The 70,145-nt window shown below is 47.9% G+C and overlaps 3 protein-coding genes across 3 annotated transcripts; all 3 read left to right on the forward strand.

Moving 5' to 3' along the window:
• Nucleotides 1–484: 484 nt before the first annotated feature.
• LOC132586317 (ADP-ribosylation factor 6-like) lies at nucleotides 485–1,272 on the forward strand. Its single transcript, XM_060258342.1, has one exon. The coding sequence runs from the start codon at nucleotides 521–523 to the stop codon at nucleotides 1,046–1,048; it is 528 nt and encodes a 175-aa protein (XP_060114325.1). The 5' UTR covers nucleotides 485–520; the 3' UTR covers nucleotides 1,049–1,272.
• Nucleotides 1,273–20,778: 19,506 nt separating this feature from the next.
• On the forward strand, nucleotides 20,779–37,658 carry HNRNPL (heterogeneous nuclear ribonucleoprotein L). Its single transcript, XM_060257538.1, is given in 14 exon segments — nucleotides 20,779–20,895; nucleotides 20,897–21,022; nucleotides 25,613–25,731; nucleotides 25,814–26,051; nucleotides 26,442–26,527; nucleotides 27,265–27,361; nucleotides 28,532–28,604; nucleotides 32,138–32,209; nucleotides 32,294–32,574; nucleotides 33,875–33,996; nucleotides 34,093–34,294; nucleotides 35,015–35,072; nucleotides 36,537–36,632; nucleotides 37,331–37,658. Coding segments are annotated over 14 exon segments (1,731 nt in total). The 5' UTR covers nucleotides 20,779–20,793; the 3' UTR covers nucleotides 37,390–37,658.
• A 7,469-nt stretch (nucleotides 37,659–45,127) lies between these two features.
• Nucleotides 45,128–58,984, forward strand: ECH1 (enoyl-CoA hydratase 1). The gene is made up of 9 exons (XM_060257520.1): nucleotides 45,128–45,339; nucleotides 48,244–48,332; nucleotides 49,438–49,562; nucleotides 49,665–49,713; nucleotides 51,623–51,687; nucleotides 51,995–52,065; nucleotides 52,742–52,813; nucleotides 56,374–56,524; nucleotides 58,460–58,984. The coding sequence occupies exons 1-9, from the start codon at nucleotides 45,131–45,133 to the stop codon at nucleotides 58,562–58,564; spliced, it is 936 nt and encodes a 311-aa protein (XP_060113503.1). The 5' UTR covers nucleotides 45,128–45,130; the 3' UTR covers nucleotides 58,565–58,984.
• The last annotated feature ends 11,161 nt before the right edge of the window (nucleotides 58,985–70,145 follow it).

Consider the following 70,145-nt stretch of genomic DNA (forward strand, 5'->3'; position numbering starts at 1 on the left):
CTGGCCTGATCCTACATGGCTTCTCTTCTGTTCTTATGTGACACAGAGTGTTGGACTGGATGAGCCATTGGCTTGATCCAACATGGCTTCTCTTTTGTTCTTATGTGACACAGAGTGTTGGACTGGATGGGCCACTGGCCTGATCCAACGGCTTCTCTTATGTTCTTATGTGACACAGAGTGTTGGACTGGATGGGCCATTGGCCTGATCCAACATGGCTCCTCTTACATTCTAAAGGAGGAAGAGGCTGCAGCCTTTGTTACAGTCACTCCCATAGAGAGGTTGCTAAAATGCCCATTCTGTGGTGACCAGTGGGAATATATTTTTTAAATCGCACCATTTTAAAAATATATTACCACTTCCTTAAGCTGACCAAAGCGCACTTGGACCCCATGGTAGACAGCAAAAGGGTATTGAGTGAGGAGAGGGAACCAAATAGATTGTAATGTCTCTTTTCTTGCTTCCGCTCCTTCCTCCAAAAAAATCAGCTTTGTATGGACTGTGGAGCTCGCCTGCAGCCATGGGGAAGATGCTGTCCAAGATCTTCGGCAATAAAGAGATGAGGATCCTCATGCTGGGCCTGGATGCGGCTGGCAAGACGACCATCCTCTACAAACTCAAGCTGGGCCAGCCAGTGACCACTATCCCCACAGTGGGCTTCAACGTGGAGACGGTGACCTACAAGAACGTCAAGTTCAACGTCTGGGACGTAGGGGGCCAGGACAAGATCCGGCCCCTCTGGAGACACTACTATACCGGCACCCAAGGGTTGATCTTCGTGGTGGACTGTGCGGACCGTGACCGGATCGACGAGGGCCGGCAGGAGCTCCACCGCATCATCAATGACCGGGAAATGCGGGACGCCATCATCCTCGTCTTTGCCAACAAGCAAGACCTCCCCGACGCCATGAAGCCCCATGAGATCCAAGAGAAACTGGGCCTCACTCGCATTAGGGACAGGAATTGGTATGTCCAGCCGTCGTGTGCTACGTCGGGAGAAGGACTCTACGAAGGCTTAATGTGGCTTACGTCCAACTACAAATCCTAATTCTAGGGCTGTATTACATACAATGTGCGCGCACACAGCATCTCTTTAACCAATGAATCCTAGAACGTATACATATATATATATATATATATATTCTCTTCTGTCTCTTCCCTCACCCACCCACCCCGGTCTCCCAAGCATTTTTGGGGACAGCAGGTTTTGCAGTCTAATAGGGTGCATTGAAATTAATTTTGATTAGTTGCTTCTGCAGAAGTTGGACTAGTACCGGCAAAAGAGCCGTCTGGGAGAAGTTTTTGCTCCAAGCTGCCTACCATCAGGAGCTTTTGTGTTTCCCACGGATGGGGGAAAGGGGGGGGGTTGGTCCCCACCCTGTACCAGGAAGCTGCTTATGAAGCCAGCTCAGCTTCCCTCTAACCCCTGCTGCCCCTGTGGTGACCCACTAGTGGTCTTTGCCCAAAAGATGAGCTCAGTTGTAGAACAGGGATCCCCCAACATGGTGCCGGTGAGCGCCCTGATGCTGGCACCTACCCAGGCGCCTGTCAGATGTTTTTAGAAAGTGGGTGGAGCTTTTGCCCTGTTAGACTTCTGATTGGCCATTGGAGATTGGATGGGCTGTGCAGATTTTTTTTTTTAAATGTTGCTTTGGCATCAACTGCCACCCCAGATCAAGGCTCTTCACTGTGTGACCAAAGGTAAGCTGCAGCAGCCATGTTGAGGTTGCGCCCACCTTTCTGGGGCATCTTCCAAAGGTGCCGGCAGGCTCAAAAAGGTTGGGGACCCCTGTTTCAGAGAAAGCTAAGGGGACCCCTAAGCTATTTGGTTTGACTCCTTTGCAAAAACAGGACTTTTTTTTTTTTAGCAGGAATGCAGTTCCAGCTGGCTCGGCATGGGGTGTGTGACCTAATATGCAAATAAGCTCCTGCTGGGCTTTTTCTACAGAAAAGCTGTGCGGAACAATGGTGAAGTCAGGGGGTGTGGCCTAATAGGCAAATGAGTTCCTGCTGGGCTTTTTCTGCAAATAAAGCCCTATGCAAAGCATGTTTTTAAAAAGGGGTTGGAGAGAACTGTTGGGACCATGTAAGGCTGAGGATTATTCTCCATACTGGAGTCCATCCTTAGATGTGGGTTCTGTTTGCTGGATGCTTTGGGGGGACATTCCACTAGCAAAATAGATTTGCAGGATCCGATCCACTTTAGTTTCCGGAGGCCTGCCAGATACTATTCCCCACCCTTTTTGCTTGCTGTCTGGTTGGGAAGGAGAGGGAGATGGGTAAGTTTGGAAAGGGATGTCTGCTGGCTGGAATGCTTTGCTTGCGTAGGCTACATCCCAGAAACGCTTTTTGCTGGAACCACCTTCATTTATTTTTTTATTTTTTTTGCTATAGCAATCTCCTCTTCTTTTTTGACCTGTTCAACCTGCCAAAGTTGCCTGCTTGCGGTGGGCAGAGTCGTGCACGCCCGACTGAACCAGTTCACCCAGTATGAAATGGGTGGGATCGACAAAAGCCATTAATCAGAGCTGTGCTCTCTACACCCTTCCCAAATTCTTCCTGAGCTCCTCCCTCTTGGAGAGGACAGGTTCCTGTCTTGAAAAGGAGGGCAGACAGGAGTCCCCTGAAGAGGAACAGCTGAGCCCCAGTTCCCCCCTTCATCGATTCCTTCCCCCCGCCTGGTTTTTGAAGCGGTTTTCTTAGTTCTGTGTTCTTTTGCCTATTTCTTGCGTCTTCCAAGCAGGACTGAATCAACGTGGGTCTGTTCTGATTCCTTTCCTTTGTAACAACTTTTCCTCCTTGGCACAAAAAATCCTCTCCCCCTTACCTTTTGGGATCACATCAAGATGCACACATATTGCCATGCCACCTAGGCCAGGGAAAGGACTATTAGCCAGTATTCTGTCCCTCTTTTGTGCCATCCTGTCTCTTGAGTTCCAGTTACGTGGCTGCTAGCCAATCCCCATCCCTGGGAAATGTACCTTCCTGGTTTGTGTTGAAGGAGAAACACGCTCTGCAGGTTCTCTGTTCCAAGTGGTGGGCGTGGAACATATATTTTAAATCTTTTTAGTTACGTTGCTCCTATTTAATCCATAGAGGAGTATGTGTCTGCTTGGCACGAATGGAATCTTGGTCACAGATTTTTCAGACACGCAGTAGGATGGAAGGGGGGATTACCTGGCCAGGGTTTTTCCTTTTGCCTCTTTGCTAAATGCTTGTTTCTGTCCCCTGCCCCAACTACTTTGAAAAATGGTCTAGAGCAGGGGTGGCCAAACTTGCTTAACGTAAGAGCCACGCAGGATAAATGTCAGATGTTTGGGAGTCGCAAGGAAGGAAGGCAAATAAGGTGGGGGGAGGGAGAGGTGGAAAGAAAGCAACTTTAACTTTAAATGCATTCTCCAAGCTGCCAGCTGGCTTGGCTTGGAGAAGTGATTCAAAGGAACAAATGCCTTCTCCAAGGTGGATGGTGGGGGCTTAAAGAGCCACATGTGGCTTCCGAGCTGCAGTTTGGCCACCCCTGGTCTAGAGAGATGCAGTGACGCATTTCGGGCAACATTTTCCTATCATCCTGTGATATGCCAGTAGAGACGAATACTCCCTCTACCTCCAGTTGCCGGCTTTCAAATTGAGCTGATTGTATTTGGGCTCTTCTGCATGGAGTGGTCTGCTCAGGGATTTGTGGTTTTCCTCTTTTTCTCTTCCCATCAACCCCCAAAAGCTGTAACTTTGTGGACTTCCCACTTCCTTTATAACGGAAGTCTGGCTGAGCGAAATTTGCGTTCTCTTCATATCCCTGTTGTCTTTTGCCAATAAGGACTTGTACATATCAGAGTATGTCAGAATATGGCAGGTTCTGGGGACCAGTGTTCCTTCTAAGCTGAGTTAGTGTGAGCCAGCTCAGTTTTTTAGCCTCTGGCTCTTAGCTCAGGAAAAATGGCCCCAGAGCAAATTAATTCCTACAGTAGCTCGCAGCTTTAATGCCAGCAACTCACAAAGTAGAATTTTTGCTCATGACTCCACAGCTTAGAGGGAACATTGCTTGGGACTGGGGAGGGAATCTTCCCATGACACCCCAATGAAAACAGCCATTGCTTGAGCAAGCATGTGAAACGCTTTTTTCTCTTATTTCCTTGGTTGGTCACTCTAGCTTATCAAGATGTGAAGACGGCCGATCTCTCAGGCACGCCCTCATCTGATTTTTTTTAAATTGTGGGTCTTTTGGAAATCCCCAAAGAGAATTTGGGTGGGTGGGTGTGTTCTGAAGCACTGCAGGCAGAGATAGAGGGGGGGGAATCTGAAAATAATAGTGACTTGTGTCAGTTCCTGCCCCCTTACCTGCTTCTCAGACTGACAGTTGTGGGGGGGACACTCTGAACTTGAGATCCTTGCAATAGGGCAAAATTCTTCCCCCTCGCCCATTTGCTGGGCATCATCTTGCCCGGATCCTTTTGCACTTGTGTGTTGATTTGAGTAAAAACTTCCAGGCCATCTTCCCTTTGCCGCAGGAGAGAAATAGCCTTGTGCCAGTCTTTGAGGGTGAGGTTGTCCTCGAGCGGGAAGATGGGGAGGGAACACCCTCCCCCCCCCTCCCCGGCCACCACTAAGAGGCTTAACAAGACTTGTGGTGTGCTTCCCTCTGACTGCGTTGGCCCCACTGCCTGGGCGTGCGCACCTCTTGAGAAAGCCTGACTCATAATTCCCACAAGGCTCACTCCCCCCCCCCCCCACACCCTTGGCGGGAGGGGGAAAGTGACTCTGCTTGGCTTGAGAAAGGCTGAAGGCACATTTTCAGCAACCTCCTCTCCCTTGCAGCTTGGATCAGGGCTTGCCTCCCTTCCCACGGCCAAGATTGCAGTCACCCTTGGGAGAGCCCCTTCCCCCGAAATCTTCAGTACTTAAGTTTGCCTTTGCAGCTTTGGTTCTGCTGCACCATCCCCTTCTGCTGCTTAAAAAAATGGAGTGTGGGTGGCGCTTTGGCCTCAGTCCCTCCTCTATAAAATGGGACCAACTCTCTTACCTTTGCTGAGTGCGATCGTGGAAGCCTTCCTCCTTTGCCCCTTCCCTCCCTGCACGAGCTGCAATTTAACTGTATTTAGAAAAGTGTGAGAGACGGGAAATGTATGTCTTAAAAAGGGGAGGGGGCAGGGAGAGTTTGTAGCATTCCCTTTTCTGTTCTCTCACTTCCTGCCAGACGCCTTTCATGCCATGCTTGCTTGCAGATCTGCTTTGCGCTTTGGGAATCTGGCGATCGTGTTAAATCGGAGGGAATCGAAGTCAGGTGGCAGCCGTCTGCTTCGGCATTCGAGATAATCCCATTGACGGTGCACAAAATGCGGGGGACGCACATATGCACCGCCAGCATCCTGTTTGGGAGGGGGGAGGGATCGCTCTCCTACGCTCGTATGCCAGGGCTCTGCTTCTGCTGATTTTTTTCCCCCATGGCTCAGCTGATCTATTGCAGAAGCGTTGCTTTGGTTTAGATTCTCGCCTCCCACATCTGGGGCTGCTTATCTGGTGTTTTAAATTGGTGAAAGAGGGTATTGTGTGTGCTCCCCCACCCAAGGTTCTGTGCGCATGACACAAAAGACAGAAAACTGGCTTGTATCTGGATGGCTTTTAGAATCTACGGGGAGGGGGGGGGGGCGGTGTGCTTTCAGAATAGTTCTTCCCAGGAAATTCAGGGCTGTAGTAGCTGCTTGTCCAGGAAAAACAGGGTGGCTGTTTTGGGTGAGCCACGCATCAGTCTGTAGGTGAAGGTCTTGCTTGTTTGCTCAAACTTGTGTATTTCAGTTGCCCTGACCAGGAAATGTGTGCAAAGGTTATAATGTATGAAGGCACTTAAATTACTCCCGCCCCACCCCTCCACCAGCATGCATATTGGTGGTCACTGCCAATTTTCACATTTGCTCCCAAATCCACAAATGAGTGTGAAAGGGTGTGTGCTTTTTTTTTTTTGTTCGGGGGTGGTGGGGGTGGTGAAAAATAGCTGGCCTTCTTTTTGTGCCTTCGATAATGGCTCTCAGTTACTTAAGGGGAAAACAAGGTACTTTTTTGTAAGCAAAAGCTGCAGCTGTGGAACTGGAATACACTGGGTTGTGTTTATTATTTTTTTTCAATAAAATTGAAGTTTCTTTTTCTCTCCCCTGAATGGAAAAATGGAGGAGGGGGGGTTGTATCAGATGCTGATCTGCATATGCAAATGTACTGTACATTTTAACGCTGGAATTTCTTTAAAATCCTTTCTGTTGGGGGGGTGGAGTGGGAATTAAACCATTTGTGGTTATGGGTGCCTGAGGTATGGGTGGGGGAACCCTCCCAAATCTCTACAAACAAGGGCTCACTTCATCAAACTTTTTTTTTTTAAAGAAGAAAAAAATAATAAAATAAATGATTTTTTTTCCCTTCTAGTCCTCATGAAAATGAAAAGCGGTGTTTGGTTTGTTCTTAATGTTCACGTTTTCCCTGAATATGTGCACCAGCTTTGCAAATTCAGCCCCCACCACCCAGGTTACTAACTCACCTCTGCCAGTCATTTGTGGTCTGAATGTAAAGAACTGCCAAATAGCGTAACTTCCTTTCTGTCCATTCAGCTTGAAGGCAGCTGCCACTCTTCTTAGGTGACCAGGTAGGTTGCTGCCATCTGGGCTGGGCTGGGTTATTGGATTTATATCCCGCCCTTCACTCCGAAGAGTCTCAGAGTGGCTCACAATCTCCTTTACCTTCCTCCCCCACAACAGACACCCTGTGAGGTGGGTGGGGCTGGAGAGGGCTCTCACAGCAGCTGCCCTTTCAAGGACAACCTCTGCCAGAGCTATGGCTGACCCAAGGCCATTCCAGCAGGTGCAAGTGGAGGAGTGGGGAATCAAACCCGGTTCTCCCAGATAAGAGTCTGCACAGTTAACCACTACACCAAACTGGCTTAACCACTACACCAAACTGGGTTGACAGTGATCTAAAACCTTATTGAATGTGAGGATGACCTGTGGCGCAGAGTGTTAAAGCTGCAGTACTGCAGTCCTAAGCTCTGCTCACGACCTGAGTTCAATCCCCAGCGGAAGCTGGGTTTTCAGGTAGCCAGCTTGAGGTTGAGTCAGTCTTCCATCCTTCCAAGGTGGCTAAAATGAGTACCCAACTTGCTGGGGGGAAAGTGTAGATGACTGGGGAAGGCAAGGGCAAACCACCCCGTAAAAAATCTGCCGTGAAAACGTGAAAGCAACGTCACCCCAGAGTAGGAAATGGCTGGTGCTTGCACAGGGGACCTTTCCTTTTCCCCCAAGACTTTGCTTTCTTCCTAGAATTCCTGCTTGCTTCCTTCTTTGGACACTTGGCATGATTGCATTCTTGAAGTCTTCGAAGGGCTGTCGCTTAGAGGAGGGCTGGGAGTCGTTCCTTTTGGCTACAGAGGAGACGACTCACAAGAATGGGTGTAAATCACAGATGGAAAGGCACCATATGGATAGTAGGAACTGTGGTTCTGTTTGAATTCTACCTAACGGATGCCGTGCCATAGAAATGATTTGCTAAAAGCATTTCTGCTTGTTGGTGCCTTTGCCTGGAGAAGCTGCCGCTGTTGTCTCCAGCCTGGGCAAAGAGAAACAGCATGTCAGTGGTCCTAGAAACCCCACAGGAGCTGGTAGCTCTAACCCCCTCCTCCTGACACACATAACAGTTCACCTCCCGATGGCGAACAGGAAATGCTTCATGTGCAACAAACTCCCCGGCTGCCCTGAGTAGCTGTTCCGTCTGGCTCTGCTTCCACCTCGAGCATGCTGCAGGCCCCAGAATTTACCTCCCTACCGCATATCTAGATTGTGTTCCTTCTTCACTTTTTTCTCTGTTTCCTCTTATTTTTTACCAAGGTGGTCCATCTTTGACAGCTAGAAACCGTCTGCTTTAAAAACAGATGCTTCTCATCAAGTTGAATTCTGTTCTTTCTTAGTATCAGTTTCTGAGCTTCAATAATTGACTTTGGACCTGACCCTGGATCGCCCAGACAAGCCCAATCTAAGCAGGATTGACTCTGGCAAGCCCTTAGATGGGAAACCTCCGCAGCAGGCGGGGGCAGGCTTTATTCAGCCCCCTCTCTGAATATCCTCCAGACCCCCAGTAGGGGTCAGTCACCAGAGGTTGCCATGCCTTCCAGGTGCACACGTGCCCGTGCACACACAAAATTCAAAATAATAATGATGTGACTGTGGAATCCCTCCCCCCTCGCCAAGATCCTGGTTTCCTTAAATTCAGATGCAGTTTCCTCTTCTGTCAAACTCTGAACCAAGCTCACTGGCCATGGTGGGTGTTCCTTTTAGTAGTGATTTAATTTCCTTGGGCTGCAGCTGGTTCTGTTCTTGTCCCTTTTTTGGTTCCTCTGTGAGATGCAGCTGTGACGCAGGAGGGGCCAGCGAGTTTCGCCTCTGGTTGCCGACTGGCAGGAACCTGCATCTTTTGAGAGTAATTCTCTCTCTCTCTCTCTGCCAGCACAATTCCCTCCCACACAAAAGAGCCAGTTTGGTGTAGTGGTTGAGTGTGTGGGCTCTTATCTGGAAGAACTGGGTTTGATTCCCCACTCCACTTGCACCTGCTAGCATGGCCTTGGGTTAGCCATTAGCTTTGACAGAGGTTGTCCTTGAAAGGGCAGCTGCTGTGAGAGCCCGCTCAGCCCCACCCACCTCACAGAGTGTCTCTTGTGGGGGGAGAAGATATAGGAGATTGTAAGCCTCTCTGATTCAGAGAGAAGGGTGGGGTATAAATCTGCAATTCTTTTTAAAAAGAAATCTGATGCCCAGATCTTGGGGCGTGTGAGACTTCATCATGAGAAATTTTTTTGAATTATCATGATGTCTTGTCACATTGTGGGGAAAGACAAGCCACTGTTTTTCCGGGACGGGGGACTTGCTGTCACCACCTTGGGTAAAATCTACCCCACCCTCCATGGATAGCCCAGGGTCACCTCCTGAGTGGCATGCCGGGGGGCAAACAGATGAGTAAGGACTCGTGTAGACTTTTTCAAGTTAAAAAACTTTATGAGGCACAAACTCCGGGTACTACAAAAGGACAGGATCTAGGTGTGTTAAAAAAGAGACCTGCTAACTAAAGTATCTGAAGAAGTAAAAGCTCATGCCCTGCCACAAATTTGGTTAGCCTTAGTGGTTCTCCTGGATTCTTGCTCTTTTCTAAAAGTCCTTACAATCTGTGTCACATCTGATCTGTGATAGCTGCAGGACGCCCCGCCGCCGTCCCTGGTGCATCTGCAATTCTCCTTGGCTCTATTCTCCTCTCACCCTTCAGCACAGTCAGACTCAAACGCACTCAGTGGGCGCAAGAGGAGCTCCCAAGAGTTTTTAAACCAAGGGACACCTCCCCTTTTGTGACCCTACCCCATGTGCACTGCACACAATTCACTTATCACCACTATACTGAATCTCAAGTGGCTTTCACTTTGGTTTAAACAAACAAAAGTGCTAAAATGCCCTAATGATGCTTTAAGCACAGTTGGAGAACACTTAGAAAACCATAGAATTCAAGGATATAAATAGAAGGGTAACGTATTTTTTTAAAAAACAAGAAAGGCCTAAGTAGCAGCTTATAGCTATAAAAATATTTCTGAAAGCAAAAATCCCATATGTTCTTAAATCCATTTTTATCTCACCCTCCAACAGCCCAAGGAGGTTGGCAACTGTAGTGATTGGTAACCATAGATGATGAAGATACTGGATTTATACCCCACCCTTCACTCTGAATCTCAGAGTGACTTACAATCTCCTTTACCTTCCTCTCCCACAACAGGCACCCTGTAGGGTAGGTGGGGCTGAGAGAGCTCTCACAGAAGCTGCCCTTTCAAAGACAACTCTGCGAGCTATGGCTGACCCAAGGCCATTCCAGCAACAGAAAGGAGTGGGGAATCAAACCCGGTTCTCCCAGATAAGAGTCCATGCACTTAACCACTACATCAAAATGACTGTGGTTGTGCCAAAGTCCCCATGTTCAGTTCCCAGCAGTGTTTCCAGCTAAAAGGGGCCAGGTAGCAGATGATGTGAAAGACCCGCACTCAAGATAGCTTACTAATTGGAAAGAGAAAAATAGGAATTTACTTGGTGGGAAAGCAGATGGTTTCTGGTGTCTCCCCAGTTATTCGTGGTTTTTCTATACGTTATAAAAGTGGTCATTTGCATTGGCATCAAATTAGACTTTCACACATAACAATGAACTTGTGGAACTGCCTGCCACTGGAGGTTAACGGTGGCTAAATGGTTTCCAAAGGGCATGGTTAGTTGCAAAGCAGAAATGAGCAGACATCATCGCAGGGATGCAAAAAAGGTGTTTTCTTCCTTTTGTTGCTGCGTCAGACAATGTGTGGCGAAAACCAGCTTGCCTCCTGGAACACTTAATACGAGGTGGAAGGGTTTTAATTTTATCCCTTTTCTGTTAGCAGCTATTAATTGTGAAACTGAAAGGAAACCTTTGTGCCTAAATTCTGAAACGCTGGGTGTGAAACAGAGGGTGAGGGGTGTTGCCATGTTATCCTGCTCCTTGGAAACATTTGGTTGACTGCTGTTGGAGATGGGATGCTCTGCTCTGCTTAGAATCAGAAAGGAAGATCCATCCAGATCTGTTTACATGTGCGCTTCATCCAGCACTTCTCTGGGAAAGTAAGTACGCTGGGCTATATGAATGTGCCTTTTAGCTCAACTGAGCTTTTTAAAAATATAGCTAATTCCTAAAGACTGTATGGGAGAAATCTAGGACAATGGATTGAGTATCAGACCAAATCTTCTTTGAGGAACTGCATCCAAAAACAGGTTTCTAAATGAGAAAAGTTTGCTTTTCAATTTGCTTGCTCTCACAAATCAATTTTAAGTTGTAAAGCGACGAGAGCATGGGGGTGGGGGGGGAGGTGTGCCCACACCAATATGCATCTGTGCATGATTTGGGGGATTGCCAGCAACCACACCTAGCACCAAGGTGTGCCTGGACAGGGTTGCGCAATGTGGCTGGGGATTTGTGGCCATCGGTGCCAGGCTGCACCTAGTTTTGAACAAAGCCTCTTTAACCGGAGCGGTGACACCCTTTTGCTACAGGCTTGGAGCAGGTGAAGCTGTAGGATCAGGCGGTTCTCAGGAGGGAATGGTCTTACAGGGCTTTTTTTGTAGCAGGAACTCCTTTGCATATTAGGCCACACACCCCTGATGGAGCCAATCTTAGTACTGGGCCTACTGTAAGCGCCAGGAGGATTGGCTATATCAGGGGTGTGTGGCCTAATATGCAAAGGAGTTCCTGCTACAAAAAAAAAAGCCTTCACAGGTAAGGGGAAATCTTGACAGCTTTGGACAGCTGAAGAGGCTGAAATATAGCAGGCCAAGTCTTCATTTTGACCGCATTTGTTATGTTTCTATTAGTGCTGACTTTCATATGGCAGTCTTGCCAGGAAAAACGCTAGCAAGCCCTGGGTGTGATGTTCCCCTTCTGTAGCCCCTTTTTTGCTTGCCTATTAAGAGTGTGGTTTGCTTGAATTTTCCTTCCATTCCTCTCATGGAGCTGGAGGTCAGTGATAGAGCATCTGCTGAGCCCGCAAAAGGTCCCAGGTTCAATCCCCAACATCTCTAGTTGGGGTAGTAGGTGATGTGAAAAGATATTACAGTATTGGGGAAAGTGCGGAAAAGGACAACTAGAATTAAGGGGATGGAACACTTCCAGATGCAGTTTGGTGTAGTGGTTAAGTGTGTGGACTCTTATCTGGGAGAACCGGGTTTGATTCCCCACTCCTCCACTTGCACCTGCTGGAATGGCTTTGAGTCAGTCAGAGCTCTCGCAGAGGTTGTCCTTGAAAGGGCAGCTGCTGTGAGAGCCCTCTCAGCCCCTCCCACCTCACAGGGTGTCTATTGTGGGGGGGAGAAGGTATAGGAGATTGTAAACCTCTCTGAGTTCAGAGAAGGACAGGGTATAAATCTGCAGTCTTCTCTGTGAAAAAAGGGTAAAAGAGGTTAGGGCTCATTAACTTGGAGAAACGAAGATTGGGGGTGATGTGACAGAGGTTTATAAAATTATGCATGGGATAGAGGTCTAGAAAGAAGTGTTTTTCTCCTGTTCTCACAACAGCAGAACTCAATGAAATTAACATAGGAAAATGAGGGGCTTAGTGGCAGAGCATCTTCTTTGCATGCAGAAGGTTCCGGGTTCAGTCCCTGGCATCTCCTGTTGAAATGGATCAGGTTAAAGCCCTTCCACATTGCATGTTAAGCGTCTCTGCTGCTGCTTCTAGGAGGCCCATCTGTGCAAGCTGGTCTTCGCCACCACATCCTCTGTTTGACGCAGCAACAAAAGGAAGAAAACACCTTGCATCCCCAACTTCCTCTAAGGAGGACGGTGCTTCCTCTTGAATGCATTTTCCCCTCCATTGTGGAAGTGAAACTAAACCTTTGCCTTGCCCTGTACTTAAGTGCCTTGCAGCATTCCTTAAAGTGGTCTGCAATGATGTTTGCTGGATTCTGCTTTCCAACTAACCGTGTCTTTCTGGCACCTGTGCTTCTTCCAAGGAAGGGTCTTCAGAGGCAAGCCCTAATAGGATACTTTTTTAATCTAGGGGAAACCATGACAGTCTCTCAGCAGATCCCCTTTGGCTCTTTCAGAAAGTAAAATTGTTGTAGCCTGTCTTGGGGTCTCCAACACAGTGCCCATGGGAGCCACGGCACCAGCCAACACCTTTCCTGGTGCCCACCAAGGGCTTTTAGAGAGTGGGTCAACCTGAGTTCGATCCCGGCGGAAGCTGGGTTTAGGTAGCCGGCTCCGGTTGACTCAGCCTTCCATCCTTCCAAGGTCAGTAAAATTAGCAGTGTTAAAGCTGCAGTACTGCAGTCCTAAGCTCTGCTCACGACCTGAGTTCGATCCCCGGTGGAAGCTGGGTTTTCAGGAAGCTGAGATTGACTCAGCCTTCCATCCTTCTGAAGTCGGTAAAATGAGTACCCAGCTTACTGGGGGGAAAGCGTAGATGACTGGGGAAGGCAATGGCAAGCCACCCCGTAAAAATTCTGCCGTGAAAACGTTGTGAAAGCAACGTCACCCCAGAGTCGGAAATGACTGGTGCTTGCACAGAAGACTACCTTTATCTTTTAGGGATTTTGCCTAGCAAAGCTTCTGATTGGCCACTGAGAGAGATTCGATTGGCTTTGTAGATTTTTAAAAAAATGTTGCTTTAGCAGCAGCTTCCCACCCTATAGCACAAGGATCTTCACTGTGTGAATGAAGGTAAGCTGTGGCAGACATTTTGTGGCTGCACACAACGCATTGTGTCAGAATTCCAGTGGTGCCCACAATCTCAAAAAGGGTCGGGAGCCCCTGCGCTGGTTGTTTGAAGGTGTCATATAGTACTGAATCTGGGGGGTGGCATTTTAGAAGGGGAAGACACCTTCTAGTCCTCAGGATACAGGCAACAAACATGCTGAGTACTGTGTTCATTCCTCTGAAAGAGACAAGTTCTGTGTCTGTCTTTCCCAAAAGTTAGATTCAGGTTGGCTGTCAGTGCCAAATTAAACCCTGTGCGGGCCCCTAGGCAGTCAAAATCTTGGGGAACCCCCCAAAAATTATCTCAGAGTTGGAGCGCCTGTCCCACGGCCTGCGGTCCCCGCTGCAGCCTGCAGGCACCTTCTCAAAAGTCCCTTTAACAATGCTGTGGGGGAGAAGTAGAGAGAGACAAACTTGGAGACGATGCCAGCAGCCACACCGGGCAAGTTGGGCAGATAACGGCTCAGTTGCTGGCTGTGCGTGCAGGCTGGGAGGGCTGCAAGCAGGGGGGGATTGGGGGGGGAGCCGGCCCAGGACCCCTAGCGGCATGGGGGCCCATAGGTCAGTGCCTACTTTGCCTAATTGTTAATCCAGCCCTGTTGGCCATGTTGGTCTGAAGCAACAGAACAAACTTTGAGCCCAGTGGCACCTTTAAGACCGACAGAGCACATGCACAGAAAACCTTATACCCAGAATAAAACTTTGTCGGTCTTAAAGGTGCCACTGGACTCAAACTTTGTTCTTTTCCCAAAAATGTGTTTTCAAACTTCGAGAATGCCTGGCAGTGGAGCATCTCTCCCCCCCCCCCCCCCCGCCCCACCTCCAGCTCCCTCCCCCAGGCTGCCTTTTGTCTTGCACGAATTCCTCATCTGTGGGGGAGGCTTCTTGGAAGTCCAGCTGGTGCCTCTTGCCAGCAGCCGCTCAAGGTCTGAGAGGGGCCTGAATCGTGCCCGTGGGAGAACTGGGTGAAACTAAACAAGCAGCTGGTCTGAAGTCTCCTCCATTTGCTGCCTCCCCTTGCTGGTGAATGGTGAAGGCGAGGCGGCTTTTGGAGATGGATCGGACCCAAACGTTAAGTGCTGTGGGGGGCGGGGGGGGGGATGAAGTTGGTAGACACCAAGCATCTGACCCATGGTGAACTCTGGAGGGGCTGATTTTCCCTTTTTCAGGAGCTGGTCTTGTTTGTTGCCTTGAAGGGCCCTGGTTCATATGTCACTTGATGCCGGTGAAAGCGTTTATCTCTCAATCTCCCATCAGCCCCCTCATTTTCAGTCTTTAGGAAGCAACTGATTATGATTTTATTTTACAATATTAGTAACATAAAAAGGTAAACGTAGTCCCCTGTGCAAGCACCGAGTCATTACTGACCCATGGGGTGAAGTCACATCAGGATGTTTTCTTGGCAGACTTTTTACGGGGTGGTTTGCCATTGCCTTCCCCAGTCATCTACACTTTCCGGCCCCAGCAAGCTGGGGACTCATTTTACCGACCTCAGAAGGATGGAAAGCTGAGTCAACTTTGAGCTGGCTACCTGAACGCAGCTTCCGCTGGGATTGAACTCAGGTTGTGAGCGGAGCTTGGACAGCAGAATTGTAGCTTACCACTCTGCGCTACGGGATTCCTTTTAATTAATAAAATACATAAAACCAAAAATTTTAAATTACCATTGAAAAATGCTTTAATCGTTCAATAATGTATGAATGGATGTATTAATTTAAAATACACAAAACCAAAATTTAAAACCGCAGTTCAGGACTGCTTTAATCATTTGATTAAAGGAGTCCTAAATTGTAATTTTGAATGCGGCCCTGTGGCGCAGAGTGGTAAAGCAGTAATACTGCAGTACTATGGTCTGAACTCTCTGCTCACGACCTGAGTTTGATTCCAGCGGAAGCTGGATTCAAGTAGCTGGCCCAAGGTTACTCAGCCTTCCATCCTTCCGACGTCGGTAAAATGAGTCCCCAGCTTGCTGGGGGGAAAGTGTAAAAGACTGGGGAAGGCAATGGCAAACCACCCCGTAAAAAGTCTGCGTAAAACGTTGTGAAAGCAACGTCACTCCAGAGTCAGAAACGACTGGTCCTTGCACAGGGGACCTTTCCTTTCCAAATTGTGATTTTAAATTTTGGTTTTATGTCTTTATTTTATTAATCTGCCTGTGCTCCATAAGAAAGGCAGTTAATAAATATTTTAAACTAATTAGTGTGCTAGAATAGCCTTATGACCACAAGTGGCCATTGAAATCTCGCCTTTTTAGATAGCTTTGACCAAGTGACAGTTCTCTAAGCCTCGGGTGCACCTTCCCTTCAAATATTTTGCCTTTGCAGGGCTGTTGTAACGGTGACAGAGGAAATCAGATATGATGTGACATTGAGTACTCGAAATGCACCATATCTGTCGTGTCGTTGGTGTTCCTGGCTCCAAACCTGCCAGGAACAAGCAGGTCAAGGTAAAATTGACCGAACCTCTGCTTTGACCTCAGGGACTTTGAGGCATGCAGCCCTGTGATGTTTCGGAACAGGCTTGTCTGGGGAAACCCATGCAACCAGGTGAGCATGTGCGAACTCTGTTGAGGTCAGATGCCTGGAACAAGCAACCTGGCAGGTTAAGCACAGTTAATGTTCTACTGGCCATCAAAGCATGAGCTGTGGCCCTTTCCCAGCTAATGTTTGAACTTTTTTGGGGAGGGGAGAGGAATGTGCCAGGAATTTGTCCATCTTGCAAGCAGGGTATTTGGCAGAAGGCAGCATGGTTGCTCTCTCCTTTCTTAAGAAGTCTGTGGCCCTTGACCTAGCAAAACCTCCACCTTGTGGTGGCATAGAGATTTTTGCCAACGGCTGCCAACTTGCAAGGGTTGACATGGAAACAACTATGCCCCTACGTACTTTTTCTCATTTGCAAGCTCTCCCACAGCTAAAACAAGCGGCTTCTTCATGTTAGCTAACTGGACCTGTGCACCAAATTCATTTTGCAGCATGTGGGATTTGATCCTTAACACTGTAGCTGTGCCAGTTTGGTGTAGTGGTGAAGTGCGCAGACTCTTATCTGGGAGAACAGGGTTTGATTCCCCACTCCTCCGTTTACACCTGCTGGAATGGCCTTGGGTTAGCCATAGCTCTGGCAGAGGTTGTCCTTGAAAGGGCAGCTGCTGTGAGAGTCCTCTCAGCCCCACCCACCTCACAGGGTGTCTGTCTGTTGTGGGGGGAGAAGATATAGGAGATTGTAAACCACTGAGTCTCTGATACAGAGAGAAGGGTGGGGAATAAATCTGCAATTCTTTTTCTTCACAGGTGTCCAAGTAGCCACAGGGCTGGGACTGATATGAGTCACCCCTTGGAGACCAGGCAAGGAAGATTTATAAAAGCTGGGGGGGAGGGTCGGGTGTTGTTCAACTTTCAGGCTATAATTAGAGACATTTGGGAGGGGGGCAGTTTTGGGGATGGCAAATGGGAAGCGAGTGTCTAAATTATCCATGGAAAATGCTGAATGAAGCTTTCGTTTCCAACTCCCCCCCCCCAAAAAAACCCTTTGAACAAACAGCTCTTCTTCCCCCACCCCGATCAGTTACAGCAAGCCTTAGCGTTCCAAGACAGTAACTGAGAAAAGCAATTGCAAAGACTAAACTGGCTATTTCCAAACTCCCTCCCCAGATCCCATGACACAAGTAACTACAGATTCACCCAACAGTGGTAGGGAATGGCATCCTCAATGGAAATTTGTCCTCCCCCCTTGCAGAAAGCCAGACACTTGAGTGAAGAGCCGCATTTTGCAGCTTGCTCCCTCTCTCACCACAACGCCAGAGAGAGATCTCTCGCCTGGCCACAGCTGTGGAAAGAGCGTCCTGAAGGCAGGATACAGAGACAGCTGTTGGGGCCGCAGCTGTTGCTGAAGCTGCTTTCTCCTCTTCCTTTGAGATCGATCTTCCATTGAATGCAGTTTTCACAATCTGGTGCCTTTGAAAACAGGGGTTTTTGGACAGGCACGGGGTGGTCCCAGCACCCCTTTCTGGAGCATCGCTCTGGCCCTCCCTGCTCCCTCCCTAGGGGGCCTGGCATGGGTACATGGGGTGACACCCCACCCAGCTGAATATCCATATGGATGGCACCAGGACTGGTTCAGGAAGTGAGAATTTGGAAGTGGGCATTCACTTTCTCTTTAGCAACTCCTGCAAGCTGCAGAAATTGAGGATGGCCAGGCAGCCAACTGGGATCTTCCGCAGAACATACAGAGTCACTTTTTGTGACAAGCTGAACCATCTTGCTCTGTAGCGTCTGCTCTATCAGTGAAAGGTCTGTCTCCACACCAGCTGCTTTAACTGGATGGCCCTGGAAATGTGACAGCTAGTGCAGTGTAGTGGGCTCAAAAAAGTTACTTTGGCAGCAGCTACCATCACAGCACAATCATCACTGTGTAAGCTGCAGCAGCCATTTTGTAGCTGGCTCCGCCTCCCATGGCAGCCATTTTGTGGTCACAACTACCATCCAGTGTCAAAATTCCAAAGGTGCCTATAGGCTCAAAATGGTTTGGGACTACTGACCTTGATGCTTGGAGACCCACTTTCAAATCCTCATTGACCTGGTGCTAACCCCGCCTTCTTAGCCTAGCCCTAATAGTGTTGTGGAGAGGATAAAATGAGGGAGCTGTGTGTCCATCACCCTGAGCTTTTTTGAGAGATGCCTTAGAAAGATAGGACTGGATTGGAAGACTTTATTTTTAGAAAGTTGGTGCTTGACCATTATTTTCCCCAAAGTGGAATTTAAGAAGCTCCCTTATCCAAAATCTAATTCAGTATTGTCTCTTTGCGAGTTGCCTCTCCAGGGACTTAAGAAAAGGGAAATCTTTCCAAACAAGCTGCTGTCTGAGATCCTTTTACTGTAGAAAAAGTAACACTGTGAACAGATGCTGTACCACCAAGCCATGGATACTTCTTCTAGTCCTGTGTATACTTACCTGGGGCATGATGATACTTACTTCTGAATAAACATGCCCAGGGGTCCTTTTTTTGTAGAAAAATAGGTGGTGGGGTTCATTAGCATAACTCATTAGCATATGCTGCCCCCCCCCCACCAGCCAAAAGCAATCCCCTGCAAGAAAGGAGAGCCCTGGGAGAGTGAGGCCTGTTTGGGCTGGCTAGAAATCCAGCCTGCCCAAGCAGGCCTCACTCACCTGGGGCTCTCCTTGGCTGCCCCTCCCTCACAGTCAAAAGGCCAGCAAGCCACTCACCACCCAAAATCACATAAGTGAAGAAAGGGTAGTGTGGGTTTCTCCAGAGGTTAATGAGGGGTGCTAGGGGCGTGGCAAAGCTCCAGGTGGCTGGCTGGCTACCTGCTCTCCTAATCCAGAGATTGTTATGCAGCTGCGCCTACTATTCAATGGACAAGGTAGGTGGGGAGGAGGAGGGGGAACCCTCAGAAAGGTTCAGGAGCTTTGCTCCTGTGATCTTCTGCTGAATTCAGGGCCTGAAGGTGTCTAATATCAGGGCTATAAGCATCTCAGCAGAGAGCCAGGCCCTTGGTTTCCCATCCCATTATGGAATTAATAACGCTAGCTAACCTTACAGGGATTCTGCATTCCATTAGAAAGGTTTGGATGGGCAATCTGCCTGCCTTCCCTCCACCCACAGCATAGCCAGATCTACTCAGTCTTGGAAGGATTTGGCTCTGCATACAATGCAACAGCCCACCGTGGCTCCTTCTGGAGAATCAGAAGATGGAAGCATTGGAGAAAGAGCTGCCTGAATCCCAGTCTCTTACATTGCTGATCCCTTCCTCCTGAGAAAGCCTTGGAAAACAGAACTGAACTGCCCTAGAATAGAGATGGGAGGGGTAAGGCCTGAAATAGTCACTGAATGACAGGCCATGCTGCCTGGCTTTTTGCTGAGCAATCCCTTGGACTGCATGGTAAACTGCTGAGCAATCTCAGCTGTCCTGGCCCCAAAAGAGTTGGGAACTGCAGTGAGCAGCAGGCCTGCTCAGCACTACCCCAGCTGATGATGAAAAATGGGACAATGCTTGCATTACAAAATATCCTGCAAAGGGAAGGTAGAATGGGGAACAAGCAGGCCTTGGATTCAGCAGCTCACAGGAACGTAGTTCCTGAACCTTTCCACCACCTCCTTCTCACCTTGCCCATTGAATAGTAGATGCGGCTGCATAACAATCCCTGGATGAGCTCCACCACGTATTTTTCTACAGAATGACCCCTGGGAACAAGGGCAGGTCTAATGTGAATTTCCAGTTTCAAACTCTTCCCATCTCCAAGGTCGTGGAAGTGGGCTATTTGAGTGCTGCTGCGGCTAGACCATTAAACATTGCTGGGTTTTTTTCTCCTTCTGCCTGTATCTGTGGAAGCTCATGGGAACATAACAGTTTCAGAGAGGCTTGTCCTTCCCTGCTCCCCACATTTAATTGATGCAACGTTTAGTTATGCCTCAATTCTGTTTCCCTAAGGGCTTAAAGCCCCTTGGGTCTTCCCTCATAATACCTGGGCTACTGCAGTTTTTCAGCTATCTTTTCTTTTCTAAACTTTGCTTTATTGTATGGAAGCCTATTAGCATTCTTAACTGAATTCCCATGATCCTTTGCAAATTATGCTTTGGTCCACATAAGCCTATTGGCGCTTTTGGTCCAAAGTACAGGGCTCTTCCCATGATCCTTTGCAATGTGCGCTTCAGTTCATGGAAGTCATTTGGGATTCTTTGACCAAAATCCAGTCCTGCTCCCATGATCCTCCATTTTAACCGCCCTCCCTACAAGCCCATTTCTCCCGTCAAGTCAAGGGAGACTCCCATGATCCTTTGCCCTTTCATAGCCGAGGGCGGTGTCTTGTGAGCGGACCGTTGAAAAATCCCGCCTTCCATTGCTTCTTCTCCTAGTTATGCGATTCTATTGGCTGAATGTAAGAAGAAGAAAAGGGAGAGACCTACAGATGTATTTGCAAATTAAAATAAAGGCCAGGTTAGCTTTGTCCAATGATATTTGGCAAATGGAATAACTGATAGAAGAAAAACCCAATGAAATTAATTTGAGGAGACAATGAAATCTCTTCCAGTAGCAAATAAAGCTGAGGGCGTTTTCTTTTAGTTTTCACCCAATCATTTTTAGCGTTATAATGATGGGCATCCCATGTAACCAATACGATCACAGAAGCGGCTCCTCGCGCTCCCGGAGAGCCAACGGTTTTCTGGAGAAGAAGGAGGAGCTCCTTGAGAGGCAATGCGGTGGGGCGGGATGCCGGCAGGAGAAGCATCTCTTTGACCCAATAGCTTTGAAGGGGGGGCGAATGGACGGCGGTTTCGGCCACACAGACCACGCCGGAGGACTTGATAAGCAGACCCAACAGCGAATCAAAGTGGAGGGCGGGAGTGCCTGGACCCAATGGCGGCGGAGGGCGGGCAGCAGGTAGGCCGAGCTCTTTTTGAGCCCAATGAGGGCTCTGCCGCCGCTGAGTGGCAACGCGCGTGTCCAATAGAAGGTTGCCTGAGGAGGGAGCGAGGGTGGGCTTGGTGTATTGCAAGGCGCCATGTCGCGGCGGAGGTGGCGAGGCTCGCAGAGCGGCGAGGGCGGCGGTGGCGGTTCAGGCCGCGATATGGTGAAAATGGCAGGCGGAGGTGGCGGCGGAGGAGGAGGGGGGTGGCGGCGGTGGCGGCGGCTCGGGCCGCTACTACGGCGGAGGGCCTGAGGGCGGCCGCGCCCCGAAGCGCCAGAAGACGGAGAACGCCGACCACGGGCCGGGGGGAGCGTCCGGCGGGGTGAGGACGCCTGTGGGGACGGAGGAGGGTGGCCTGCGAGAGGGAGCTTCCAAACGGCCCGGGGGGAGGGGAAGCGTTGCCAGGTCCAATTCAAGAAATATCCGGGGACTTTGGGGGTGGAGCCAGGAGACTTTGGGGGTGGAGCCAGAAGCAAGGTTGTGACAAGCATAACTGAACTCCAAAGGGGGTTCTGGCCATCACATTTAAAGAGATCGAATGCCTTCCCTCCATTGGAAATAATGGAGGATAGGGGCACCTTCTTTGGGGGCTCATAGAATTGGACCCCCTGGTCCAATCTTTCTGAAACTTGGAGGGTGTTTTGAGGAAAGGCACTGGATGATATGCTGAAAATTCGGTGCCTCTACATCAAACGACAGCCCCCCCCAGGGCCCCAGTTATCCGCGGATTAATTATCCATTGTACTCTGTGGGAATCGGTCTCCATAGGGAAGAATGGAGTGTCCAGCAGACATTTCCCGCCCCTGCTTTCTGGTGACCCTGAAGCGGGTGGGGGGGGGGGCCTACAAACCTGCCCCCACCTGGGGATTTGCAACCCTAGAGGGGAGCGTTGGTGGGTTCCTTGTTGCGACCTCCAGCGCATTACTAATGCGAGAGATAGAAGGGAGACAAAAGTAGAGTTGCCAAGTCCAGTTCAAGAAATATCTGTGGACTTTGGGGGTGGGCCCAGGAGCAAGGTTGTGATAAGCATAACTGAACTAAGGGAGTTCTGGCCAGCACATTTAAAGAGACCGCAGGCCTTTTAAATGCCTTCCCTCCATTTCCCTCCTTTGTAAATAAGGATAGGGGCACCTTCTTTTGGGGCTCATAGAATTGGACCCCCTGGAAACTTGGAGGGTGTTTTGAGGAGAGGCACCAGATGCTATGCTGAAAATTTGGTGCTTCTGCCTCTAAAGACCCCCCCTCCCAGAGCCCCAGATACCCACCGATCAATTAGCCATTGTTCCCTGTGGGAATTGGTCTCCATAGGGAATAATGGAGTGTCCAGCTGACATTTCCCTCTCCCCCTGATTTATGATGACCCTGAAGAGGGGGTGGAGCTTCCAAACTGGAGGATCCCCTGTCCCCATCTGGGGATTGGCAACGCTAGACAAAAGCAAGTCTCATTTTTTCCCCTCTTTCCTCCCGGGTAAGAGGCTAGTGGAGCCTCCGCGGACAGGAGGAGTCTATCAGAGGCGGAGCAAGATGCGCATGCGGAAAGTGGAGAGGCGAGTGGGGGGCGGGATCTGGGAAGGAAGGGGCTTTATTAAGGGAGAAGGAGAAGAAAGCATTTCTAAGGAAACCTGGGGAAGGAACTTACCTTCCGTGCTCTCCAGTCCAGTTTATTTAATATTTTTATAGTTCACGTTTTTCACTGACTTATAAGGATGCTTTCACACATAACACTGAATAACTTCAGTGTTATTCAGTCCACTTCAGTGACTATTTGCAAGTGGAATTTGTCAGTTCATGCAGTAAAATCCAGTTGCAAAGTGCATTATTTACTGTGTGTGAAAGTGCCCTAAGTTAGTGCAGTTAGTATTTTATTTTTTACATGCATGCATATTTGTACGTGCATGCATATATAAATGTGTGTGTGTATATACACACACACATAGGTATGATGTGCAGTGAGTCATCTAAGTTTGCAGAAATCTGAATAAAGCATGTTAGACATGATCTAGAGTACAGGTATAAAGCAGGAAAACCAATGCATCGACTGGAGGGTAGTAACATAATATTTCTTACATCTAATCAGTTATTGGGTTATATTTTTAGTATCTGTTTTTACACGTACTTAAAAGGAAAATGTTTGTGGTAGGTATCCTGCTCTGTCTTCTTGAATTCTTCGCTAGCAAAGCAACAGCAAGTTTCAAACATGTTAAAAAGCAATACAACAAGGTTTAAAAGGGAGAAAAAAGTTTATATGGTGTTTTAATACTGTTTTCTATAAGGAGGTTCAGTGGCGTTTTATTTTCCCCCCCTCCACGACTTTGTTTCTACCACAGTGCTTCCAGATAGGTGTCAGTGAGTGAGTGGCCCAAGGTTAGTCAGTGTTTTGGCAATTTTGACCTGGGTTGGTCATCTTCATCCTCTTTTCCCCCAGTGTGTCATTGCCCCATTTTAGCTGCATTAGGCCAGGAAGATGAGAAAGAAAAAAGCAGCAAGCTGTTACGTTACATGAGGAACAAGAGATTGGGGGTGTATCAACAAAGCCTAAATCAGTTAATGGAGCATTTATACATTGAAGACAGATTGTTAGATTGGGCTCCAAAAGAAAGCATATTCCTTCATGCTTAACCAAATATTTTTAAATTGTGGAGTTTGCTGGTACAAGGGGCAGTGTTGGCCACAAATTTGGGTAAGTTGGAAAGTTGATGGATTTGTGGAGGATGGGATGGGTCTATGGACCACTATAAGGCACAATGGTCAAATGTTACCATTATGTACAAGAGCAGTATAGAGTGCGGGGAGGGGAAATAATACTTTGTGTGCAGTTACATTGAGCTGGATTAACTGGAGGTGGGCAGTTGTTTAACTTTCCCTAGAAATTATCAGATTTGTGGGTGGTGGGGTTATAAATCGTGATGGCTACATGGATCATCCCATTTACTCTTAGGTCAGACAAGAAGTTGTTTTTCATGGCATGTGGCATAAATTCTGTACCAGACCATGTAGTGATCTTTGCATATTTGAGATCACTTGAAGAAGGGATTTGATAACAGTCAAGGAGGGTAGACCAGTTGTTACAGTCTAATTTACCTCACAGGGTGGTTGAGAATAAAATGGAGGAGGGGAGGACTACATATTACCTTGTGAAACCAGTACGATGATTGGCAGACTGGGAGAGCTTGCTGTCCCTGCGTCCCATCCCCCCCCCCCCCAAAAAAAATACAGATAGGGGAATCTCTTTCCTTTGACGCTATAGATGCAGCCCAGCAAGACTAGCAGGTATGAGGAAGCCAAGGATACAAGAACTTACAGGACAAGGTCTTGTGTTGAAATAAATTACCCACCATTTAGGCATAGCCTGTGGAAGGTCACTGTCCACTGCTAGTATTCTGTTTTATGAATCCTGGTATTGTGTCCATGTACTGCGTGAGGAACTTCTCCAGCATGGGAAAGAATCGTCAATGCGGAGTGCAGTGAAGAACGTCAGAGCACAGAGAATCAGCATTTGTCAGTTTGTACTGATTTTGGATAGTGCTTTCTGCTACCTGTATTATGGGGGCGCTGCAAGAGAATCAGCCTGCAAAGGAGGCTCTTGAGCTTCTGGAAGCTTTGGCTTCTAGGTGGGAGGTATGTGCGACGTTTCACTCCTGTAGTGATAAAATCATTAAGCAGCTTTTTGGCAGTCTAAGTATATTTGTGCACCAAGGCAACAGCTTCTCCAAGGAAAAACTTTTTATTTCTGTTAGATCTGACTAGAGAGAATGATTCTTTAAAATTATAAATAATATCGGGGGGCGGGGAGGAGCTTTTCTCACAGGAGGCTAATGATGGCTATGCAATGTTTAAAGCAGAACTTGTTCTTTTAAGAACATGAGAAGAGCCTTGCTGGATCAGACCAATTGTCCATCTAGTCCACACAGTGGCCAACCAGTTCTTCTGGGCGACCAACAGCAGGGCATAGAGACTGAGGCCTTCCCCTGAGGTTGCTTCCTGGCTCTGGGATTCAGAGGCTTTTTGCCTCTGAATGTGGAGGATCCTCTCAGTCACCATGGATAGTAGTCATTGATAGAGTTATCCTCCACAAATCTGTCTAATCCCCTTTCAGACCTGTCTATTCTTGTGGTTATCACTACATCCTCTAGCAGCAAATTTAACATTTTAGTCCCTCTCTGTGTAAAGTAGCATTTCCTTCTGTCCATCCTGAACCCATGGCCTGTCAGTTTCCCTTGAGATCTAGTAGTTGGCGAGAGGGAGAAAAAGTTTTAAGTTTCTCCACCTCATGCATAATTTTATAAACCTCTATCATGTCATGATTCAGGTCAGCAAAATTAATGCAAATAATTGCTTTTCTATTTGAAGTTATGTCGGAAGAGCCTAATCTGGCACACACACACACAGCCCGCCACCCTAGGCAAATGCATAGGTCCAGGGCTTTTTGTAGAAAAAGCCCAGCAGGAACTCAGTAGCATATTAGATGACATCTAATATTAGCATATTAGGTCACACACTCATTAGCATATTAGGCCACACCATCTGGGATAATCAAGTGCAAACTGAACTGTGACTAGCTTTTCCAGGCCCTGCAGCAATTCTTGCTGGCCAGCCAGGCCCCGGGGAGGCTGCCGCACAGTAAATTTGGGCCCTGTGATCCCTGCCTGGCCCTGGGGAGGCTGGGCCCCATGATCCTCACTGGCCAGCCAGGCCCCAGGGAGGCTGCCACATGGCTCGGTTCTGTCCAGCAGTCCGTGAGGGGCACACCAAGTGACCTTTATGGCCCTCGGGATGGAGGTTCCCCACCCCTGATCTGTGGAATGGTTTTGCATCTCTGTGGCAGGGAACAAGAATTGCGTTGCTGCAGCTGGATCTCCAGTCGTCACATAAGTGAGTTGTGTTAATGAGGCTTTTCCTGTCTTTTCTTCAGGAGAACTATGACGATCCCCACAAGCCGGCTGCTTCCCCCGTTGTCCACATCAGGGGTCTGGTTGATGGTGTTATGGAAGCTGATCTTGTGGAGGCCCTGCAGGAATTTGGCCCCATCAGGTCAGTCTTGGGCAAATGAAGCGGGAATGATGGGTGGGCATCTTGCAGGCAATATAAACAGCAGTTCTTCTTCTCTCCCAAGCTATGTGGTGGTGATGCCCAAGAAGAGGCAGGCCCTGGTGGAGTTCGAGGACATTCTGGGAGCCTGCAACGCTGTGAACTACGCAGCTGACAACCAGATATACATTGCTGGGCACCCGGCCTTTGTCAACTACTCTACCAGCCAAAAGATCTCACGTCCTGGGGACTCAGATGATTCCAGGGGGGTCAACAACGTTCTGCTGTTCACCATCCTGAATCCCATCTATTCCATTACAACGGTGTGTAGCTGGGCTTGCCAAGAGCTCTGAATGCTTGGCTTGGCCAGTGTTGACCATTACATGCATGAAACACCAGCACTTGCTTCAGGCACTGCTGACGAACACGGATCAGTTAGCATATCTGCTGTCAGGGTAACGGCCAAGCACGCAAGTCTGTCAAGTGCAAAATTGATTTGGGTTCTGCTGGTGTGGCAGGGTGGGCGAGCACAGAGTTTCAGTGCATTGGCAGCTGTGTGTAAATCCAGCGTAAGCAGGTTAGTCTGCTGTCTTGCCTAACTGAGAAGCACAAAGGAAATCCTGTGCATTGACAGCTACTAGGAATCTATGGGGGGGAAGGTTTTCTGAAGATGCCTCTCTTTGTTTTTAATCTTTTATCATATTCTTCCATAGGATGTGCTGTACACAATCTGCAACCCGTGTGGTCCAGTACAGCGGATTGTTATCTTCAGGAAAAATGGAGTCCAGGCTATGGTGGAATATCCTTTAAAAACAAAACGCTTGTACTTAGAAGACTGCCGTTGCTGAGTCACATCGGTGTTTTTAGTAGAATCAAATTGTTGAATCCTAGATATGTTTCTGTTTGGGTTCCCTGTCTTTGCGGGGGTGAGGAGACCTCTATTTTCTGTGTTACTAGAGAATAAGGGTAGATGGCATGAGGGTAGCGAATGTTCCATTTGCTTGGAGATGTATAAAGTAGCTGTCTGATTCAGACAGCAACTGTATTTGTTAGCTGAAAGGATTTGTGCCTGCACTGGACAGTCTGCTTTGGCTTTACCAGTCTGTGCTTTGTAACTGAACCTGCATTGACCATTTAGTATACATGTAAACATTAGCAAGATATTATTGCAGGCTTCTTGAATTCACATTTGACTGCTCGCTCATTGTAGTAGTTCAGACCCAGGGTTTCACTCGTGCCCTGAAGATGCAGCCTCCATGGCAGGTGTGGGATTCATTTTACTTCCCTTGTAGTTAGTCTTTCTCAGAGGAGGCGGCAGACAGACTACAGATGCAGGGGGTGGCTTCCGTTTTGAAGGAGTGCTGTCTTTTAAGCTGGAAGTGGATGATGGGAATGTCCAGAAGGCAGGTCTTTAACAGTGGAACAAAAAGATGCTTCTGTGAGTGTGGAGAACAAAGGAAGTCATTCCCAGCCCTTCTGACTTGGATCAGTTTTGCTTGACTTATGTAAAGCAACAGTTTCCTTAACGCTTTAAACATTTGACTCGGTGCAGAGTGCACAGAGAGCGAAGGCATCTTTGAATGGGGCTGACATTTATTCTGGTTGCTGTACTTTGAAAATAGAGTATGCGAAGGTGAGTGTAGACAAGCCAGAAAAGAGATGGTGCCCTGTGTTCATGGAAGGGTCTGTGGGTGCATGTGTATATTCTGCTCTCAAGTGATTCCGTGCTCTACCTTAATGCATTTGAAGTAGATGATAGTGGATTTATATCCCACCTTTCACTCTGAATCTCAGAGTCTAAGTGGTCACAATTTCCTTTACCCCCCCCCCCCCCCCATAACAAACACCCTGTGAGTTTGGTGAGACTGAGAGTGCTTTCACAGAAGCTGCCCTTTCAAGGACAACTGCTGCGAGTGTGATGGCTGACCCAAGGCCATTCCAGTAGCTGCAAGTGGAGGAGTAGGGAATCAAACCTGATTCTTCCAGATAAGAGTCTATGCACTTAACCACTACACCAAACTGGCTTTCACTTTGAAAGGACCAGCTACAAGTGATGTCTCTCTTCCTGTTAAGGAAGGTGGTTTCATATGGTTCAGAGTTGCCATTCTCTTTTTAAAGAGAAAAACATGAACTTCCTTGCCTTGAAGCTTCCCAGTCTGTGTTCTGGGCCTTTCCATTTCTGCCAACAAGTTGTGAATACCTAAGTGTTTTCACAATGCTGTGGCATTAGCTAATTTGGCATTGCTTCTAGTTGAGAGGTAGGGTGAGCGGGATACCATAGAAAAAACATTAAGTCAAAATTTTAAAGAGACAAATTTGCTTGTGGAATTCATGGTAGTTCTGAGTTCAGTCTCATCCCGAGTCATTTTCTTTCAGGTCATAAGATAAAGAGAGGTATTGCTTGCAGACTTAATGTATGAATTGTCTTATTGCTAGAAAAAATACACTTATTGATGCGTGTAGGATTGGCTGCCAGCTGTGATAATCAGATATCAATGTATTGGTAGTTTGTATCAGATAATTTGGATCACCTTGGAGATGGCCAGGGCTGTTTCTGAGCAGGAACACGGTTCCGGCTGGCTTGTCATCAGGGGGTGTGGCCTAATATGCAAATGAGTTTCTGCTGGGCTTTCTCTACAAAAGAAAAAAGCCCCAGAGATGGCTGTAGCTTGCTGGTGTTGAAACACAAGAACAAGACATTGGGCCAGTTGGTCTGGCCTAGCATGTGCCTTACATAAGGTGTTTGGGAGATGTGCTTGCTTGTCTGACTCCTTTGCCTAACTTTTGTTTGGTTCTTCTCTAGCCTGCCCGCTTGAATGTGTTCAGGAACGACCAGGACACGTGGGACTATACCAACCCCAACCTCAGTGGACAAGGTAACCATGATAGATTGCTGTGGTGCCACACACAAACCCTCGTCTTCTCCCATTGAGTAGCACACTTCATAGACCTGATTGGTGTGATGTAATGCCATTTGCCTGCTCTCTACTGCAGTGCCTGATCTTGAAAGTTTGGGGCTCTGATATTTTTTTTTAAAGGGGGGCATTGTTGGGCCTTCTCAGAATGGCCTGTACAGAGGCACTCAGCAGTCGCTCAAAGTGCAGGTCTAGATAGTGACAAAGGGAGTTGTTGTGGGGAGTAGCTCTGTCTGCAGTTTGCAGCCTCCTGTCTTGAGCCTAGTGTTGAAAACTGTCCATGTTGTATCACGGTTCCTAGCCCACCTGTGGCAGGAGTAGAGAGCTGGAAATACAGAACACAGTTAAGAGAAAAGCGACTCCTGAAGTCCAACTTCAGGACCCCAGCCTCTGCGTGCATCCTCTAGAAGCCAGGTCTGCATGAATGGCACCAGTAAAACCGCTTTTGGAGTGATGGCCCAGAAATGGTCTTTATCCTGAGGCTGCTGTTTCAGGGAATGGCTGTCTTCAACCATCTGGAAAGCAAAGCAAATGTTTTCCCAGTGCCAGGGCATCATTTATGGCCTGGAGCCAACTCCTGAGGCCACAGCTGTCCAGCACTCTCGCTGTTCATTGTGTCGAGTGAGGGGAAAGAAAGGTTTTGAAGACCTGTTTGCCACTTTGCTGCAGCAGATGCTGGAGTGCAGTCTTTTGCACAGCTAGCCGTTAGTGCCTGGAATGAAAAATGGGGCAAGCAAGTTGCTCTTCGTAAGCTCGGGGTCCCCAAACTGTAAGGAAACCCTTGTCTTGGCTTCTGAAGGCCAAAGGAATGGCAGTCGTCTGGTTCCAGATTACACATGCATCGGAGGGCAACCTGCCCCTTTTGTGTGCTCTTGTGTGATGGTGACAAGAGCACAGCATAGCTGAAGGGAGGAAAGGGAGTCACAGCGCCACAAAAATGGCAAAACTGGGATGCGTCCATGTGCCCCTGAGAATTGGGAGCGGAGTAGTCCATGCTCGGAGAATTCAGAAGGATTGCCTGGTGCCCAAGGCACACAGTTGGGGGAGAGCAGATGAAGGAAATTGATCCAGTAGGATGGGGGGGTCTGGCAATTTTTGACCCTCCTCAGCCTAGCAAGGCAAGCAATGGCATTACATGACTTGACATGAACATGACTCACTTTCTCCTCCAAGGTACATAACTAGAAGATGTGCAGACTGGCAGAGGCTAGTTTGGCAGGGCCGTGCAAAAGTTAGCTGCCTCCTGGGCCCCTCCGCCTTGAGGCTGGGCAGAGAGGAGGTGCCCTAACCTGGCCTTTCCCCAGCTCTGAACCAGTGCCTTTTCACACACGAACCCTGAGGGAACCGTTTTACTGCTACAGTGGAAGTCCAGAATTTGCCGGTGATCTGCCTGAGCTGCACACTCTTTAACACCACACAGTGTAGGAAAAAAAATTGTCAACCTTTCCACTAGCTCTGCCTGGAGAGAACATGCAGCCATCTAGACGTACTTGAAACGCAGCAGATTGAGTTCATGTTTCTTTACATCAAGAACACAACACCGTGAGATCCAAGAAACATCTACAAGCACAAAGAGAGAGAGAGAAAAAGAAAGAGAGAGACAGAGATGCATCAGGCCACGACATTCTTACAAATCCAAACCAGACCACAAAATAAAAAAACCCAAACCAAACCTTGAACCCAAGAAATTGTAACACAGAAACTAGGAAAAACACAGACCAGAGGGGGTCTCAGACAAAAGGCGCCAGCGCTCTTACCGGAGAACGGATAGATTCCAGAGGCCCTCCAAGACATAAGAGGCTCTCCACATCAACACGGTTTGGTTTGGGAGAGCAGTTTTATTACTCCTCCTTTCCTGCAGTCCTCGGGTGCAACATTTATCAGCGCCAAGCGGAGACAGACAAAAAAAAAAAAAACACCAAGTCCCCTAAGCCCACAGCTCCCTAAAAGCTGGGTGTGCTTTCTGCTCCGGGGGCACTTGAGGTCCAAGGCACATTCCATTAACAGAGGAGAGACACGCACATGGGAAAGACCAACACAGCCAGAAGCACCAAACCTGATTAACAGCACATGACAAAACCCTCAAGAGAGACGCAACACGGAAGGGACACTCATTTATTACACCTTGTTATGTCCTTTGTTGTTGCTTGATACCATCTGAAGACAGACAAACAAAACAAACCAAACATCTGTGAGCCCTTTACAAAAACTTTTTTTTACTTAAAATTTTGTGTCCGCTTGGTGCCTTTGACTTGTCTTTGACTCTGAAACCATGTAACGCAGGGTCGCAGTGTATGTTTGATGGGACGCCATCTTTCAGAACTGTGCTTACACTGTTGAAGCGTCCAATGGTAAGAGAATTGCAGAATATGTATGTGACAATGGAGATTGTACTGTGTACTCCTGCTGTGTAAGTAGCCCTTTTAAATCTTTGTACTGAATTGTTGAAATAAAACTGTACATACAAACTGCTTTTTAAAAAAAACCTGTAAAGTTGAAATTGTTTGGATCGCTTTAAAAATCTTCTGCCTTGTACAGCCAATTGCTTGTGTGACTTTAAAAAAAAAAACTTGATGGACTGCCAATTTGCTTTGCTGCCCTGTTCTTCAGTCAGTCCCTGTATCTTTGCTGGGGCAAGGGTCTGGTGGTGTCCTGTCTTTCCCTCCCTTGCCTTAAATTGATCATCAGAAGTACTCATCTACACACCTGTTTAGTCATGAAAACAGGCAGGTGTCTTTCCTTTCTTGCAGTTCTTCTCTTCTTCCCTTCCCTCTTCTCTTGGGGGAGTTGAGTCATCTTCCTTTGTATCTGGCCTTTTATAAAGCAGCTGTGTTCAAACAGTGCTTTGGTGTTGTTTTAGTTTTTAGACAGGCTGTGGTACAAACTGAATTCCCATCTTTGGCCAGCCATGGACATTTTGATGCTGTCTGAGGCCAACTGCAAGTCCAGCAGGGTGACCAGGAGGGCCATCCTAGCCTCTTAAATGCCGTGCCAGTCTATAAAGTGTGACCGACTGTGCGTGATGCAGTGTGTATTTTGTTATTTCATTTATGCCATGCTGTTCTCCCCACTGGGGAGAGGCTTACAACATTCCCCCTTCATTTTCACAACAACCTTGTTAGGTAGGTTAAAGGGGGGTGTTGAATTGGTCAGCCCTTTCATGGAGGAGTGGGGAATTTTGAGTGTGGCTTTCCCAGATCTGGATCCTGTCTGGGATCCTCTCAAGCCACTACACCACTCTGTAGTAGGATTAGGGCAACATGGCTTCCGGTGTGGGTGGCCCATTGCGCCAGCCAGAGGGGATGAGTCTCCGTCAGGAAGCAGATCTAGTGCGCCTTTTCAGGTCCCCGCTGTCTTTCAGTGACTGGTACCGAGGGTGCTGGAAATACTTAATCTCATTAGCTAAATAGGGCATAGCATCCAGACGTGTCCCAGAAATACAAGCTGCGTGCTGCTCCTTTTAGTATACCAACACCTCTTCTCTTCCTTGCTAGGTGAGCCAGGCGGTAATCCAAACAAGAGGCAGAGGCAGCCCCCTCTCCTCGGCGATCATCCTGCTGAGTATGGTAAGTTGGCTGTAGACAGCGGCTTCGAGAGGTGACCTGTTCAACTGTCTGGGATCCTGATCTTTGTCGTCCTCTCTTCTCCAGGAGGGCCTCATGGTGGCTATCATGGGCACTATCATGACGAAGGCTACGGCCCTCCACCGCCACACTACGAAGGAAGGCGGATGGGCCCACCCGTGGGCGGCCGCCACCGGGGACCAAGCCGCTACGGCCCTCAGTACGGACACCCCCCTCCTCCACCGCCACCCCCAGAATTCGGCCCCCATGCCGACAGCCCTGTGCTGATGGTCTACGGGTTGGACCAGTCCAAGATGAACTGTGACCGGGTCTTCAATGTCTTCTGCCTGTATGGAAACGTGGAGAAGGTGAGTGCCTGGAGCGCTGCTTCCCCTGGGAACTGCTGCATGCTGCCTTTTGGTTTGGGATCAAGCTCTGTGGCCACATTTGGAGCTGATTTTAGGACTGCGGTCCCCAGCCCATTTGTCTTTGGAATTCTGATACAGGGTGGTGGGTGCAACCACAAAAGGGCCAATGTTGGAGGCAGACCACAAAATGGTCACCATGGCAGGTAGAGCCAGCCACCCACAGAGAAAGTCCCAAGTGCAAGGGATGAGGAGTAAATTTTAAAAATCCACTGGGGAGCAGATGTCAGAAAAAAATGAAACCAACACTGTTGTGACAGCTGTTGCTGAAAAGTGATTTTAATCTGCACAGCCAGTCAAGCCTCCAGTGAGCAATCAGAACCTCTACTGAGTAAGAGATCATCCAACCCACTTTTTAAAAACACTTGGATGCTAAAGGTGGTGTTGAGTGCCATGGGCCATACCAGTGTTCTCTCTAAGCTGAGTTAATGTGAGCTAACTCACAGTTTTTTTGGCCTCTGGATCACGTTTGTGACTTAGCTTAGGAAGGATGGCCCCAGAGCAAACTAATTTATGTGTTGGCCACATGGCTCACTCACCACTTTAATGCCAGTAGCTCACAAAGTAGAATTTTTGCTCACAAGACTCCACAGCTTAGAAGAAGCGATGGACCACACCACGTTAGGGCTCTTGTTTTAGGCAATGGGGCAAATGGCACATAGGAGTTCTGCTTGCCAGTTCGAGGGCATGAGTGGTTTGTTCCTCTTCTGTGGAGCCTTGTTTCATCTCTTCAATACCCTTGCTGCTGCTTAATATTTTGTTACTGGATTGTGCAGCAAACAGTCAGACTCTTCTGTTTAATGTTGTGCTGGCACTGGTTTGGTTGGTTTAGGGGTCTGTTAGCTGATTTGGGAACTTCTCTGGCTGAGAGGCAGGATATTTCTGTTTTAAAATAAGGAAATCGTAACTTTCCACTATGCCTAGACTGCAAAAGGCCTGGTATCTTGCCCTGCAGTGTGTGCTTTTAAAAAACAATTCAAATGGGGCAAGGAGTAACACAAGCGGATAGAAGCACATTCTTACAATCATTTGGTTCTTAGGTGGCAAGTGACTGCAGGAAGGATGAACGTGAAATTGCTTGGGTTGGGGGTGGGGCTTGGATCCACATTCTGAACCCAGTTTCCAAATGGTAATGTTTATTTTTTGGCATTTTAAGCAAGTCCGACAAGCTGTAAAGCAGACCCTGTCTCTACCCACATAGTCCATGTTTAAATAAAGGGGTGCTTTTTAAATATATCATTAGGTGAAGTTCATGAAAAGTAAGCCTGGAGCAGCCATGGTGGAAATGGCCGACGGCTATGCTGTAGACCGAGCCATCACCCACCTGAACAACAACTTCATGTTTGAGCAGAAGCTGAATGTCTGGTGAGCATTTCTCCTCCTCCATCATCTGCCCCATCTCCTCAGCTGAAGAGCTCACTTCATCCTCCTCTCTCTTCCCCTCTCCCCGGTTGTCTGCAGTGTGTCCAAGCAGCAGGCCATCATGCCTGGCCAGTCCTATGGCCTTGAGGATGGTTCGTGCAGCTACAAGGACTTCAGCGGCTCTCGGAACAACAGGTTTTCGACACCGGAGCAAGCAGCCAAGAACAGGATCCAGCACCCCAGCAACGTGCTCCATTTCTTTAATGCTCCTCTGGAGGTGACAGAGGATAACTTCTATGAGGTGAGAGCTTTGATCTCACGGCCTGTCCTCTGGAGGGCTCAGCAGGAGCAAAGATGGGTTTTGTAGGGGAAGAGAGTTGAGCACTTAAGCTGCCATGGAGCGACTCTCGTGAGCTTATGTGGTCTGTGAAGGGTAGTGGTGGGGGAGATGATGTTAAGCTGTTTTCCTGTGTGTGACTATCGTACGGATGCATGTTGGTTCTGGCTGGAAGGGACTGCATGGTACACTGAAACAAAAAATCCTATCAAAATACAAAAAGAACTTTTAAGGCTGATTTGCTACAAAAGAACTGTGTAATAAACATGAGGGAGTGCCAGGGTTTTCTCTGAGGCAGCTCCAGTGCTCTGGATTTTGCTACTACAAAGACTGTCACTGTGATGTCAGCTTGGATATACGTTGTGGTTTTATTGTAGCAGTGTGGTGGTTTTATTTTTAATGAACGTGATGTAGCGTGTTGTGTAATGGGCTTGGAATCACTGGTTGAGGAAAGAAAATTTGCCTGCCTCTTAAAAACGTTGCCATAATTGTGCTGCCTCATTGTTATGAACATCTTGTAACCCACTGTGTTTATGTACACTTTAATTCAATGTTTTCTGTAAAAGAGCATCTCTGGAATTTGCAGACTTGAATGTATGGGTCATGGAACAGTGTGTGCATTTACACAAAAGTGTCTTATTTGAACAGTTGCATTGTCTCACAAATGAATCTTCCTTTTGTCAGATCTGTGATGAGCTGGGGGTGAAAAGACCAGCCTCAGTCAAGGTGTTTTCAGGAAAAAGTAAGTGCATGTACAGTTTGCTTTGCCTTAAAATTTCTGCCGCTTGGAAGTGGAACTTGTCTTGATCTGCAAGTCAACTGAATTAGCTGTACTTGGACGACCTGCTTGAAGTTTTTGCTTGAATTCTTTGAGTAAACTTCTGCCCGTGACCTTTCTCCTGATCCAGGAATTCTTCAAAAGGCCCTGCATTGCTAGGCCTTCAGAACACTGCCTCATAACCTTCCTGGGGGGAGCTCAAAGAACCCCCGTTTTTATTCAGGGGCAAAGTAACATGACTACAGCTTGATGTAGGCAAAGAACTATAAAAGATTCCCAAGGGAACAGATTTCTAATTAATTTTCTGTTATAAAAGCAAAAAAAAATCAGCATTTCCAGTGGCACTTGCAGGTGAGAAGCAAGAACTTTTAAGTAGCAAAAGTCATTCAAAAGTAATCAAGTATGGGCTTCTACCCAAGGATACCAGATCTTAAAACCCAGGCAAGGCATGAAGCTTGTTTTGTTCAGACTGTCTCCCAGAATGGAGCTGCTGTAGGAACAAAGAAACCAGAAAATCGTGTAGGAAACCTTACCCCTTATTTGGTTAGTGTTCATCCAAGTGCATACCTTCCTCTAGGAATAAAATGCTTCAAGATTTGCTGAAAATACAATTTGGAAACTTTGGCTACCTCTAGAGGTCTTTACCTAAAGAACCAGTCTACTTTGTGGGTCCCCTGAGAAACAGCTTATGTAATTTCCACATTTTACCTTCACAGATTTGTGAGTGAAGCTGGCTAAGCAGAGAGAGACTGGCCTGAGGTCACCTGGTGGGCTTTGTGGCAAAGTGTAGATTTTAATCTAGTTTTTCCCATTTCTGGGGAAACCATGACTTGCCCTCTGAAATGGTTGTTGTATTCAGAACAAGGTGATTTCAAAGCCCCCTCCTCCAGTGTTATGATGAGGCAGAAGGCAATATCTGAAAACTTGTCCTTTGTTCCCACTGGCATAATGCAAAAAAACCCAAGGAGTTTCAGCTGTGGGTGACGCACAAGAATGGAGTGTCACCTTCATATTGTAGATAAATTAGGGTTTGGCATGTATGTGTATGCAGAGTTGGAAGTTCTGAACTTGATTTTACCTGGCCAGGCTTTAAAAATCCAGTGAGCAAAGTTTGGAGTGCAGATCACATTCTTTCTGGAATAGCTGGAGATGGGTAGCTGTGTTTGTCTGTCTGTAGCAGGAGAGAAGAGCAGCACCAACAAAGTTTGTGTTGGGGGTATGACCTTTCGTGAGTCACTGTTCCTTTCTTCAGATACTGCTAGAATGGACTCGCATTCTTGCTGTATCTGAAGAAATGTGCAGTGACTCACGAAAGCTCATACTCTGACACAAACCTTGCTAGTCTTTAAGGTCTTGCTGGATGAACTCTTGCTCTTTTCTACTGGAATACCTCACGTGTGTTCTTAACTGTTGATGTGTCTTTCAAAGGTGAAAGGAGTTCCTCTGGCTTGCTGGAGTGGGAAACCAAAGGGGATGCCCTGGAAACTCTGGCATTCCTCAACCATTACCAGATGAAAAACCCAAGTAAGCCTCTCTACATGCTGGGGGAGGGGAAGGGGATTGCATGTTGAGGTTTTGAAAGGATTAGAAGGTTCATTAAGGAGAGTGGAAACCCTTTTTTCCTAAGCTCTTTGCAAGTGCCTTATGCTCCCAGTGGCATCATAAGGAAGATGAGACCCGATAGCTTTCTAGCTGCACTTCCTGAAACTTACTACTGGTGATAGATAGGGCATTAGATGCTGAATTGCCAGACTGATGGCTGCAGTGCAAGAATGGTTCTGATGCCTTCTGGTACACACAAATGCTGGATTTTGGCATTACTTGTTTGTGGTTCCCACATCTCCTGGGAAATCTTGGGTAGCAAAGAATAGGATTTGGGGTGGGTGGGCAGGGTTTGTGGGAACTCTGCTAACAAATTGGACCAGGTTTTTCATAGGAGCTCATGTCTGTTAGGAATGCAAGACCCATCTTCACAAGCCTTAAGTCTTGGCACCATCTCTGCTTAACTACTTAGCTTTTCATCAAGGAGCTGAAGTCAGCCAAGCTGGGTCGGATTAGTCCTGGATATTCTGAGCATGGGAAGCTTGTTGGATTCTCTCCCCTCCCTCCCCCCCCCCCTTAACTGCCAAAGCCAGGCAATATATAAAATCTGCCTTAATCAGGTTGTCCTGATGAGAAAAAAACCTTGAGGTGTCTTGATCCTTCTAACTCTCTCCCCCCAGATGGGCCGTATCCTTACACACTGAAACTCTGCTTCTCAACCGCTCAGCATGCCTCGTAAGTTTTGTTTCGAGTCCCTGCCCAGGAAGGCTTCCTCCGTTATTTTTCCCTCCCCCCCCCCCCTTTCTGGCAATGCACCCGTTTTCCTTTTTTTTTAAAAAGAAAAGAAAAGAAGAAAAGCCTGAATAAGCTGAGAAGGAAAGCTCTGCGGCATTCAGAAGACTCCTGATTTTAAAACTTACTGTACATGTGACTTGTTTTTTTTTCCCCATTCATACTCTGTGCTGCCTGTGCTGTTTAGCACTCCTTAATAAAGCTGTTTGGAAAATATACTCTGGTCCTAGGTGTGGGTGTGCCCTTAGACATCCTTTTGAGCCCTCTACCACCTTTGTAATTGGAAACAGTTTGTCCAGCCATCTACACTTGCCTAGGGTTAAATCACACAAACTTGTACACTTATTTATGCTAGCCCTGTTGACGCATTACAATGAATGCATGTACAACCAGCCATGTACTTGCACATATCTCTTTGTAAGAAGGATTGACCTGCACCTTGCTGTACCTTGGGATCTTTGCTAGAAGATTCTTCTGTAATGTTTGCTGATATTTCTTGTGGTCCTTTGTCCCTTTTTATTTTAGGCACTGGTTAACCAGAGTAGTATAAGATGGTTTTGGTAGCATTTCTTCCGAACTGTCTAGACCAGGGGTGGCCAAACTTGCTTAACATAAGAGCCTCACAAAATAAATGTCAGATGTGTGAGAGCCACAAGACATGAACATCAGATGCTTGAGAGCTGTGAGACAAGGGAGGAAGGAAGGAAGGCAAATAGATGAGGGTGGGAAGAGGGAGAGGCAAAAAGAAAGCAACTTTAACTCTAAATGCCTTTTCCAAGCCAGCTGATAGGGCAGTGGGGGCTTCTAGAGCCAAACAATATGTGTGAAAGAGCCACAGTTTGGCCACCCCTGTTCTAGACAGTTATTCAATAGATGGAATTTCAAAAGTACAACACATCTTTATAGAGAATAAGGTGGAAGTGTATAGTTTGTTGATCCTTTAGTTGCATGAAAATGCCAGACTTTATAATGGAGACTATTAGGCAGCTGTTATTATGTTCTCTGTTGTGTGTCTTTCCCTCTCTCAGGGTACATAATACACCTGAGGTTAATGTTTGTGTTCTCCAGTCTGGCCTCCTCTAGGGTACAGACTTAACAGTGGATTTTTTCAGAGAACCGCACTGATCTCTTTTCCTAGGGATCCTGGGGCTGGGTGGGTGTCTCCCTCATAAGTCCTCTGATCACACATCTCATCTTTTTTTCCTGTTCCCCACCCTCCAGCCACCAGCTGTTCATCTTCGCAGTTTAGAACCCTTTTTCTCAATTTCACACTTTCCCCTCTGCTCTGTCAATCACAGAGGTTAACCTTTTCCTCAGGCTATACCTTTTGGAATCACTGCAGCCTCAGTCCATATTTTGCCCAAAAGCATTGGAGGGTGAGCAAACAGGCTTCGAAAGCTTACCTGAAATCTCTGAGCAAAACATTGACATCCTGATAGCTTAAGCTCAAGAGGTGGGATGCAGAAATCCTGAGCTCACCAGAGGGATACCTGTTTGAGTTGGTGTCAAAGACTTGCATTATTTTACAGCTTTGTTAATTTTGTTTCAAGCCTACACCTGGGCTTGCCCTCGCCTGGATGGCCCACACTAGCCTGATCTTGTCAGATCTCAGCTGCTAAGCAGGGTTGGCTCTAGTTAACCCATCAAATAGGAGACCAGCTCAGGATTTCCAGGGTTGCTATGCAAAGTAAGACATCTCTGTTGAGTCTCCTGCCATGAAAAACTTATGGGGTCGCCATAAGTCTGCTGCGACTTGATGGCCCTTTACACACTGGTAAGGGGTGGGGAGTATTGATCAAGGCATGCATGGGGTGATGGAGCCCCTGACACCTGCTTCTGCATGAAGTCTCAGGTCATAGATTCCAAGGAGTTAGTCTGTTGCTGGAAAAATAGCAAAGGCCAGTAGCACCTAAGACTTAACAAATTTTATTGTATCAAGCTTTTGAGAAAGCGCTCTCAGAAGTCTTGGGTGTAATTGGCCTTTTAAAGTGGCGCTGAGACGCACATGCGGCTGAGTCCAGTTGCTCTAGAGCTCTTCAGACCTAAGCATATAGAACGCCTGGCAAGTGGGTCTGAAGCAATCTTTGAGCCGGTCGTGGTGACCTTGGTGGTTACTCTTAATGTTTTAAGTACCGTAACCTTTGGTTCTTGTAACAGAGGATTTAATACTTCAGGCCAGTTTTAAGAGGTTAATGTTCTTTAGTAGCAAAGGGATTGAACTGGAACAATTCTGGTGCCTCTGAAAACGTAACACTGGAGGAAAAATGAATTCCCCTTGAGTTTTTTAGGAGGTGGAAGGCAGTGGGCTTGCAGACCTGTAAGGAAACTTCTGGGGTCTGGTTAGTGTCCATAGTTTGGGGGTGGGGGTGAGAGGCAGGGATGTGGGACAGATGTGATAGGGATTGGAAGGAAACTCCACCTTAGCTATTTTGTTTTCAGAAGTCCTTTCTATTACAATACAGGGATTGCCTAGTAAGCTGGTCTACTGTAAGAGTTAAGTTGAACAAAGCAGGAGTCAACTGCACCTTTAAGACCAATTATGATTTAGAACGAAAGCTTTCGTGTGCTCTTAAACACACTTCATCGGACGAGGAATCCAGCACAGTGAGCAAAGCCATGTGTAGCTGAGCAGAGCCATACATAGTTGGTAGGCAGTGGCCCAGAATGCAACATGGTACAGATTTGAGAACCAATGACAGTGAAGTAAAATTCTGGTAGGCAGAGGTTTAGAATATAAAGTGGTACAATGACAGAATAGTAAAATTAAAGAATTGAGCAAACCTTTGAGTAGCATGAGCATGCGAAAGCAACAAATCGGCAGAATGCAGTAAAATTAACAAATTGAGCAAACCTTTGAGAAAATTAAGTGTCACACTTGGATGTGGAAGATCCAGGTTCAGATCTTTAGCTCATGGTATAAAGCTTGGATCAGTCACATGCTCAGCCTGGCCTACCTTATAGGGATGTTGTGAGGGTAAATTGGAGGAAACTAGTTTAGGGTTCCCACCAGAAAACTCAAGATGTAGAAGTAAAGGGGAGTGGGACGAAATCTCGTAAACTTGTTCCACGCCCGGGGGAATGGGCGGTTTGACGGTTTTCCCAGCGCGCCTGAAACGTTTGAGGGGCCAGACTGCTCCACGCGTGCAGGAGAAAGCGAGAAGGAATGGAGAAGATTGCAGTGCTGTCACAGAACGACCAAAACTCCAAGTTTTGCACTTTGCAGGGAGCGGAAACAGTCATGGAACAAGCTCCCCACCCCCGCCTGAAACGGTGCGGTCCATCACCACGTGCCGCGCGCTCACCTCCCTGGCCTGCTTTCCTAGCCCATCTCCGACAGGGGGCGTGCGCGCCCTCCTTTTCCCCGCCTTCCCGCTATTTCTGAGGGAGCCGATTGGCTGTGCCGTAACCCCGTGCCTTCCCGCGCTGGAGCGGACGGCGGCCATCTTTCTTAAGGGCAGAGCCTGGGCTTTCTTCAAAGATACGCTAAGAAGGACCGGTCTGTCAGGTGACCGGCCAGGGGAGGAAACTGTCTAGCCCTCCCACTCTCTGGTGTTCGCCGGAGCTGCAGCGAGCAGAGACAGAGGAGCCTTCATGGCGGTGGGAGGCGCAAGTGCTGCACTGAGGGGGCTTCTGCACAGGCGTGAGTAGGAGGGGGGGGGCTTCTCACTCCCTATTTGGCCATTTCGACCCTCCCGTGAGCCCCTAGGGCAGGGGTGGGGGACCTTTTTTCTGCCAAGGACCATAGCGATATTTATAACATCATTCGCGGGCCATACAAAATTATAAACTTAAAAAACAGTGCTCTGCCGAGGCAGAATGATTCAGGCCAGCAAAATTAATACAAATACCGTAATTGTTTTTCTACCTGAAGTCATGTGGGGAGAGCCTAATCTGGCACACACACACATGGCCCGCTGCCCTAGGTAAATGTCTAGGTCCATCAGGAACTCAGTAGCATATTAGACCACATCCCCTAATATTAGCATATTAGGTCACACACTCATTAGCATATTAGGCCACACCATCTGGGATAATCAAGTGCAAACTGAACTGTGGCAGTAACTTTTCCAGGCCCTGCAGCAATTCTGACTGGCCAGGCAGGCCCCAGGGAGGCTGTTGCACAGTACACCTGGGCCCTGTGATCCCTGCCTGGCCCTGGGGAGGCCATCCCAAGCAGGCTTCACTCACCTTGGCCACACACACCCCCACCCCGCAGTCAAAAGGCCAGCAAGCCACCTCCCACCCAGAATCACATAAGAAGTGGAGAAAAGGTGGCTTGGGCTTCTCCAGGGGTTAATAAGGGCTGCTGGGGGTGTGGCAAAGCCCCTGGTGGCTGGCTGGCTACCTGCTCTCCTAATCCAGGGATTGTTATGCAGCTGCACCTACTATTCAATGAGCAAGATAGGTGGGGAGGAGGAGGTGGAACCCTCAGAAAGGTTCAGGAGTGGTGTTCCTGTGAGCTCCTGCTGAATTCAAGGCCTGATTCAAGGTATGAGTTCTTGTGTGCATGCCCAACCACATGGATCTATGCCCATGTCCAGGTCAGGGGTCTTGTCCTTGCACTAGGATACTGTCAGAGTTTGGGTCCTTGCACCAGGGTAAAGCATGGCCCTTCACTGAGCAGGTCTTGGGGAATCTTACCCTGCTCTCTTGTTGCTCCACCCCCTGGAGTTTCCCTTATCTTCCTTATTCCCCTGTGGAACAGCAATTTGGAATGTTTTCTCTTGCCTGGGCCCGCCCTGTCCCTGCAGCTCCAGGTGTATTTCCCAGAAGGGAGCCTTCCTGCTCAGCCCACACAGCCTCCCATGCCTCTCTGAGTTGCACAAGAGTTTACACACACCTTTAGAGGACAGAGGTTGCAGATCAGCTGACATTGTCAAAAGCAAGATCCACAAACAAAAAACCTGCGGCATCCCACAACTGAAAGCTGTGGGCAGGTGTTCCAGCACTCTGGATCAGCTGGATGTGTTGTGGGGGGGGGTGGAGAGAAAGGCATATGTTTTTAGCCCTGGTTTTATGGCACCTTGTCCACATCTTGTAGAACAGCTGGATGTTGGGTGGACTTTGCAGAGTTCTTGCAAGGGTTTCTGCAGGGAAAAAGGAGAGAGAAGGGGAGCTTGCTTTAAAAAAATGATAAAAGCAGAAGATGGACACACCAGAAGTAAATCCAGACTCCTGGAATTAAACCCAAACAAATGGTGACCATATAAACTAAACTTGTTATTCGAGTTTGGTCCTTGCACCTATCAAACACCTTTTATTATGCTATTTTGCTTCTCATCCTCTTATGTATATTTATGGACTGGTAAGTTCCTTTTCAATGTGTCCGAAGAAGGGTGCATGAACACGAATGCTTAAAAGAGAAAGGTACTCCCCTGTGCAAGCACCAGTCGTTTCCGACTCTGGGGTGGTATCGCATCACAGTGTTTTCACAGCAGACTTTTTTACAGGGTGGTTTGCCATTGCCCTCCCCAGTCATTACACTTTAATAATAATAATAACTTTTTATTTGTATCCCGCCCTCCCCGCACAAGCAGGCTCAGGGCGGCTCACAACATAGGAATGCAATGCAATACTTTCCCCCCAGCAAGCTGGGTCCTCATTTTACCGACCTCAGAAGGACAGAAGGCTGAGTCAACCTTGAGCCAATTAACTGAACCCAGCTTCTGCCGGGATCAAACTCGGGTCGTGAGCAGAGCTTAGGACTGCAATACTGCAGCTTACCACTCTGGGCCATGGGGCTCTACATGTAAGCTTACACCTTGAATAAAACTTTGTTGGTATTAAAGGTGCCACTGGATTCAAACATTGTTCTGCTGCTTCAATGTGGCTACCTACCTGAGGGCTAAAGACAATAAAATACCAAAATCCTGTTATTTTTGTGTAAATTTCCAGAGTCTAATGTGTGACATAATAAAGGAAAGGAAAGGTCCCCTGTGCATCCGACTCTGGGGTGACGTTGCTTTCACAACGTTTTCACGGCAGACTTTACGGGGTGGTTTGCCATTGCCTTCCCCAGACATCTACGCTTTCCCCCCAGCAAGCTGGGTACTCATTTTACCGACCGTGGAAGGATGGAAGGCTGAGTCAACCTTGAGCCAGCTACCTGAAAACTCAGCTTCCACCGGGGATCGAACTCAGGTCATGAGCAGAGCTTAGGACTGCAGTACTGCAGCTTTAACACTCTGCGTCACGGGGCTCCTGACATAATAAAATGGGAGTCTAAAACAGGTACCTTAAAGACTAACAAAAATTATCCTAGCACAAGCTTTTTTGAATCAGAACTTCCTTTATCAGATGCATAGAAATGTTTGTACATTAGACAGAAGTATTTATATTCAGATCTGCAGATGACAGGAACGAGAGGGCAGGAGAGATGTTATGTAGAGAGCAATGTTCCCTCTAAGCTGCAAAGTCTTGTGAACAAAAATTCTACTTTGTGAGTCACTGGCATTAACGTTGTGAGCTAATCCATAAACTATTGTGCTCTGGGGTCATCCTTCTTGAGCTGAGACAAAAATCTGTGAGCTGGTTCATGGTAACTCAGCTTAGAGGGACCACTGAACGAAAGGCCAATTTAAAACACTCATCAGAAGAGTAATTTGGTTCCTCTGGTTGTGGGGAGGGTGGGAATCACTGCCAGCTATTGATAGATAGGTGAAGTAACATTCATAGGGCTACACAGGGCAAAGCAGGATGGGTGGATCCAGTTAGATAACTAGAGCAATATTAGCTGAAGTAAGTTTTTTATAATTATTGTTGTATATGCATAGTGAATTGCCTTGAATTCTGCAAGATTGAAAGGCAGCTAACCAACATTTTAAATAAACAAATACATTTTAGGCAACTGTTCCTAGAGCCCATTCTGAATTGTACCTAAGAAGGGCATCCAGTGAAGCTGATGAGTAGTAAATTCCGGATGGACAAAGGGAAATAATTCTTTACACAGTGAGTGGTTAAAATGTGGAATTCACTGCCAGAAGATGTAGTGATGGCCACAGGAATAAATAGCTTTAAAGGGGGATTAGATAGATTCATGGAAGGTAGGTCTGTTTATGGCCACTAGCCATGGTGAATAAAGAGAACCTCCACATTCAAAGGCCATCAACCTCTGAGCCCCACTGCCAGGAGGCAGCATCAAGGGAAGGCCTCGGCCTCCCTGCCCTGTTGTTGGCCCTCCAGAGGAACTGGCTGGCCCCTGTGTGAGACAAGAGGCTGGACTGGATGGACCCTCCCTGGTCTGATCCAGCAGGGCTCTTTTGATGTTCTTTTGAAGGCCTTGGCCTCTCTGCCCAGTTGTTGGCCCTCCAGAGGAACTGGCTGGCCACTGTGTGAGACAGGATGCTGGACTAGAGGGACCCTCACTGGTCTGATCCAACAGGGCTCTTCTGAAGCTCTTATGAGGGGAAGGCCTCAGCCTCTCTGCCCTGTTGTTGACCCTCCAGAGGAACTTGTTAAGGCCTCTGTGTGAGACAAGATGCTGGACTAGATGGATCCTTACTGGTCTGATCCAGCAGGGCTCTTCTGATGTTCTTCTGAGGGGAAGGCCTCGGCCTCTCTGTCCTGTTGTTGGCTCTCCAGAGGAACTGGTTGAGGCCTCTGTGTGAGACAGGATGCTGGACTAGAGGGACCCTCACTGGTCTGATCCAACAGGACTCTTCTGATGTTCTTAGGGAGGGGGCTCTCCCATGCCCATTAGCATTGTTTGTCTTCTCTCAGGACTCTCTGTGTATCGTGCTCCTTGTCTCAGCGCAAGGCTGATGTCGGCAGAGTCGAAGAAACAGGACGCCCCGGACAGCTATGAGACCCTGAAGGTCGAACGGGTGCGAGAGAAGGTGCTGCATGTGGAACTCAACCGGCCGGAGAAAAGGAACGCCATGAATGCTGCCTTCTGGAGGTGATGAGAACGGGCGGCAGCTCCTGAATTGGAAAAGGGAGTTGCTCTTTGGCCTTTGCGTGATCACTTGTCATGGGATAGAAGGCAGAAGAGCAGCTTGGCATTTGTTTTAGTTCACTAGGCAAGCAGGGCTTAGGGTGGCTTACAACCAGGGCTTTTTTTGTAGCAGGAGCTCCTTTGCATATTAGGCCACACAGCCTTGATGCAGCCAATCCAATCCTCCTGGAGCTTACAGTAAGCCCTGTACTAAGAGTCCTGCAAGCTCTTGGAGAATTGGATACAACAGGGCTGTGTGGCCTAATATGCAAAGGAGCTCCTGCTACAAAAAAAGCCCTGCTTACAACGGTTTGCTGAAATACAATATATAATATCAAAATACATTAAAACAACCTAAATGGTACTATATCCTATCGAAGATGATGGATAATCTCAGTGTCCACCAGTCCCCTGGGTGAAGGGAATATGGAGAAAAGGGAGAACTGGAAGACTGCCAGACCATTCCCGGCCTCAACCAGATGCCTGGTAGAACATCTCTGCCTTGCAAGCTCTATGGAAAGGTAATGGATCCCATGGGACAGGGGTGGCCAACGGTAGCTCTCCAGATGTTTTTTGCCTACAACTCCCATCAGCCTCAGCCATGCTGGCTGGGGCTGATGGGAGTTGTAGGCAAAAAACATCTGGAGAGCTGCCATTGGCCACCCCTGCCATAGGGCATGGATGTTCTCTGGCAGGGAGTTCCACCAGGGGACAAGGGCAGAAAAAGTCCTCCTAGTCGAGGACAGCTGGATCCCTCTCGGGCCAGGGACCACCAAAAGGTTCTTATTACCAGGGCTTTTTTTGTAGCAGGAACTCCTTTGCATATTAGGCCACACACCCCTGATGTAGTAGCCAATCCTCCAAGAACTTACAGTAGGCCCTGGAAGAAGAGCCCTGGAAGCTCTTGGAGGATTGACTACATCAGGGGTTGTGTGGCCTAATACACAAAGGAGTTCCTGCTACAAAAAAAGCCCTACTTATTACTAGATCATAATGCTCTTCCAGAGGCACAGGGCTTTTTTTAAAAACAGGAATGCACAGGAACACAGTTCCAGCTGGCTTGGCGTCAGAGGGTGGGGCCTAATATGCAAATGAGTTTATGCTGGGCTTTTTCTACAAAAAACCCTATCTGAAACAATGGTAATGTTGGGGTGTGGACTGATATTCAAATGAGTTCCTGTTGGGCTTTTTCTAAAAAAAAAAAAAAAAGCCCTGCGGAGGCGGTCCCAAAGATATGTGTGTCCCTCACTGCTAATGGCCTTTAAAACTTGCAGGCAACCTGAGCTAATCCCTGTGCCAGTTCCCATGGGATGGCTGTGTACAGAGCTGGGAGCCTGCCCTGGGCATAAATAGGATTCCTTTGGGCATTAGTGCAAAGGGTATTACAGCAGCCAGTTTTTGGATCAGACCCAGAGACTCTTTGTCCTTCAGGATGCTTCTCTCAGAGGCTGGCCAGGGGCTCCCAGGAAGTTCCCATGGATGAATTTTGGCTGGGGGTGGAAGGAACCCTTCCTTCTGTGTTCCTTTGTAACTTCAGGGCAGATCAGAGACAGGCATTGGGGGTGGCGACCATCAGAAAAGAAAGTAGAAACAGTTTCAGAGGGTAGCCATGTTGGTCGACAGTCAAAGGGCTAGATTTGAGTCCATATTACCTTAGAGGCCAACAAGATAACACGCTTTTGAGACTTAAAAGTGTATCCCAATGCAGGGAGCTTTGACTCTCAAAAGTTCACAGAGTCAGCTTTGCTGTCCGCAGTGTTCCCTCTAAGCTGAGTTAGCATGAGCTAGCTCACAGATTTTTAGCGTCCAGCTCACACATTTTTGTCTTAGCTCAGGAAGGATGAACCCAGAGCACACTAATTTATGCAGTGGCTCACAACTTTAATGCCAGTAGCTCACAAAGTAGAATTTCTGCTCACAAGACTCTGCAGCTTAGAGGGAACATTGGCTGTCAGATGTCCATCTAGCCTCTGTTTGAAAACCGCCAAAGAAGGAGAGCCCACCACCACCCAAGGAAGCCTGTTCCACTGAGGAACCGCTCTGTCAGGAAGTTCTTCCTAATGTTTAGCTGAAAGCTCTTTTAATTTAATTTCAACCTATTGGCTGTGGTCCAACTTTCGGGGACAACAGAAAATAACTCCTCACCATCTTCTATATCAGGGGTGGCCAACGGTAGCGCTCCAGATGTTTTTTTGCCTACAACTCCCATCAGCCCCAGCCATTGATCATGCTGGCTGGGGCTGATGGGAGTTGTAGGCAAAAAACACCTGGAGAGCTACTGTTGGCCACCCCTGTTCTATATGACAGTCCTTCAAGTAGTTGAAGATGGTGATCATATCACCTCTCAGCAGTCTCCTTCAGGCTGAACATGTTCTTGCAACCTTTCCTCATAGTGCCAAGACCCCAGTAGTTCAAAGAGCACAAACAGTCCACTTCATCAGTGGCTGTTTATTGACTCCAGACAACTGTGCATAGGCAGGACAGACTTTGCAAAGTCTACCTTGGCAGGCTTTCTGCCCCCTTATATAGGTTTGGTTAAAGCCATTACATTTTGAAAGGAAAGCGAGAAGCAGCAATCCCTCTCCCCCAGTCATTCCCAGACCCCTTTTCGCAGGTGTTCCTGATCTGGCAGAGTGACCTTGGTTTCTCTGGTAACCCCTCAGACCTGTGCGGAGGGTTTTGATAACTGTTGCGAAGAGATAGGAGCAGCAGAAGCAAGGAGAAAAAAACTAGAGTTCATCAGCAAACAGAAAAAATGGCAAGGCACTTGACACATATGTCATCTTTTGAAGCCAACTAAACTAGTAGGAACAAGTTGCATAAGTTCAAACATGGCCGCTTTTGTCTTTCTTTTCTTTCTTGCCATAGGGAGATGGTAGAGTGCTTCAACAAGATTGCTCAGGACTCAGAATGTCGTGCCGTGGTTATATCTGGCGCTGGGAAAATGTTCAGTTCAGGTAAATTGGAGAGAGACACTGAGGACTAGAAGGATGAACTTCTTCCGCCTCTATGGGCTTTTCTGCATTCTCCTTGCTTTTGCAGTCCTGTTTGTGAGGTTTTTTCCCCATGTTCTTATGTGTTTTGCCCCCTCTATTGGTCAATTCTGTATCACATCACTTTATGTCCTGTGTAAAACCTGCCGTCTAAATCTGCAAGGAAGATATGGACACAAAGTGGTGTAATATCGAATCGACCACTAGAGGGAGCAAAACATGCGTAGAAGGAAAAATTAACCCTGAAGTGACAGGAACACACAAGCAAGGAAAATGAGAACGCAGAAAAACGTTTATCAAGAAGTTCCTTTGTTGGAGGCAATATCTCCTCTAGCCGGAAATTTTTGAGCTTGTCCAGGAGATTCCATCCTTTAGTCTTATGTTCTTGAAGTTTCCTTCCCCTTGTGACCTATAGGGACCAACAGTTCCCCAAACTGCTACAGAATCCTCTCTGATATTAGGAAGTTTCTCTTAATGTTAAGCTGAAATCTGCCCTGCTATATCTTGACTCTATAAAAAACAGTGCTTACAATTCTCTGGCGTAAAGAGTTTGAAAGAGAGCAGGTGGCATTGTTAAACTTTTAAAAAATTATTTCGGGAAAGTTGTTCTGAACAGGGGAGGCTGTAGGGCGAATAGCGCCCTAGGCAGGTGGCCCCCCTGCCACGCTCTGCTTGCCCACGCCCCTATCGCCACACTCCACTTGCCGCCCCCCCCAGTCGCCGTGACTAAAACTAAGCCCTGCTGCTCTGCAGCCCGCGCCTGCGTGTTTTGTTAAAAATCTCTTAACAAAACACGCAGATGTGGGCTGTGAAGCTGACAGAACTTAGTTTTAGTTGCAGCGAGCGGAGCACCGCGGCGGCAGCAGGGGGCGGCAGTTGCGGGCTGGAGGGGGCTAGCGGCAGCGGGGGGAGGGAGGCAAACTAAGCGCTTGCTTGGGGCACCGGGAGGGGGAAAGCCCAATTTGCTGCCCCCCACCTCTGGGCACCCTAGGCAACCACCTAGTTTGCCTAGCAGGCAAGCCAGCCCTGGTTCTGAATTCTCCCCTCCTCTGATCCCATCATGTTGCAGGCATTGATCTGATGGAAATGGGCAGCGTGTTCATGATGATGGAAGGAGACGACACGGCCCGGAAATCCTGGAATATCCGCAAGAAGATCCGGGACTATCAGGAGACCTTCACTGTGCTGGAGAAAGTGAGAAGGGACAGTATTGGGCAGGGTGGGGGCACAGAACCTGCTTTATCCTTGTTACAGAAGTGGCTTCACCAAAGGCTCATTTATTCTCTGCCCTTGTAGTGCCCGAAACCTGTAATTGCTGCTGTCCATGGGGCCTGCATTGGAGGAGGTGAGCCATACACAACTCACGTTCGGCTGTGCTAGCTGGTGTCCCTTCAGAACTTGCCCTCTATTTAATTTAATTTAATCTTTCTATTTATACCCCGCCCTATCCCGCAAGCGGGCTCTGGGCGACTTAGAACATTAAGAAACCTTACAAAACATCAAACAAACTACATCTAAACTAGATAATCTCATCATTACAGAATTGACAAAAACCATGATCCACATAATTGGCAACCAGTCATAGACCACATATAGGCTGGTAACGTTCAGCATAACATAAGCATAAGGTGCTGGAGGGAATGTTGATTCCAGGAGACATCTGCTGGATCAATTAAAAGCCTGGTGGAAGAGCTCTGTCTTACAGGCCCTGCGAGATTTAGATAAGTTCCACAGGGCCCGGATCTCCAGCGGGAGCTCATTTCACCAGGTAGCTGGCCCAGATCGAAAATGCCCTGCCCCTTGTTGAACCCAGTCAGGCATCCTTAGGCCAAGGGATCATGAAAAGATGTTGTGCGGCTGACCTCAGGACCCCAGGGGGCTCATATCCTTCCCCTCACCAGTCCACACACACAGTATGATAGGTTTATGTGGGTTAATTATGCGGACCAGCTAATAGGTGAACCATTGACCAAAGCTTAGCGCTTCCCTTCTTTCTCTCTGCAGTGCCTCAGTTAGTTGAGACAAAGAAAGGCAGATAGGTCCAGAGGTGGAGGTGAGAAGAGATCTTTCTCTCCCACCCCACCACCCTCTACGCATAATAGCACTGGATTTCTCAAACCAGTTCGAAAAATTCTCTTTTTCAACCAGACAATGTTGAGTCAAGTTCCCTCTCTGGTCTCTTGCTTTCCTTGTCTTTCTTTTTTAATACCTATTCCTTGGTGACTCCTACTGTTTGCAGGGATACTGCTGCAAAGAAATGCACATTTCCCCCCAACCCTTTGCCCCTCAATTTTCATAGAACAAGTTGTCCAACTGCAGGGGGCGATGTTGTAATTCTGTAGGCTAAAAAATTCTACAAATAATTCTAAATCCTCACCTTACAAATATATGACTTCAGCTCTCTTTCTTTTTTCCCCCTCAAAGGAGGATAGGAACTGTATATACTCTGCCCCAGTCTGGGTTTTGTGTAGATTTGAAGCCATTTCTCCCAGCAGCCACCAGAAATCTTGTTCAGCTGCTATCTCAGCTTCTGAGATTTCAGCAGGCATAAAACGCTAGTTTTGGGGCATCACTTTGTGAGCCTGAGGACTAGAACCTTGCTCCATCTATTTTAATTTAACGAAGGCTGAGGTTTTCAGGAAGTCCGATTTTGCTCCCAGGATTGTAATTTGCACTCCGGGATATTGTGGTATATACAAAGGCCGGAGTACAGGAAATGTGAACAAAAACCTAGTGTTAACATGGAGCAACAGAATCCCTGATTGATTAATTTTATTTATTCATTCATTTATATCCCACCATCGAGGATGCAAAGTGACGTATATAATTCTCTGCAGGGCTTTTTTGTTGCAGGAACTCCTTTGCTTATTAGATCACGCCCCCCCCCCCCCCCCTGGTGTAGCCAATCCTCCAAGAGCTTACATGGCTCTTAGTACAAGGCCTATGGTAAGCTCCAGGAGGATTGGCTACATCAGGGGAGTGTGGCCTAATATGCAAAGGAGTTCCTGCTACAAAAAAGCCCTGATTCTCTGTCCCAGAAGAAAAGGGTGGGATGTCTTTCCTTGCTGGGAAATTCCCTTAGACGAAACATTCCCTGGAAAGCACCTGGGTGACCAGCCATCATTGCTTGGGGACTTCCTAAGAACATCTAGTCTGACCCGCAGAGAAGGTATCCTTCTAGCACAGTACTAAAACAACAGCAAAGTGAAGATATCAGAGTCTAAGTAGGATTGCTGGTTTTGCTGCCTCTCCAGGTGTGAACCTCGTCTCAGCCTGTGACATCCGCTACTGTACTCAGGATGCTTGGTTCCAGGTGAAGGTGCGTGCCTCTTCTTCCGTAGCCCTGCATGCCCCCCCCCCCAATTCCATTGAGGCATAGGTTCTCGTATTCTTATTCACCTGGCTCTGACCTACTCCTTGGCAGTCCCAGGGAATACCTGGAGGGCCCCCACAGTGGCCACCTTTCAGCAGCCCAGAAAGTTTGGGACTGATCAGCACTTAGGTAGGAGGGAGGAGGTCTGGGAATCCTTTGCAAGCTGTGTCAAGTTCTACGGTGGAACAAAACCAAGGTTCAGCATGTCAACAGATCTGTGCGACATGTGAGCATGTTTCGTCTTTTCTTCCAGGAGGTGGACATAGGGCTCGCAGCTGACGTCGGTGTCTTACAGCGCTTGCCACTTGCCATTGGCAGCCGGAGGTGAGGGCTGGGCTCTGTTTTGACTCTGCTCCCTCTCCCAAAGAATTGGTGGGTGGTGGGGGGTCTTGCAGCTTTTCCTGGATCTGAGGGGCAGCTGTGTTGGCCAAATCCTGTGATCTGGATCCGCTTCAAAGGGGCAGGCGTCTCCTGTGAGCTGTGCTGGAAGGGACTGTGGGAAATCACCTCTGTGTGCTTGCAGTGAACGAACCAAAAAACTCCAGCGCCCAAGCAGAGCGCTTTATTAGGTGGGTCTTTTTCTCTCCCTGCTTTCTAAGGCCCCGTGGCGCAGAGTGGTAAAGCAGCAGTACTGTGATCTGAACTCTCTGCTCATGACCTGAGTTCGATCCCAGCGAAAGCTGCTTTATGTAACCTGCCCAAGGTTGACTCAGCCTTCCATCCTTCCGAGGTCGGTAAAATGAGTACTCAGCTTGCTGGGGGGAAAGCGTAAAAGACTGGGGAAGGCAATGGCAAACCACTCTGTAAAAAGTCTGCTGTGAAAACGTTGTGAAAGCAACATCACCCCAGAGTTCAGAACGACTGGTGCTTGCACAGTGGATCTTTCCTTTCCTTTCCTTTCTTTTCTTTTTTCTCTTCCTGCTTTCTAAGGCAGGGAGGAAACCAAATGCCCCCTTTCCCACGTATGAGCTGGCAACTCTATTTTTGCTTCCCTCTCCAGCCTTGTGAATGAGTTGGCTTTCACAGCCCGGAAGCTGATGGCTCCAGAAGCAGAGAGCTGCGGCCTTGTCAGGTACGTGTGTTTTGTGAGTGCAGCTGTGTGTTTTCTAATGGTACTTCCTCCTCTGTGGCCCCTTCCTTTCCAGTTTCTGCAGGAGTGAAGAAAGCTAATGTGGTGTTAGTGGTTATTAGGGAAAAGGTTATGAAGAGAATAGGGAGGATCATACACGTGGTGTAGTAGTTAGAGCAGGGATAGCCAAACTTGTTTAATGTAAGAACTATATAGAATAAACATCAGATGTTTGAGAGCCACAAGACAGGAAGGCAGGCAAATAGATAGGAGGGAGGGAGAGGTAGAAAGAAAGCCACTTTAACTTTAAATGCATTCTCCAAGTTGCCAGCTGGCTTGGCTTGAAGAAGTGATTTAAAGAGAGAAACCGACAGGGTGGTGGGGCTTTGAGAGCCACACAATAAATGTGAAAGAGCCACAGTTTGGCCACTCCTGAGTTAGAGTATCACTAGGTCTTGGGAGTTCCAGCTTCAAATCCTGGGCTTTTTTTGTAGCAGGAACTCCTTTGCATGTTAGGACACACTCCCCTGATGTAGCCAATCCAAGAGTTTAAAGGACTATTTTAAGCCCTTGGAGGACTGGCTACATCAGGGGTGTGTGGCCCTAATATGCAAAGGAGTTCCTGCGACAAAAAAAGCCCTGTTCAAATCCATACTCAGCCACGCAACTCATTTTGTCACCTTTGGCCTATCATTCTGTCACAGCCTAACCTACCCCACAAGTTTCTTGTGAGAACAAAATGGGGAAGGGAGATCCACATATACTGCTCTGAACTCTCTGGAGCGAGGGCAAGATAAAAATGTATAGCCAGCCCCAGGGCTTTTGTAGAAAAAGCCCAGCAGGAACTCATTTGCATGTTAGACCACAGCCCCTGAAGTCACCATTGTTTCACACAGGCCTTTTTTTGTAGATAAAGCCCAGCAGGAATGATTTCCATATTAGGCCACACCCCCTGACGCAAAGCCAGCCGGAACTGCATTCCTGCTCAAAAAAACCCCTGGCCAGCCCTAACCTGAAAAGTCCAGGATAACCTGATCTCATCAGATCTCAGAAACCAAGTGGAGTCAATTGTGGTTAGTACTTGGATGGGAGACTGCCCTTGAAATACCCAGTTGAGAGGTGGAGGCAGGCTTATTCAGCAACCTCCCTGAATATCCTCCTGGCCACCAGAGGTCGACATGACTTCCAGGTGCAGACATACACACACGGAAAATACAAAAAAATTATGCACAGAGCCTAATTTTACAGTGCAGCCACATCTGGTACATAGAGTTCGCTGGCTGCGAAGTTTAGAAAAATTAAGAGCAGTTAAAATGATGAAGGAGAGCTGAAATGTTTTCCCTGTGAGGAAAGGTCACAAGTATCAGGGCTCCCCCCCCATAAGTTTTTTTTAATTATTTTGTTATACAGAAACATATATTTGAAAGTTATTTGACAAAACTAACAGAATATAAACTTATATACATATTTGGTATCAGACCTTATAAAACAAATCACATTGTATATTCACCATAAATGTAGAGCGTCTATAACATTGGGTGTTATTGATCATTCTTGTAGGAATTCTAAAATTGGAAACCAAACCGACACTATGTCAGAGTAAAACTTAGAATTTTTCAAGTATTGGGGCTTTTTAAACGTAGGGAGAAAAATAAAACCCCAGTTCCAGTGTAAGGGGAGGGATGGTGGCTCAGTGGTAGAGCATCTGCTTGGTAAGCAAGGAAGGTCCCAGGTTCAATCCCCGGCATCTCCAACTGAAAAGGGTCCAGGCAAATGGGCGTGAAAAACCTCAGCTTGAGACCCTGAAAAACCTCAGCTCGGTCCATCAAAGTCAGTATTGTCTACTCAGACTGGCAGTCTGAGTAGACAATACTGACTTTGATGGACCGAGGGTCTGATTCAGTATAAGGCAGCTTCATATGTTCATATGTTCATATGTTCAAGGTAAGGGTTATAGGAGTGAACTATGGAAACAGGCATCCATACAATCATTATTAACTTCAGGAACTCTCTGCCACGAAATGTGGGATTGGCCATTGCGTCTGGAAAAGGATTAGACGGAGTCATGAAATAGCTGACGACAAGCACTTTTAGGGTTGGCAAACTCCAGGTGGTGATGCAGAGAACACACTGTGAATTAATAACTACAAGATGCAATGTACACAATTCCAAAAAATGTTTATAACCCTCTTCACTTTTGTGTAAATTCATTCAATAAAGCCTATGGTTCCAAAGACTCATATCAAATCCTAAAGTGCTTTAGGCTTGGATATGGAACCGTATGAATATTATAGAGTAGGAAATGAATTTTGCAGACCGCACATGCTTTATTGAATGAATTTACACAAAAGTGAGAGGAATTGTTGGGGCTGTGTACGTTGTATCTCGTGGTTGTTGATACACAGTGTGCTCTCTGCATTACCGCCTTTTCCATGAATCTCTTTTTGGTTGCCAACCTCCAGGCGGTGGCTGGAGATCTCCTACTACTACAAGTACTCTCCAGGCGACAGAGATCAGTTCCCCTGGAGAAAACGGTGCTTTGGAAATTGGACTCTGTGGAATTAGACCAGGGGTGTCGAACTCATTTGTTATAAGGGACGGATCTGAGATAAGAGAGACCTTGTTGGGCCGAGTCATGTATGTACCTATTTTGGGTAGCAGATATATGAACTTTATAAAGGACACAGAAAAACATAATTAAAGATTTTTTTTTAAATGTAAAATAAAACATGCATAAAACATTAGCACTTGTTGATCTTAAAGGTGCTTTGTTTGTATTTCTCCCATGGAATCCAGGGAACTGGGCAATGGAAACTCTGGCTCTTTCCCTCCATCCCCAGGGAACCAGGAGGAGGAGGAGCCTCAACCAATGGAGAAAATCGAGGTTTTTTTCTCTGTAGCTCCTGTGAGATTGAGCAAGCCTTACAATGCAAGTTGAGATGCAGAAAGAAGCAAGAGAGAGGGAGAAGGAAGCAGACAAGAGTCAGTTGCTTGGGGGCCTGATCAGAGCCCTCTGAGGGCCTGATTCAGCCCCCCGGGTTGCATGTTTGACACCCGTGAATTAGACCTCATTGAAGTCTCTCCCTTCCCTCACCCTCCTCCCCAAAAACCTCCAGGTATTTCTTAACCTGGAGTTGGCAACCCCAAATCTGTCTCCCAGACGTTCATTTCCCCCAAAATCTTGCTGCTTTCTAGGCGCTCATGGACTCGAATCCAGCTGTTCTATTGCAGAGCAGCACAGCTGCCTTCTGAAACTCTCACGGAGACGTGATCGCTTAAAAGAATTTTCCATTTCCAGAGGCTTCTGACTATAAATCACCTTTATCAGGGTGCCTTGAGCCTGCTTTGGAGATGGCAGAATAATTTTTTTTAGAAAAATGAATAAATATACTTTAAGTACAGAAGGGTGATTAGTAAATAAATTCCCTGGAAAGTATACTCCCAGGGGCCTTTTATAACAAAAGCAGCTTTCTAGGTGTTCCCCTCCTGTGTGAAGAATCTTCGCGGGCAAACTAATGTCCAAAGCACCCCAGCCTCACTCCGACATCTCTGCCTTTTCTCAGCCGTGTATTCCAAGAGAAGGAAGCCATGATGCAAGCTGCCTTCGACCTGGCTGTTGAGATCGCCTCCAAGAGCCCAGTGGCTGTGCAAGGCACCAAGATCAACCTCCTCTATTCCAGGGACCACCCAGTGTCTGAGGCCCTCAAATACATGGTGAGTGAGTGGGAAGCAGGGCAGATCCTTTGTGCATCCAGCGTCTCCAGGCAAGAGACCCAGAGGACCAAGGTTGTGAAAGATGGTTCTTGGCCCAAGATCCAGGAAGGTGGATGATAGACAAGGGCAGCTGATCCTAGGCAGGATGGATTCTATTTGAAGCTGCTTCTTAAAATATTACTGTCCTGTTTCACCTTTGAGTTCTTTCTTTCGCAACTGGGGGAAAGTTCACTTCTCCTGCCAGTTCTGGCTCTCAGCAAATAAATGTTAACGACAAGCGTATTAGCAAAATATGCTACTCTTAATTTGAGCCCTCTGGCCCAAACGTTTCAAAAAAACCCCCAAAATTAAATGGGGAGTTGCTTCTTAGGGCCAGTTCAAGGAATTTGCTGCCCCCCCCCCCCACCCTGCCTGATCTACTTATTGCCTTTTCCCAGCTTTCTTTGCTGGAGAGCAACCTCACAGTGCAGTCTCAAGCAGTTTCTTGTGGTGGGGTGGGCAGCATAGATGGAGGAGCCAATCCTGTTGTCATTGCACCATAAGCTCTGTGATACACCAAGCTGACTTGCAGATCTCAGGACACAGGAAGTTGATCAGGATGTGTGTGTATAAGGGGAGTTACTTCCCCTTCTTTTTGACCTCTGTTGGTTCCCATTATTTTCCACACAATTCCAGCTGGAATTAAAAGTTCTGCAGGTGTCTGTGTGCATGGTTGTCATAGGGCAGGGGTCTCCAACATGGTGCCCACCAACACCTTTCCTGAAGTGATTTTTGAAAGTGGGTGAGGCTAGGTAGGACTTTTGCCTAGCAAGGTTCCTGATTGGCTGTGAAGGTTTTGGGGGTTTTTTAGTTGCTTTGGCAGCAGCTGCCATCACAGCTGTATCAGAATTCCAGAGGTGCCCACAGGCTCAAAAACATTGGGGACCTCTGTCATATGGGCTAGGAATTCTAACACTTCCTTTCTTTAAAAAAAATGAGTCCATGTGGATCTTTTTGTGTCTTTGCTTTCTTGTTGAAATGGAGGACACAGCAAGCAGGAAAAGGCAAGTATTGAATGTTGTGGGTGTAGCAAATCTGGGACAAAATTATTCTGCCCCGAATGGGATTTTTTTGTGGGATGTGGTTTAGGCACTGCTGAGCCGCATGGAATTGCTGTTGGGATGGGGGAAGTCATTAATGTAACTCAGAAATGTTGCGCCAGACACCAGAGGCTGTGGCTTGGAAGGGTCAGCTGAAAGTGTGAGGTTAAGTCTTGCTGTTCACAACTTCGAAAGTGCGGCCTCCATGCTAAAGCAACAGACCCTCTCCCTGCTAAAATCTGGAGGGTAAGGGGATGGATTGTCTCCTTTGTGCCCTTTTGAAGAATCTTGGTGGCCTTTGGCCGGCTAATGTAGATAATTAGGAGTCCAAGAGATGGGAATGATTGTCTGACAAAGAAGAAGACCGCAGATTTATACCCCGTCCTTCTTTCTGAATCAGAGACTCAGAGCGGCTTACAATCTCCCATATCGTCTCCCCCCACAACAGACACCCTGTGAGGAGGGTGGAGCTGAGAGGGCTCTCACAGCAGCTGTCCTTTCAAGGACAACTCCTATGAGAGCTATGGCTGACCCAAGACCATTCCAGCAGGTGCAGGTGGAGGAGTGGGGAATCAAACCCGGTTCTCCCGGATAAGAGTTCGCACACTTAACCACTACCAAACTGGCTCTCAACCTCTCTAACCGGGGGAAAACCCTGAAATTCTTCAGGTGGCTGGATCCACAGGTATGCATTGGCCTGGTGCCCAAAAGGAATGAGATCAGGTGCCAAGCAGATAACTCTGGCGTTCCCTAGGGGAGAAACCCTCCCTCTGGTGTCTGCCCTCTGGAAGCTTTGGCAGACCCTCTATGGTTTCTGGGCAGGGGCTCAGGAATCTGTCCTTTTTCTGTCCTCCAGGCTACTTGGAACATGAGCATGCTGCAGACGGAGGATATCCTCAAGTCCGCTCAAGCTGTCATGGAGAAGAAAACTCCCAAGGAGATTGTATACTCCAAATTGTAGTGGCTCCATCATCCTAGAGGAGGACAGCCAGCCCTGGTGGAGAGCAACTGGATCGGCCTTCTGCCTTGTGCATAGACTGGACTCCTGGCCCTTGCAAGAGAAGGGGCCTCAAGTGCCTTTTAACAGCTGTGCACAACAGTGAACAGCTGGACTCTGCCTGTGTGGGAGAGGGGGCTTTAGGAATGGAGGGGAGGGGAGGCCTGGAACAGCTTCCTTCCTTCCTCCCTGCCTCCCTCCCTCCCTCCCTCCCATCCAAATGAGACCATGGGAATGGATGAGAAATAAATGTGGTTGGTGCTCTGGGAGAGGGAAATATTATTTTCACAGAGGTTCAACACTGGCCAAGGAAATCAGAGTTCTCCTTCCTTGGGTCTGCAGTCCTGTGTATGGTTTACCTGAGAATAAATCTCACTAAACACAGTTGGAGAAGTTACTTTATTGATTAGGGGAGGGACGGTGGCTCAGTGGTAGAGCATCTGCTTGGTAAGTAGAAGGTCCCAGGTTCAATCCCCCCGGCATTTCCAACTAAAAAAGGTCTAGGCAAGTAGGTGTGAAAAACCTCAGCTTGAGACCCTGGAGAGCTGCTGCCAGTCAGGGGAGGGATGGTGGCTCAGTGGTAGAGCATCTGCTTGGTAAGCAGAAGGTCCCAGGTTCAATCCCCGGCATTTCCAACTAAAAAAGGTCTAGGCAAGTAGGTGTGAAAAACCTCAGCTTGAGACCCTGGAGAGCCTCATAAGTGTTAGGGAGAGATGGTGGCTCAGTGGTAGAGCATCTGCTTGGTAAGCAGAAGGTCCCAGGTTCAATCCCTGACATCTCCAACTCAAAAGGGTCCAGGCAAATAGGCGTGAAAAACCTCAGCTTGAGACCCTGGAGAGCTGCTGCCAGTCTGAGTAGACAAGACTGACTTTGATGGACCCAGGAGGGTCTGATTCAGTAGAAGGCAGCTTCATATGTTCATATGATTGATTTGGGTTATCTGTACTCCACCTTTCTTGCTGAGGCTCAAGGCAGATTACATCATGTCAATGGAATAGGGGTGAGCAAAAAGTGGCACCTTTAAGGCCAACCAAGTTTTATTCTAGGTATAAGCTTTTGTGTGCCGACGAGGTGTGCACACACCTAAAAGCTGATACTTAGAAAAAAGGTTGGTCTTAAAGACGCCTCTGGACTCAAACTTTATTCTGTTGCTTCAGGCCAACACAGCAACCCTTTTATGGAATCACGAAATGCACCAACCGTACTCCTGATTCTTTACAGTCTGTGTAAAAAAGGGGGCAGCTAAGAACTAAAAAGAGGAAGGCCAGAGTAAAAAGAGTTGGAAGCTATCTCCAGGGTCATCTAGTCTAACCTGCACAATGAAGGAAATTCACAAATACCTCCCGCCTTAGAGTATGTGCACAAGCTGGCCACCGGGCCTCTGCCTTCCGCGTCTGTGTTGGAAGCACCACGTCATTGTATTTCCCCAGTCCAAGAAGCCAGGGTGGGAGGGAGGGCCTAAACAAGAGCCCTCCTTGAGGCCTGTACCTCAGGCAGCCCCCTACCGCTGCCTTATGGATGCGCCAGGCCTGGACAGGGCATGAGGAGCTGAGGTGCATGCTGGGATGCAGGAATCCCACTCTAGCAAAAATGTGTGGCCCGTTAACTATTTCTAACACGGCCATAACCTGCTCCATGTCCTGCTTTCTGTTCCTAGCTGGCCCTTGTGGTTGAAGCAAAGTGAAGGCAAATGAACTTTAAGAATTCTCTTGAAAGTGGCTTTTTAAAACATCCAGGAAAGGAAGATGGTACAGTTGATCTTTTCAATTTAAAAGAGTTTGTTCATTTTGTTAAAATTGGTGTGGGGAGAGCACTGAGTAAAGGCTGAATTGTTGGACTGTTTGGAAGGCAGTCAGGGAAACCTGGGAAAGGCAGCAGGGAGTAAATGCAGGAGTAAGATCTGGCAATGTGTAGGAAAGCCATGGAACCAGGTCCACACCAGCTCTGAGGACAAGCCTCCCCTCCCCTCAGGCCTTGAAATAGGAATATAGAAAGCTTCAAAAGGGAACTGGATAAACATATGGCACAGAGGTCTCCACAAATTATAGATGGAACACTTTGTCTGGGGCAGTGATGTTCTGTATCCTTGGTGTTTGGGGGGCAACAGTGGGAGGGCATCTGGAATGCTGGTGGCCGTCCTGATGGCCCCTGGAATTTGGCCATTGTGTGACACAGAGTGTTGGGCTGGATGGGCCATTGGCCTGATCCAACATGGCTTCTCATGTGTTCTTATATGGAGCAGAGGTCCATCAGTGGCTCTTCACTACAAGATCTAGATGGAATACTGTGTCTGGGGCAGTAAGGTAGGTAGGTAGGTAGGTAATTTTATTTATATCCCGCCCTCCCCGCCGGAGCAGGCTCAGGGCGGCTAACAACATCATTCAGTTTCCCTTATACAAAAGACAAGGTTACATTAACATTAAACATTAAAAATTCTGATAAGTTTAAAATCACTTAATTAAGTTGATAAAAGTGCTAATGCTAGTTGTGCTTTTATAATGGCGGTAATCATTAGCAATTTCTTTCTTCGTCAGCGAAAGCCAGTCGGAAGAGGAAGGTCTTGCAGGCCCTGCGGAATTGTTCAAGGTCCCGCAGGGCCCGCATTTCCTCTGGAAGTTGGTTCCATAGGTTTGGGGCTGCAGAGGAGAAGGCCCGGTTACGGGTGCATTGCAGCTTCACCTCTTTCGGTCCGGGGGTGGTCAACAAGTTTTTTCCAGCTGACCTCAGTGCTCTCTGGGGTTCGTATGGGGAGAGACGGTCCCTAAGGTAGACAGGTCCTCGACCATATAGGGCTTTAAAGGTAATGACCAGCACTTTGTAACGAACCCGGTATGTAACTGGCAGCCAGTGCAGCTCGCGCAGCCCAGGCTGTATGTGCTCCCATTTAGGGAGCCCCAACAACAGTCTGGCCGCTGCGTTCTGCACCAGCTGCAGCTTCCGGGTTCGGTACAGAGGCAGCCCCATGTAGAGGGCATTACAGTAATCCAGTCTCGAGGTGACCATTGCGTGAAGTACCGTTGCCAGGTCTTGGCGCTCTAGGAAGGGAGCCAACTGCCTTGCCCGCCTCAGGTGAAAAAAGGCTGACTTGGAAGTGGCTGCAATCTGGGCCTCCATTGATAAAGAAGGCTCCAGTAAAACTCCCAGACTCCTGACCCGGTGCGCCGCTTTCAGTGGCGCCCCGTCGAAGACCGGGAGAGGTATTTCCCCTTCCCGGGCGCCCCGACCCAGACAAAGGACTTCTGTCTTCGCTGGATTCAATTTCAGCCCGCTCCCCCTCAACCACATTGCCATGTCCTGCAAGGCCCGGTCTAAATTTTCAGGGACGCAGCCAGGCCGGCCGTCCATCAGCAGATAGAGTTGGGTGTCATCTGCATATTGGTGGCACCCAAGTCCATATCTCCTGGCAATCTGGGCAAGAGGGCGCATATAGATATTGAATAATATTGGTGAGAGAACTGCCCCTTGAGGCACTCCACAATCCAGTGTGTGCCTCCGGGACCGCTCACCACCAATTGCCACCCTTTGTCCCCGATTCTCGAGGAAGGAGGAGAGCCATTGTAGGGCAGACCCCCTCACCCCTATATCGGCGAGGCGGTGGGTCAGTAGCCGATGGTCGACCGTGTCGAACGCGGCCGACAGATCTAACAGCATCAGCACCGCCGCACCGCCCCGATCCAGATGCCGTTGGAGATCATCTACCAGGGCGACCAGTACTGTCTCCGTCCCATGACCCGGGCGAAAGCCGGACTGGCAAGGGTCTAGGATGGAAGCGTCATCCAGAAAACTATGCAACTGTGACGCCACTGCCCTCTCTATCATTTTACCTAAAAACGGTAAATTGGAGACCGGTCGGTAGTTTGCCAATTCGGCCGGGTCTGCTGTACTTTTTTTCAAGAGGGGTCGGACCAAAGCCTCTTTCAGGGATGATGGGAAGCGCCCCTCCGAGAGGGATCTATTTATGATGTCCCGTAGAGGACATTCAAGCTCCCTCAGGCAGGATTTAATTAGCCAGGAGGGGCATGGGTCCAAATCACAAGTTGTAGGGCGCGCAGAGGAGAGAATTCCGTCAACTTCCTCCAGGCTGAGCGGGTCGAAATGATCCAGAATTAAATCAGAAGACAGGCAAGGGGCCTCGGGCTCATGTGCTGTATCTAAGGTGATGGGCAGGTCCTGGCGGAGCGACGTGATTTTGTCTGCAAAAAATTTCGCAAAAGCCTCACAGCCTATTTCTAATTCTTTGACGTTTGGTCTGCCCTGGGGCAGTGTAGTTAAATGTCCAATTATTTTAAACAATTGTGCCGGGCGCGAATTTGCAGACGCAATCTTGGCCGCGAAGTACTTCTTCTTCGCGGTCTTGACTGCCATCTCATACGACCTCATAAACGTTCTGTAGGATGTTCTCGCCGCTTCGCCACGAGTGCGCCGCCACTGCCTCTCTAGTCGTCGGAGTCCTTGTTTCAGCCGGCGTAGCTCCAGGGTATACCAGGGAGCCAGCCTTGAACGAGGGCGCAGAGGACGTCGGGGTGCGATCTCGTTGATTGCCCCAGATAGCCGGTCTTGCCAGGCATCAACCAGGGCATCAAGGGAATCGCAAGGGGGCCAAGGATCCCGAAGAGCTGTTTGGAACCGTTCCGGGTCCATCAGGCTCCGCGGGCGAGCCAAAATAGGCTCTCCGCCCTTACAGGGTTGTGGTAGCGTCTCCATACGAGCCTTGAGGGCTAAGTGATCCGACCATGGTATCGCCTCCGTCGCGATTTCGTTCACTCTTGGTGCATGGGGGGCAACAGTGGGAGGGTTTCTGGAGTTCTGGCCCTGACCTCCTGATGACACAGAGTGCTGGACTGGATGGTCCGTTGGCCTGATCCAACATGGCTTCTCTGATGTTCTTTTGGAGACAGTGTCAAAGCTGGTGGTTTCTTGTCCTTGACTGCACATTTCATCTGGTGCAGACCCCACCCTCCGCCATCGCAGCAGGATCCCAACTCTGGGTTTGGAAGAAGAGCAGGGCTTTAAATGCAGTTGTTCTTTCAGAATTCAAGAGCGTTTATATTTAATTGATTCATTTGTACCCTGACTTTCTCCCCAGTGAGAACCCAAAGTGGCTTATATAGTTTTCCTGTCCTCCATTTTATCCACACAAAACCCCTGTGAAATAGGTTGGGCTGAGAGTGTGTGACCAGCCCAAGATCGCCCAGCGAGTTCCCACTGCACGAGCAGGGATTTGAACCTGGGTCTCTCAGATACTAAGAGCCCCGTGGCACAGAGCGGTAAAGCTGCAGTACTGCTGTCGGACCCCTCTGCTCACAACCTAAGTTCGATCCCAGCGGAAGCTGGTTCAGGTAACCGGCTCGAGGTTGACTCATCCTTCCGAGGTTGGTAAAATAAGTACCCAGCTTGCTTGGTGGGAAAGTGTAGATGACTGGGGAAGGCAATGGCAAACCACCCCATAAAAAAGTCTGCCATGAAAACGTGAAAGCGACATCACCCGAGAGTCGAAAACGACTGGTGCTTGCACAGGGGACTACCTTTGCCTTTTTTTTTTTTACTCCCAGATACTAGTCTGACTTTGTTGGCTACTACACCATACTGGCTGTCCCAGAGTTGGGAAATGGGGGCATCGCTTCTTGACATAGCCAACCTCTCTCCCCTCCCACCCATCCCGCAACCTAAAATCTGCCCTTTTCATCTCATTGCCCAGCAAACACCCAGCAAGTTGATCGACCCCGAACAAGTTTCAAGGGTTCTGCTTCATCCGGGAGGCTCTTGGGCGGATCCCAGCACCCGTTGGCCTCGGGCAGATCGAAATCAAGTTGCTTGGCAACTGATAAGGGCAGTTTGACAAATACTAATAAAGATAGAGCTGTTAAGGCAAGAAAGCAATAACGTTCTGGCTATGCTTTGTATACAGAAAATGAGGCCAGAAGTGCTCTGAGCACAGGTTCATATTCCGGTTTGTCTAGCAATTGAATTGCTAGGTATATTTCCTAGGACAGACGTGCAGTTGGTTGGTTTGTTTTCCCTTTAGGGCTCCTCAAGAGCCCTGATTCAAATTTCTAGCACTCGTGGTTCTACAAAGACAAAGCAGGGCCTGTCGCAAAAGATGAGACAAAGCTGCTGCAAACCTCCTCATACCCTTTCCAAGATATTTTTACATGATTTTAAAACAGCTTTAAATACTCTGCAGTCTCCTTAGGGCAACACAACAAAAAAATGCAAGCTAGTCCCAAAGTAGTGTGGTGACAAGCCAATCGATTAAGTACTTGCTTCTTTCCAGTCTTCATCAGACCTGGGACCAATATTGATTCAATTATATAGATTCTTTATACAATTTTCAAAAAAGGGGGACTCAGAGCGTCTCCAGCAGCAATTTCACATCGGCTACAGCTCAGTACGTAGCTTCTTGCTGCTGAAATTGCTGCTGGAGATGCTCTGCGCCCCTCCTTTTTTGAAAATTGTGTAAAGAATCTATATAATTGGATCAATATTGGTCCCAGGTCTGATGAAGACTGGAAAGAAGCAAGTACTTAATCGATTGGCTTGTCACCACACTGCTTTGGGACTTGAATGTACATGATTGGACAACTGGACTGGTTTCTATATACTTCTTAGTAAATTGGTCACTAGCTTGCATTTTTTTGTTGTGTTATTCATTATAGTGACCTTTCTCGGATTGTATTCGTCTCCTTAGGGCAGGCAGCCCCAACGTGGTACCTGTGGGTGCTGTGATGCCAGCTGACAACTTTATTGGCACCTGCCAGGAGTTTCTAGAAAGTGAGTGTGATCGTGTGGGGCTTTTGCCTAGCTGGGCTTCCGATTGGCCATTGAAGGTTTTATTGGGAGTGGAGATTTTTTAAAATGTTGCTGTGGCAGCAGCTGCCAGCACAGCACAAGGATCTTCACTGGGTGCCTGAAGGTAATCAACAGCAGCCATTTTGTGGCTCACTCTGCCTCCTGCGGTGGCCATTTTGAGGCTGTGCCAACCACGCAGTGTCAGAATTCCAAAGGGGCCTGTGAGCTGAAAAGGGCTGGGGAAAACCATCAAGGGGAAACCCTGGAAAGTGTCATTCTGGGATGGTGATGGCACTCTGGGATCTTTCCAAACCCGCACACTGGGAAGTTGTTTTCCAGTTCCTTATTTTCAGTTCTCCCAGTTTATTAATCTTCCTTTCTCCTGGGGGGAACCCCATTTTTGAAGCAACACAAAATTCAGGCTTTGTTCTAGGGAAGAGCCCAAGCCCACCTGTAGGGCATAGTCCTCTGACTCTCCTTCCTTGGAGGTTTTTAAACAGAGGCTAGATGGCCATCTGACAGCGATGAAGATCCTGTGAATTTGGGATAGGTATTTGTGGGTTTCCTGCATTGTGCAGGGGGTTGGTCATGTGAGCTAGCTCATAGTTTTTAGCCTCTGGCTCACACATTTTTGCCTTAGCTCAGCCTGCTCAGGAAGTATGGCCCCTGAGCACACTAATTTATGCAGTAGCTAACAACTTTAACGCCAGTAGTAGAATTTTCACTCATAAGAAGCCATGTTGGATCAGGCCAGTGGCCCATCCAGTCCAACACTCTGTACACACAGTGGCAAAAAAAAACCCAAGTGCCATCAGGAGGTTCACAAGTGGGGCTAGAAGCCCTGCCACTTTGCCCCCCCCCCCACAAGCACCAAGAATACAGAGCATCACTGCCCCAGACAGTTCCAATAATATGCTGTGGCTAATAGCCACTAATGGACCTCTGCTCCATATTTTTATCCAATCCCCTCTTGAAGCTGGCTATGCATGTAGCTGCCACCACCTCCTGTGGCAGTGAATTCCACATGTTAATCACCCTTTTATTCATTCTTTTATTCGTTCTAACCCGACTGCTCAGCAATTTCATTGAATGCCCACAAGTTCTTGTATAGTGAGAAAGGGAGAAAAGTCCTTCTTTCTCTACTTTCTCCATCCCATGCATAATCTTGTAAACCTCTATCATGTCACCCCGCAGTCGACGTTTCTCCAAGCTAAAGAGCCCCAAGCATTTTAACCTTTCTTCATAGGGAAAGTGTTTCAAACCTTTAATCATTCTAGTTGCCCTTTTCTGGACTTTTTCCAATGCTATAATATCCTTTGTGAGTTGCGGTGACCAGAATTGTACACAGTATTCCACATGAGACTGCACCATCGATTTATACAGGTGCATTATGACACTGGCTGATTTGTTTTCAGTTCCCTTCCTAATAATTCCCAGCACGGCGTTGGCCTTTTTTATTGCAATCGCACACTGTCTTGACATTTTCAATAAGCTCCCAGTCATTGGTCAGTCTCTGACAATTCACACCCCATCAACTTGTATTTGTAGCTGGGATTTTTGGCCCCAATGTGCATTACTTTGCACTTGGCCACATTGAACCTCATCTGCCACATTGACGCCCACTCACCCAGCCTCAACAGATCCCTTTGGAGTTCCTCACAATCCTCTCTGGTTCTTACCACCCTGAACAATTTAATGTCGTCTGCAAACTTGGCCACTTCACTGCTTACTCTCAACTCCAAATCATTTATGAACAAGTTAAAGAGCATGGGACCCAGTACTGAGCCCTGCGGCACCCCACTGCTTACCGTCTTCCACTGCGAAGATTGCCCATTTATACTCACTCTCTGTTTCCTATTAATTAGCCAGTTTTTGATCCACAAGAGGACTTGTCCTTTTACTCCATGACTCTTGAGCTTACTAAGGAGCCTTTGATGAGGAACTTTTATCCAAAGCTTTCTGGAAGTCAAGGTAAACAACATCTATTGGGTCCCCTTTGTCCACTCACAAGACTCCACAGCTTAGAGGCCACAGCTGACTTATGGTAACGGAAGAGACGTTCAGAGGTTGTTTGTCATTGCCCACTTCTGCATAGCAACTCTGGACCCCCTTGGTGAGTCTCCCATCCACGTATTAACCAAGGGCCAGTCCTGCTTAGCTTCCAAAATCTGGGAGATCAAACTACCCTGGGCCGTGCAGGTCAGGTCAGGAAAATAAGGAACTGGGAACCAGCTGCTCCCTAGTTCTGAAATGTCACTGTTGTGACCACCTTCAGTGCCTGAGCAATCAGAAAGCAGTTGGCCCTTGGGATCAGAGGGGTGTATGACTATTTCCTTACAGATCGAAGAGAAGAGATGGGATTGGCTCCACAGGTGAGAGGAACTGTGAGAACAAGCCAGAATTCTCAGCTGCCACAATGGCAGTTTTGGGGCACATGATGGATTTGTGCCAGTGCGAGGAATCAGAGCACAAAGATCTACCCTCCATAAGGTCGCAACTTGAAGAAGCCCCGTGTGAACTACGTGGGTGCTGTAGATTTGGAAAAAGCAGAGAGAAGCATTTTGAAACTGGCAAAATCAAGAGAGTTAGGCTTACCCTACACATTGTCAGTTTTATTGTTACAGTTGCCAATTCTGGGGTGGAAAATACCTGGAGATTTGGGGAGTGGAGCTTGAAGAGGGCAGGGTTTGGAGAGGGACGTCAATGGGGTATGTCATAGAGTCCACCCTCCAAAGCAGCCATTTTTTCCAGGTGAACTGATTTTTGTCACCTGGAGGTCAATGATAATAGATCTCCAGCCACCATCTGGAGGTTGGCAACCCAAATTATTGTGGGTTGCGCTAAACTTAAGCCTTAGTGGTGAAAAGTGCTTGACCAGTTAGCCCTCTGTTTCTGGAATCGCAAGAGCCCCGTGGTGCAGTCCTGCAGTCCTAAGCTCTGCTCACGACCTGAGTTCGATCCCCGGTGGAAGCTGGGTTTTCAGGTAGCCGGCTCGAGGTTGACTCAGCCTTCCATCCTTCTGAGGTTGGTAAAATGAGTACCCAGCTTGCTGGGGGGGAAGTGAAGATGACTGGGGAAGACAATGGCAAACCACCCCGTAAAAAGTCTGCCATGAAAACGTCGTGAAAGCAATGTCACCCCAGAATCGGAAACAACTGGTGCTTGCACGGGGGACCTTTCCTTTCCTTTCCTTCTGGAATTGTGGTATATCCCTTTTTCTAAAGATGTGCCGCTTCTCAAGTAGCAAAGAACAGGATATCTCATTGACTTTTATCTCTCCTGGCACTTGGCCTCAGGGGTTAGAGTGCCTGCATTGTATGCAGAAAGTCCCTGGTTCAATCACCTTTGGAAGGGTGCTTTCAAGACCCCGACAGTCCACTGCAGTAATGGATATTTATTGATACATGACAGCTATAGGCATGATGGACTTTGCGAAAACTTGCCCCTCTTATATATATATATATATCTGACTCATATCATTACAAGTTTGAAGAAAAGTGGGAAGCAGCAATCCCTCCCCCCAAGTCTTTCCCAGGCCCTTTCGCAGGCCCACAAAATCTTAGGAGAGCAACCTTGGTAGCCATTGGTAACCCTTCAGACTAGGCTTAAGGAACGTGATCATTAGTAGGGTTTGTAGAATCTTTCGGGATCAAGTGCCGTGTTCTACTGGAGAAAGTTTTCCTTCCAGACGTTTCGTTCTCAGCTGCGGAGAACATCCTCAGTGGCGTTGCAGCCGGAGCAGGCGCTCTGACCTTCTTGGCTGCTGTGCATTGAGTGGGGCCAGGGCTGCTGGAGAGCTGCTATTTCTAGGCTGGAGGGGGTGTGATGAAAGGGCAATTGGTTTGTGGATGTGCCCATTGTTTGGTGGGCTTCCTGGAAGGGTAGCGATAAGGAAACTGGCTGTTGAATGTGACCATTGTTCTGTGTTAATTGCTGGGAGGGTTGGAAGGGGTTTGAAGATAAGGAAGATGGTTGTTGACTGTGCTGATTGTTCTGTGGAATTTGCTGGTTGTTCTGAGACTTTCTGCAATTTATAGTCTGTAGGGTGTTTTGCAGAGCTGGGTACCAAGATTGGTGGATGAAAATGCCTTCTTCCTTTCTGTTAAAATTGTGCTGGTGTTTGTAAATCTCAATAGCTTCTCTGTTCAGGCGGGTATGATAATGTGAGACCGTAGAAAGGACTTCAGTTCTTTCAAAGTGGATGACGTGGTCTCCTTCTTGAAGTGCATGTTCAGCTACAGCTGATTTTTCTGGCTGAAACAAGCGACAGTGTCTCTTGTGTTTGGTGAGACGGGTGTTGATACTGCGTTGGGTAGTGCCAATGTAGACTGCACCACAGGAGCAGGGTATTTTTTTCTCCAGTAGAACACGGCACTTGATCCCGAAAGATTCTACAAACCCTAATGATGTTACCAGCCGTGAAAACCTGAAATCAATGTGATCATTGTTACCTAGAGAAGGGCGCAGCGCAAAGCCGAGGAGCAGGAAAGTGAAAGCACTTCAGCAAACAGAAAAAATGGCAAGGCACCCTTGACAGGTGCTGACAAATGCCTTTCCCTGCCTGAGACCCTGGTAGGGTTGCCAGCCTCCAGGTGGGGCCTGGAGGTCTCCTGCTTTTACAACTGATCTCCAGCTAGCAGAGATCAGCTTCCCTGGAGAAAATGGTGGACTCTGTGGCATTGTGCCCTCCCCTCCCCAAACCCCGCCCTCTCCCGGCTCCACCCCCAAAGACTCCAGGTATTTTCCAACACAGACT

The sequence above is a fragment of the Heteronotia binoei genome, chromosome 17 (assembly GCF_032191835.1).
Source record: "Heteronotia binoei isolate CCM8104 ecotype False Entrance Well chromosome 17, APGP_CSIRO_Hbin_v1, whole genome shotgun sequence".
NCBI classification, from domain to species: domain Eukaryota; kingdom Metazoa; phylum Chordata; class Lepidosauria; order Squamata; family Gekkonidae; genus Heteronotia; species Heteronotia binoei.

Bases quoted from the DNA above. Each gene is read 5' to 3' on its own strand.
- LOC132586317 (XM_060258342.1), top strand. From the start codon at position 521: ATGGGGAAGATGCTGTCCAAGATCTTCGGCAATAAAGAGATGAGGATC.
- ECH1 (XM_060257520.1), top strand. From the start codon at position 45,131: ATGCCCATTAGCATTGTTTGTCTTCTCTCAGGACTCTCTGTGTATCGT. The intron at 51,688-51,994 runs GTGCGTGCCTCT...CTTTTCTTCCAG, and splicing joins ATGCTTGGTTCCAGGTGAAG to GAGGTGGACATAGGGCTCGC. The intron at 56,525-58,459 runs GTGAGTGAGTGG...TCTGTCCTCCAG, and splicing joins CTGAGGCCCTCAAATACATG to GCTACTTGGAACATGAGCAT.